The following is a 72,089-nucleotide window of genomic DNA, read 5'->3' on the forward strand; positions in this document are numbered from 1 at the left end:
TATTAGATAATACGTTGCAGCTTCACTCAGAGAAACAGACACTTCAGCTTTTATGTCCTCGTTATAACCCTCTGACTATGGATGCATCCACCAAAGTCACTTACATGATATAAATCTACATATTTTAGTTTTTAAGCGGAGCTGCAGAGGCACTGAAAGGAATGCAGTAAAGCGGCAAATCAATGAGAGAGGGGAGAAAAAATGGGGAAGGAGAAAGAGGGAGGAGACATTATGTGTGAGACTAGCAGTAGTACTTTGTGACATGCATCATCAGTCCTGTCTTCTCTCTATATCTCCCTAATGGGAGCACAGCAGTGTGTGTTTGTGTGCACATGTGTGTGTGTGTGAGAGAGAGAGGGAGGGAGCAATGAGTCTCCCTGTCAGAGAGACTTGTAGAGTGTGTGTGTGTGTCTGTGTGTGTGTGTGTGTGTCTGTGTGTGTGTGTGTGTGTCTGTGTGTGTGTGTGTGTGTGATAGAGATAGGGACTAAATGAGCTCCTGGCGGGACTGACCCTCCTCACTTCTCACCGGTCCGTCAGAGAGACTGAGCGCTCCACTGGAGCATGGCCACAGGCACGGTGCTGAATACTGAAAATACACACACACACACACACACAGATGAACGCACTCAGGAGAAAGGCGGCTGCACAAGCCCTCCATATTCTAACATGCACACACAAAAATGGCACCAAAACAGAGGTAAACGCCATCTTAGAAATTAAACAGAAAAAGTGCATTTATGTTCACATGACGTCATGGCGCAGACAGAAAATCTGACAAAATGCACATGTTTGTTTATGTCTAAAGCAAATACCGTGAGAGCCAAGCGTAGCATGTTCCAAATGTGCAGCGCCGAGTTCACCAGCAGTCGTAATTATGATTCATGCTATACATGTATGAGAACGTTTCCTAAAGTGTGGGAAAGTGAAGCAACATTACATATTGTACGTGTGTGTGTGTGTTGTTGCATATGCAAGTTTGGGGCTAAGCATAATTACTCTTGGTGACATACCTCACATGACTAATGAGCAGGATTTGGGCGCATGGCGTCTAGCTCATTTGTCACAGAATGGTAGGTAAAGCTTCAGCGCTTCGTGCTAAACGTTCATACAGTGCTACTGCCTGATTAATCTCATGTGTTTGACTTCCAGTGCACAGAAGTCGGTGAAACGATGTCAGTTAGCGGAGATCCGTCACATGACATGTCCTGATGTCATAGTCGTGTCCTTTTGTCTTTGTTGTGGATTAACTCTCCTGTGTGTTCTGAGCTCAGAGCAAAGACGAGTATCTCCATCTCACCGAGGGAATCCTGAGTCAACATGCTCACGCCTCACAACCACCTGCAGAGTATGACACACCCACTCTGGTTACCAAGGAGAACCAAGCTGAGAACCAACTTCAGTTCAGTTTCCAAACTGGTTTAGTTCTACCTAGAACCATCTGTGAAAAGCTCTACCCAGAACCCCCTATGAGAAGTTTACAGAGAAGACTTCTATGAAGTAATGCTACCATGAACCCACTCAGGAGGTTCTACTAAGAATCCTTTTATATTGCAAAGCTTCTATCTAGAACCCACCCAGGGAGTTCTACCAAGAACCCTTGAACTGAGATTTTGTCCAGATCCCCAACCAGGTGGGGTCATCGAGAACCAAGCAGTCCTACAGAGAACGCTTTTATAATGCAGGGGTTTTATCTAGAACCAACCCACAGGGTTCTACTGAGAACCTTTTCATATAATGTCATTATATTAATAACTCATGATGAACCCCTGATAATTCCTTCTTTGTATGAAAATGGTTCTTAATGGAACCCTTAGTCTTACAAAAAAAAAACCCTTTCTTCAAAAAAGCATTCTTCAGCATGAAATGGTTCTGGGTAGAACCTCAGCTCTTCAGGAAGAACCCTTTTAGGACACTTATTTCTAAGAGTGTAGGCAGGTAAATCATTGTGGGATCATTGTAGGCATGTATGAAAACAACATATTTATACAACACTGTATATAATACTGTTCATCACTCACTGCATAAAGACTAACAGTAATTTAAGGTTAGACTTGACACAGTATTTAACAGTAAACACACATGCAGTGTTGCTCTGACAAAGGACACACCATGACATGACATATAGGCCACTGAACACATTACTGTAGTCAATACAGTTTAATAACCCATTACTGATAGGACGCTGATGTTTATAGCTCGGCATTGAGGTGATTTACAAGAAATAATGGCAAGCTCACACCCCATAAAAGCAAATCGACACTAGGATTTTTTTATTCATTAACTTTTAAGACTCAAAGTAACGACTACACCTGCATTTAACAGCTAAATATAAACCTTCAGGGATAAAGACGTATTTAAAACATTGCTGGTAGTTGCGATAATGTCAATGTGTTATTTAAAGTGTGCACTGCCTGATCAGCGGTTATTGTGTTTTCAATGCAACCCTTACTTTATATTATTTGACATTTGCCGTTACAGCAATAACTTTGCAACATAAACAGGCTTAAAAATGTTCATGCATTTGAAAAGATCTGACAATGCTGGTTGATGCTGAACTTTAGAGAGTTAAATTTAGTTGATTTAAAATTGTTCTTAGTCATAAGCCATAAATAAACTATTACCTGAAATTCTACAGAAGCTGTTTATATTAAGCTCAAATGACAAAGATCATGGCAGGAAGTTTAATTTCTACAGTCCATATCCAGGTACTATATTAAGTAGATTTAGGATATGGAGTGACACTGTAAATGACCGTCCACACCAAGGAACTATTACTATAAAAATATACTTTTTTACTACATTTGTTCTATCGCAACTGGATTGATGAGTTCACTACTATAAAGCTGTGGTCCAGAGTCCACCATCCACTGGGGTTAGAACGATTTTAGAAATATACTTTTTATAGTTATAGTGATAGTTATAGTCTTTTGTGTGACTGGCCCTTAATTCTCTGGACAATGATTTAAAATATTGTGGAGCTGCAGCAATTAGTCAATTAGTCAATTTAACAATTAAATTAATCGCCAACTATGTTGATATTTAGTTCATTGATTATCTGATTTCAAAGGAAATTAATACAGGTGATTTTTGACCCATGTTGTGCATTAGAAGGGGTTTGATAGATTGTGCGTCAAAAAACTACTGCTATTGTGAGTTAGAGTTGATTTGTGCAGAGAAAAATATGGAATAGAAAGTGAAAGAATGTGTATAAGTGGTTTGTGTTACAGAACATTACAGAAGGTTTTTGTAAAATTAGTTTTAGAAAGTACATATTGTAATGAGTGAAAATAAGTAAATGAAAAAAATAATAATTATTATTATTGGCTTATAAACTTCACAGATGAGAAATCGGACTGTTGTGCCCACATCTTACAGAGACTTGCTCCTCCATAATATCTGGATCAAGCTCTTTACATTCAACATGACACACATTCAAGAAATGAACTGCAAAATTATTTCCTGGGTGTAAAATATATAGAAAGGATTGAGAAAACTCACAAAGTCAAGGCAACCATTTTCAATATGAAAACTCACTTATATTTTTTTATTTTATATATTTTTATCCTAGTCTTATTTTGAATATTGCTAAATGTGTAGCAAGGAAAGGCTTTCATTTCATTGTGTAACCCTGTGTTGTATAATTATTAACGCTGAAAATCCAATACCATTCATTCAAATGATTATTGAAAGATCCTTTAATCTTCTGTCACATTATGCATTATTTATATTTCTTTACAAAAAGATACATGATTTTAAAAGCAGTTCAACCAAAAAAAAGGTAAAATAATTCAGAATATATCACACAGTATCCCGTAACTGAATCAAAATGACTGAATAAAACCAATCCGTTAAATGCTTACATACCATACAAACTATTGCAATAATAGCACTAATCATCATACTATTGTGAAAAATAGCTCGCATCTCATCTTGCCGAACATGCATAATAGGCTGTGCTGCCAGATCCTTTGCATTGTGCTGATGTCAGAGCTCTTGTAGTTGGTAATGGCGACCTTTTAGATAACAGGTGTCATGTAAGAAGGTCTTTTAGGTCAGGCTGTCTATTGTTACACATGTGAGTGACTCACTCTGTGGGGGAGGAGGGGGCTGGATGCACCAAGAGCAGATAAAAGCCACTGGGTGAGGGTATGGCTGCACACTTATCATAATGGGTTCTTGGATATGTTGTCTATTTACTCGAGGTCGGGAGGTCATGGGAGAAAAGACGGGAGAAAAAGGCAGAAACTGAAACCACGTTTCGAGAATCATGTCAGCCACAGACCATGGTCAGGGACAGATACAAGACTTGTTTTTAAAAGAGACTCAGAGGAGGAAAAACATTTCAGGAATGAAAGACATCACAAGGCCTCTTGTGTGTTTGGTTCTGGCCTTTGAGCACCGCACTAATTCAGGGACTGCACACATTCTTAAGAGTAAATTTTAAGCGCTGTTAAGCACTTTCAAGGTACCTGAACAAAAAATGACGGACACTCACAGCCTTTATAATCACATCTAAACTCTTACTATGCTGTGAAAAATTCCCTTATAATCACAGCAATAAATATATATTGTCACATTGCTTATTTTACCAAATGGTCATATTCATTTTGTTTGTATGTTTTGATGATGATCACTGAATGGTTGCTAATTTCCAGATCAAGGGATCAACAAAAGCTATGAATGACAAATATGATTCATTGTTTATTATTTTATAACTTACTTGAAAAGATTTTTGGTTTACATGAGTGATTGATGTAGAAGACATTATATTGCAAATCAATCATTTTTCAAATTCAAGCTTATTCTGTTAAAACATACTGGCATTTTCTAAACTTTAAAGACATTATATGAACCCTGTAATATAAAAGAGTCATATCCAAAACAATGCATTAACCTTTTGATTCACAACAGGGGTCAAAAGCGGCCCTACAGAGGCCACGGCAAAGACAAACCATGCTCGTTTCTTTTGACCAATATGTGCAAACAAAATCTACTTTTATTCATGAAGTGAAAAAGCAAATTAAAAATAAAAATTTGTACTAATCAAAAGTAAGACCTTTAATCTTTTTTGAATATTTAATAATGAAGAGGTGATTTGTGACCCACGTTGTGCATTAGAAGGGGTTTGACAGATTGTGCGCCAAAAAACTACTGCTATTGTGAGTTAGGGTTGATTTGTGCAGAGAAAAATATGGAATAGAAAGTGATGAAGTGAAAACATTCTTCAAACAAAGAAGAAGAAAGCAAATGGACTAAATAGTCCCTGACATTGCACCCCCTTGCTAACAAAGAATCTCTCAAACAGTGGAAGCATTTGGACTGAAACAGTTAATGGAAGGTCAGTCGTTGCACCTTGCAGTGCAGGTGCACAAAGATTTAAGCAGAGGGATAAAGAAGCTTTCTTCGGAGACACATCACAACAATACATCTTACCAGAAGGAAAATGATCAAGGTGTTCCTTCTGAGGAACACACAGGCTCACCTCCATTCAGTCATCATTCATCTCTGCAATTTCCATTCAAATGAAAAAAAAGAGGATCATATTTGTCATGCTAATCCTATGGATGTCTGTCTCCGTGCCGCATGTACGTATGTGCGACAGGTACAATGTGTGGTTCTGTATTCTGCACACATGTTCAATCAGGACAAGGGCTTTGTGGATTCTAATCTCACACTTTGTGATCTGCAGATATCCGGGAGGAGAGGTTTGTGCACTGGAATGTGAGGCAAGTGTTTGTCTCGATGTGACAAGAGGTTCAGCGGGAGATTTACATTTTTCTATTAGTGGAGACAACAGTGGGACGTGACTCTGTGGAATATGATTAACAGGGCTTGGTCTCGGCTGTAGTTTGGAAGACTTGTGTAAAAAGAGTCTCATTTGCTTTGCTGAATGTAGATGTGTTTTCAACAGAATGTTTTGCAAGAGGTCAGAGACTTTTTCAAGGAGCAGGAATCAAAGCTATAAAAAAAAAAGGAAGAAACTAACATTTCAGTGGAAATGCCACTATAATAATGTGGACAGTTTCAGGATGTTTCCATGCAAAAAATAAAAGAAAAGGAAATTTAATGTTGAGATACAAAACAATGCAAATTTCAAAAATGGCCTGAAACTTGAGCTATTTGGTGCTTTGCTTCATTTCTCCTGAGGAGGCAGCTCAAGGTCAATGTGTCACCAAAAGTGTGTAAAAAAGCTAAAAGACTGCAGATACAAAAACTAAACACGGGACTTCTGTGTGTTTTACAGCCATTACGACACAGTCAATTGACTGTATGTATACATTCTTCATCCCCCTCTTGTCCTCGTGCATCATGTGTAGAGACATCGTCAGAACACGTCCTGATCTTATTAATCCATATCCACGTCCAGGTTGATCTCTGTGGTCAGGTTGAGGTAGAAGAAGGCATAGATACAGACGACAAAGAAGAGGATCGCTGCGACGACCAGGAACGCATCCTGAGAAGAAATAGGAAAAGATTTTAAGAAAAAAAGTTTTAAGATACTGTTAATCGTTAATTGCAAGATGTAGTTATCATCACACTATTGTGTCATATTGTCAGTAGGTTTAGAGTATTGATATGAGTGTACAGATTATTATAATATTTGTATACATGTTGGAGGGCTACACAATTAATTGCAATATTATCAAAATCACAATATGACCAAGTGCAATATCCAAATCGTAGACCCTAAACCAAAATGTAATTTTTTGAACAAGGAAAAATGTGAGACAACAGCATCATAATGAAGTACTGTAGAGCTGCAGAGATAAAAATCGTGTTCTTCAGATGGGAAAAAAAACATGTTTGTTTGGTTCAGACCCCAAATATCACACTAACACAGTTTCTTTTTTTTTTTAAGATTATTTTTTGGGCTTTTTGCCTTTATTAACAAAGGACAGCTGAAGATATGACAGGAAAGGGGGAGAGAAAGAGGAGACGACACACAGCAAATGTGCCACAGGCAGGAATTGAACCAGCAGAGGACTGATCAACACATGGTGTTCACACCCTACCAACTGAGATATAGGGGAACCACACACTGACACACTGTCAATGGTTTGGTTTTTTTTTCGTAAAAATGAAAATTGTAATGCAAAAACGATCATTCCCACTAACTGTATTGCATATTTCTCATTTTCAATCAAAATAATCATAAACCATATAGTTCCCAACATACAGTATAAGTACATTACAGTATGTGTGCCAATGTATGTAGACTATATGCATGTATGTATTCATGCATATGATACATGTGTCATTATGCTCTCGTTTGTGTGTGTGCGTGCATGACCAACAGATCTGGAGTTCTGTTTGTAGCTAATGTTACACACTACTGGACTAATTTTTTTTGGGTGCACGATCATGACTGTATGCTGAAGGACTTTGAATAAACCTGTTTTCGTGGCTCCATGTCAACAAAAGCTGTGACCAGAGGCATTATGTGTTTGGACTCAAGAATGAAGTGACATAGATTTTGGCAGTCAAAAGTCAAAGGTCAAGGTCATCATGACGTCATGTTCGCCCTGTTCCTGTGAACGTGATACCTAAATAAAGCCTTCAAATTCGGTACAACCTTCCACTTGTACTCAGAGATGAACTCATTAGATTTTGATGGTCAAAGGTCAAAGTCACTGTGACCTCAAAAACTATATTATTGGTCATAAGGCGAGAATTCAAACTAATCATGATAAAAATCCACATAAATATCTCATAGGATATGAGTAGTACTTACATGAACTACTTACATGTAACTATTTACATATAATTACATGACAAAAGAAATGAAATTGTATCTGTTAAAGTTGCTGAGAAAAAAATATGTAGTTAAATTACAGTCACTAATCAAAATGTTGGTAATAACAAAGAGCTTACTTTCAAATATTTTCAGGTTGCCCAGCAGAGCTCTTCATGTTAATTATGTGTCAAATTTTAATGATTATTCTATGCTTAAATGTTTTAAGGTGGACTCTTGGAAGATTAGCCAGTGAGTTAAAAGAGATCCAAATTAATCAAATCAATAAATCAAGATACTGTGTTCTACTATTTATATATCTGTCTGATCCCTTGTCTGTCTTTACACACAGCACCAGCTCTACTTTGTTTGAATGTTTTTGCATGATTCTGTAATTATTGTGTTTATTTATCAGTGTGATTATGTCTATATTTGCCAAGTCCCTATTGTCTTTCTTTTCATCTAAATTCGTTGCATTCCTAATAGACTTCTTACCAGCCTGACTTTGTTGTGTAAGAATATATTGTTTATTAGCTTGTTTTGAAAAGTAAAAAATAAATATTAAATATTTAAAACTGTATGTGTTTTTAAAGACAAATGTAATTATAGGACTGTCAATCATCACACTTTCATGTCAACCACTGAAATCTGTTTTTATCCAAAAGTGTAAACTGTTCAAATAAAATTCAGCCTGATCCACAGCACTGCAGGTGAACAGAGGAACACTGCATTAACTATTCTCTTTCTTTTGACACGGCATGTCCTTTGGAGGACATGTTTTTCTTTTTTCCTCTCTTTTTTTTTCATTACAGCTGTTTACAGCACAGGGCGGCACGGTGGTGCAGTGGTTAGCACTGCTGCCTCACAGCAAGAAGGTCCTGAGTTCAAATCCCCCAGCTGGCTGGGGCAGGGCCTTTCTGTGCAGAGTTTACATGTTCTCTTCGTGTCTGCATGGGTTCTCTCCAGCTTCCTCCCACAGTCCAAAGACAGGTTAATTGGTAACTCTAAAATGCCCGCAGGTATGAGCATGAGTGGTTGTCTGTCTCTATGTGTCAGCCCTGTGATGAACTGGCGAGTTGTCCAGGGTATACCTTGCCTCTTGCCCAATGTCAGCTGGGATAGACTCCCGCCCCCCGCGACCCTTTGAGAATAAGCAGTTACAGAAAATAGATGGATGTTTACGACATGCAGGAAACAGATTTGACTTATTTTTTCTGTTTCAGTGGTTAGATGACTGTTAACTTCCAAATACTGACTATTTTGTAACTTGTGATTCTTGAACTGCTGCCATGAGGCCTAAATCAAACCTAATACATATTATTGGGCTGTCATTTGGCAGTTTGTAAATTTTAAGTTAAAATAAGCAAATGTGCATGACACTGACAGCCATATTTGTTTTACTTTATAAGGTTAACAAGCTGTTTTCTGTCCGCACAACAAACACAGACTGGTGTTATTAAAGTAAAATCCACACTGAGGTAGTGCTGCAATGATTAGTTGATTAATCACTTAGCTTTTCAAAAGAAAAACAAAATTTCCCTATTCTGATAATCGATGAATCATCTCAGTCATTTTTCAAGCAAAGGTGTCGAACATTTCCTTTGTCATTTATGAATTTTTGGGTTTTAGACTGTTGGTGGGACAAAATTTGAATGCATCACTTTCGGACGAGTATTCATGTGATTGTGTGATGAGCACTACCTACTAAAATATTCAACAATTAATTATCAAAATAATGATTAGATTCATTGATAATGAAAATAGTCATATCATTTGTTGGGTTTCAGGTTCTCTTTCGATGCAAAGAAATTAATTAAAACATACAGTGGAGTAAAAGAAAAGAAAAGATCCTGTCAAAATGTAGAGTATCACATTTCACAACCCAACCACTGAGTGACCACAGTAGTATAATCTATTATGTCTGCAATCAGTCTCCATAGTTCTCCTGACATTTCTACTGAGAAGTTAAACTTTCTTCAACAAAATGGCCTATTTTTTTTCAGATTTTCTATTGGTTAATTGTCAAACAAATTGAGGCTTTCCAGAGGAGTGGCATTCAACTTGAAAATGGGAATTTGGAGCGCTCGTTCATTATGTGGTGCTCACTCGATTACAATCTTCATCAGCTGGAGTTTCATTAGGGCCACTCAGAGTATTGAACAATGCCAGTTATTCTTTATCAAGAGAACTCATTAGCAGCAAACTTTCTAATCAACACTGGAGAGCTTGGAGAGCTTTAAAAGAGAGCTGAGTACAGTCTGATTGTGGGGTTATTCAAAAAGAAATATTTGATTTGAACATGAAAAATTAGTTTTTACATCCAAACTGGGCCACAACAACAAAGGTGACATGACAAGTGAATTCAAACGACTGTAGATGACTGTGATCCAACACAAACTTAATCTTAACATGTGGCTCCAATTATTAGATAGATATAATCTTATTCTTCCATTTGTGCATTCTTTAAAGAGGTAGTTCTGATTATATGAAATGGGGTTATATAAGGTACTTAACCATAGTCAGTGTATTACCTTTAGTAGATGTCAGTTGGCACAAACCCAGTTTGGAGAAGCAAAAGGTGAACTAGTGTAAGAAGCAAAGCAGTGTACTGCTGTGGACAAGGTCAGCAGTAAAACATATTTAAGACACCAAAAAAAGAAAACCATCAGTTTACATGCACTCTATATTTAGAATATTTTCAAGACTTTACTTTGCCGTCAAACATTATTTTCCAAAGGGAAACCACAATTATATGAGCCAAATATTGCTCTCTGCAAACCAACCGAACTCTACTGGTGAAATACAGTTATTGGTCTACCGCTGCCTTGTTCAGTTAGTTTGTTTGTATTATTGTGTGACTTAAAAAGGACAGCTCAGCTTCACTGAAGTCATACAATAACACAAACTAACAGATCAAGGCAGCAGTAGACCAGTAGCTCACATGTTATACGAAGTAAAATGACTGATTTTAGCAGAGGAGTCATGGTTGAGCAAGAGAGAGTGATATTTGCCATTTCCTGTCAAAAACGCTGTCTGATGGCAAGGTAAACTGGGGAAAATATTCTAAATATAGTGTACACATAAACTGATATTGATTATTTTTGATGAGGTTAAAATATGCTTTATTGTTGACCCTGTCCACAGCAGTACATTGCTTAGCTTCCATGCTAGTACTTCTTTCTGCTTCTCCAAACTGGGAGAATCTAATGTAACTAATACACCATCGAGAAGTAGCTCTAATTATCCATTTCATATACCCTGAGAATAAAAAACATAAAATTATACGTCAGTAATGTCCCATAAGGCCATGAGTGAAAAGTTGAGGGGATACAAGGTTACAGTGAAAGAAAATCAGAGACAAGAAAGCAACAAACAAGACAAGACTGCACAAAAAGAACCATGACAGAAGCAAACAAAAAAAATATGAATGACAATTTTGAGAAAACATCAGTTCAGTAATTTCCATATGTAGCAAGCACACACAAAGATGACTGCAAATTCAACCCACCGGCCAAACTGCAGAGAGGAAAAAGACAGAAATGAAAACAAGAGTGAGAACGAGAGAGAAAACAAGTGAGAGATAAGGCTCGGCACAAACGAGGGGTGGTGGGGGGCTAATAATAATTCCTCTCTGACGAAGGGGGGGGGGGTGGTGGTGGTGGAGGAGGAGTAGGAGTAGGGGGGGAAGGGACAATTAAAAGGCGTCACAGCATCCACAGCTATCTGTGTACACGTTGTAGTGCCTAGTCATCAGCGGCATTGGTCTTCATTAGCCTCAGCCCACATTTATCTACATCCCGGCAGCCTCCAAACAGCTTTAAGTCCTTGCTTAATTGGAAAACTTTTAAATTTCATGCACTTTAGTTTCATATATTAACCGCCAGGCTCCCACCGCTTGATTTACTTTTCTATTTTGCCGAGGCCTCTGAGAAAAGAGAACTGTTATCAAATCACGGAGGCTTGATTGTTTTCTGCTTTTTTCCTGTGTTCTCTCGCTGCTTTGAAAAACATGACAGAGAGGAGCGTTTGTAATTCTGCCGACAATATCGCAAAGAAATATTTGTGCTTCTTCTGACGCAGGTAAGCATTTCGTTGAATTGAAACAAAAGCACCCACGAAATTGCAATCCGGAGTTGTTTCTTCTTCTTTTCTTTGCTTCAGGTTTCAGAGAGAAAGAGAACAGCTGGTTACAGTGACTTGTCTATGAAAACAAGCTGGAGGGGTTTTGGTGAAAACACTTGAGTTGTACGAAGCACCTGCACTTGATTGAGATCATTGTTTTCGAGGAGAGTGTTGCCCACTGCGTTGACTCTTGCCTTGTCTAACAAACACATTTATGTGCGCCCACTCACACACACACACACGCTCAGACGCAAAACACACACAGCCTGTCTGCCCACATTCTGATGGAGACCTCTGGATGGGGCCCAAGCACATCATCATCTTCATCATGTGGCTCTCTCAGCACCGGCGGCAGCTGCGGCGCACTCGGCATGCTGGGAGCTGGGTCCCTGTCACCCTGGCGACAAGCCACCGCTCAGCAGACATCCCCTCATCTGGTCCTTTTATTCTCCTCCTGGGTTTGTTTGTGTGCGTATACGTGTGTGTGTGTGTGTGTGTGTGTGTGTGTGTGTGTGTGTGCCTACGTGCTACGCAAGAGAGATGTGGTGTGTTTGTGGCTGTATGTGGGTGGCAGACAGACACCAGCTACAAACAACTGTTGGTGCATCTGGGCTGCGGTTGGTAAGCAGGTCTCATCTGTGCGATGAATAAACCAGTCATTAGGTTATATTTTATGACTGGTTAAACAGAAGTTGCTGATGATTTTTTGTTATTTAGTGGGTGGCTTTAAAAGGTCACCATGCACCCTGATAACATAAAACTTTCTTGTCCTAGAATCAGCAAATACAATATATATCTTGCACATCCATCCACACACATCCATTTAATATCCTTACGGGGCTGCAAGTAATTATTTTCTAAATCAATTCATTATCAAATTCTTCTGATAAATTTGTTATGTCTATGTCAGAAAAATAACAACCTCAACTCAAGATTAGACTCTGAGGACTGGGTGCTGGATCCTTACCAGTTAATAAGTTTTTAAACTAGAAATACTGCCTTGTGAAGATCTTAAAGGAGTTTAATAAAAGGTACTAAGTGTATTAAGTGTATTTTTGGCAAAATTATAATAATTATAACGACATGTATGACTGCAGTGAATAATTTCCAGTGAGAAACATGCTGTCTTCACTAAGAGACAATTTTTAATAAGGACTGACAGAGAGCTGTCAGAGTAAAATGTCATCACATCATCATTTTATCCTATTAGGTATTTGTGAGAAATCCACTCAAATGTAGCATATGACCTCTTGAGTTATGGACAAAAATGTTTTGGTCACAGTGACCTTTGACCTTAAAATTCTAATCAGTTCATCCCTGAATCCAACTGGATGTTTGTACTAAATTTGAAGAAATTTCATCCAGGTGTTCCTGAGACATAACATTCACGAGAATGGAGCCTGAACATGAAGTAACAGTGATGTTGACCTTCAACTAGGCCTGGATATTGTTTAAAAAAATGACATCATCATGTTATAAAGCTCACTATAAATTTAATAGAATAAAAATCCATGAACCTACAAATTCCCATGTGATATCTATCAATTCTACTGACCAACCAGAAAGTGTGATGAGCCTCATCAACATAATAGCAAGCACAGATAACAAACATCTAAAAGTCTGGTTCAATGAGAGAATGAGGCAGATGCTGCAGTTTGGGTTTCAGCATTTTCATTCAAAAAGTATTAGCAATGACTCTGAATGGAACTCAATAATTGCTGTGCCTGTTCCTCAGAAACACTCTTTCAAGACAAAATTAGCAGCTGCGTGACTCAAGTTACGTTTGCATGAACATACATGTTTTGTTATCACAGACAGCAGCAAGGAAATTAAGCCTAAATCTATAAACTAAATCTATAAGTCCATGCAACAAAGAAAACATTCACACAACATACATTCACAAATGACAGCTGGAAGATACCCAGAGTCATTATCTGTAGCCTCCATCCTCTGCCAATTCCATAAGCAATTTTTTCCCAACTTTCCAGGCTCAGCGGCTAAATAAGACTGAGGGAAAACAGTGCAGAACTGAACAGAAGGCTAGTGTGCCAATTAGACGAGGCAGCAGGCTTATTTCCTGTGCTGCAAGCTCGTGTGCTGGAGATGCTTCGAAGGCGCCTTGTCTTCTTCTTCTTCTTCTTCTTCTTCTTCTTCTTCTTCTTCTTCTCTGGGCAAACTGAGCAGAGACTGCAGCCGACTTCCTGCCAGTCTCTTCATCTCTGCCGTCTTGACCCTGTGCCATCCAGAGTTTGAAGCAGCTGGACAGGAAATCTGTCCACAGATGCATTCAGGCAGCAACAAGCTACTTCTGTAAACACACCGTGAGTCAAAGCCTGTGTAAGAGCACACACGGATACAACAAGTGGCTGGTTTCCGCCACCTTTGAGGTCGACGCTTTGTGCAGCCCGACAAATGATCACTTTTGTGGGAACAGAAGTTCTCCCTCTCTCACTGTCTCTCTCCGAGTCTCTCCATCCTTTCCTCTGCCAACTTACCCAGACTGCCCTGCTACGAGGACAGCCCCGAGACAGCCTGCCCTGGCAGCTGCCAGATTCTCTGTGCCCGCATGTCTGCTGGCCCTTCTGAGATGCCAGCTGCATCTGAGACCAGCAGCCCAACCAGGGACATGCTGAAAGAGGGAGAAGAGAAGAGAAGAGAAGAGAAGAGAAGAGAAGAGAAGAGAAGAGAAGAGAAGAGAAGAGAAGCTCACACTGCAACAAAAACTGTAGCCAAATCATTGCTGTCAACTAAAGGTTCAAAGACAGATAGGAGGGCTTTTTACTGTCATCACAGAGCTGTGTAAAAATCACAACTTTATATACCGCTAAAACGACTTGATGGGAAAGCAAGCGTGACCAAATATCCATTACATTTGGGCTGAATTTCAATCGAACTCCGGGGCCAAAGGGTCTAAGTCAGTTTAATATGTTCGTCCCAGAGGTATTTTTAATCCGACCTCTGAAAATTCCCCTCGTCTTGGGCGTGAAAAACCTGAATTATTCATAAGCAATATCAATATTTCAAGATATGGACTAATCTAATTGGATTAAAGACGTGCTTAATGAGGCCTTGCGTGTCTAAGAGATGCATATTTTAAAACCTGACCATTTCACCCAGTGTTTAATCCTTACTATGATTTGTTCATCTCTGTGTACTACGTGCCAACTGAAGCTTAATGAGGAAGTGAAGCCTTTTGGCTTTTGATGTACTCTAAACACAACCAATTTTCAACGCCACAAAGGAAAAACAAACATGCAAAAATAAAAGAGAAAACATTGAACATTTTGTTACAACCGATTTACATTTTTAACAGCCATAAAAATCCGATGATCTGATTTCATCTGATCGTGTTTGTGATTTCAAAGAGGGTTTATAAACATTCACATGCTATTTTACTGGCGAGGGCTTACTCTATATGGAGAAAGCTTGAAATGGTAAAATTGTTTATTGGTAAGCCAGCCGATTGAGGAAAAGCATAAACAGTGGTGCCACGTTTGCCAGAGTGATAAACGTGGAGTCATTCATCTTTGCCTGCACAGCAGCTCCTAATCGCTCCAGTGTGACAAAACAACGGAGAGAGACGCTCTTTTCTATCCCTGCAGCACCCTCACCTCCCTTTACTTTTACATTACCCACACTCCCACACAGAAATAAAGGTTCCAAACGCTTCTTCCTGAAGGACTGAGGTTCTACCCAGAACCATTTACTTCTAAGGAACCCTTTTTTGAAGGAAGGATTAAGACTAAGGGTTCCATTAATAACCACTTTCATCCAAGAACCCCTTTTAGAGGAAATAGTTCTTCACTGAAATCCTTTGAATTACCTTACGGATTTGTCAAGAGTTTTTTGTACAAGGTTCTCAGTAGAACCCTGTGAGTGGGTTCTAGACAAAACCTTGGAATACTAAAAAAAATTGTAGAAAGCCCCTCAGTGTTGTTCTAAATAACAACCTTGGAATATGAAAAGATTCTCTGTGGAACCCCCTTGGTAGGTTGTCAATAAAACACATGGATTATAAGGAGGTTCTCTGTAGTTCTCATTAAGTGTATTCTAGGTAAAATACTTGGAATATAAAAAGGTTCTTGGCAGAATCCTTGTGTTCTAGATAAAACCCATGAAATATAGAAAGATTCTTGGTAGACCTCCCTAGGTTGGATGTTGATAAAAACCAATGAAATATAAAAGGTCTCTTTGTAGAACCCCCTCGGTGGGTTCCATTACATGATAGGATGGTTCTCTGTAGAACCTCACATAAGGAGTTCTGGGTGATACCTTTCGCATATTATTCTAGGTATAACCCCTTTATGTTGGGTTCTAAGTAAAGCCAAGTGGAACCTTTAGGTCTAATGGGAAACAAAAAGAGTTGTTCTCCTATGAGGACAAGCTGAAGAACCTTTTATGGTTCTAGTTAGCATCTTTATTTCTAAGAGTGTAACTTGAACTTATCACTTTCTTACTTTCTTTTTCTTCTCTGCTTGTTATATGTCCCACATCTCCCTTGGTGTCTCTCCTTGTCCCTCCATTGCTGTTTTACCAGTAAAAGAATAAGAAAACCATTGAATCTCAATCCTTCCAGGAATTCATTATGTGTTCACAAGACACAATTGAGTATTGTAAATTTTATTCAACAGAGGACTCTCCCATCCCTTGCTTTTCCCAACGATAGTTTTCAACACTTGTACGGATCTTCAAAGGACAGGCAGGGGGCCACATCACATCATCTCAGGTAGACAGATATCTTTACATTCCCACAAGACCCACATTAAGTTGTGAGAGAGCTAAGAGCTTGAGATATGAAAAGTGATCTAGTGAGACATGCTCTCGAATAGACAGGCAGGCAGACAGACAAATGGAAAGAAGCTGGTCGGCAGACAGACAGACGAGCAGAATCACAGATGGTCCAAGACAGACAGGCGAGCGGAAATACTGGAAGACACGTAGATACAGAAGAGACAGTCTCACCCTGAATCCAGAGGTATTCTTCTTTGCTTCAGCTTTCAGCCGAGTAGCCTTTAAGACTGACTTTGTCTTTTTGTAGTCCTGCTTACCTGAAAGACAGAAAATAAGTAGAAAACAGGAATCAAATGGATGAAAAAATGTAATTTTGACTAACAAGTTTCATTCATTCACTGTATTCCAAATTGTGTATTATTTCTTTTTGGAATGCAGCATCAATAAGCTGTCACCTGTCTGTGTTCTCTCAGCAGCTCAGACAAGTGATGTAACTTCCACTGTGCAGAGGACTGAAGGTCAGAATGGACAGAAAGGCATGCTGGCTTGAAAATTGCAACATGATGCAGTAGTAGATCCTGGTATTTTCTGGCATACTGCATTTGACACGTATAACTACTTATTAGAACATCCTAAATCAGGGGTCAGCAACCTGAGAATCTGGAGCCACACATGGCTCTTTTGCCCCCTGGACAAACAATACAAATATCTGTTTTTATGTAACTTTACATGAACAACTGACAGGACAAAATGTTCAAAAGTTGGGGCTCACTTTACTAAATTTAATGAAAATGCAGCTAAATGCAATAACTCAGTAAACAATTTAATTTATCCCAACAAAATAATAATAATAATAAAATAGTTGAATCTTCTCTTATGTTTTTATGTCTTTATTCTGAGCACCAAATTATGGTGAGTAGTATCAATAAGAATACTGGAATTGGTATTGATATGCAGTATCAGTATCAGTATCATTAGAGTCCTTATAATACCCCTCTGAGGTTCCAAAATCCAACTACAAAAGCAGTCTCACATTAACTCAAAATAACCTACTAAATAACAAGCAGAATACTATTATTAATGGGACTACTGACTTCTACTGTAAAATGTAATGTCACATTGTTAACAAAATAAGGCAAGTGAGAAAAAAAAGTCACAGCTAAATTAAATTTACCCAGACATCGTGATCTGCACATGCACCCAAAACACAAAGAATCTTTTCTTGCCTGAGCTGCACACAGTTCACCTGCGCTTGTCTGCCTTCCCATGGGCTCAACTCTCAGGGGTGAGTCTTGTGGGCAAACCGGCCACCTGGCAGAGCATGTGTGTTTATGTGAGTGTGTGCGAGTGTGCTTCACATGAGGCAGAGCCGGCTGTCTTGGTCTAATTAGAAACAACACACTGCAGGAAAAGGAACTTTGCTAACAATGGGGTGGAAAGGCAACAGCTTGCTGAACAGTGTGTGTGTGTGTTCTAGGACTTCTATCTTTGTGGGAACCAATTTATACACTTGGACTGTGGACCTAATAGCGAGCCCTTAAAGATATTATTTTAGAAATTTCAACATGAAGTTCAGATGGTTAACATTTAATTTATTGGCTGGGGAATAAATGTGTGGTCCTCATAAAGAGAGCGGAACAATAGAGGAATATGTGTGTGCGTGTGTGTGTGTGTGTGTGCGCGCGCGTGTGAGACAGAGACCTTGGGTCAGCCTCAAGGTTTTCTCAGTTGGTTTCGTGATGTGTGAAGGCCGCTTGGAGTTTTTACTCCCAGCCAATTAAGCCTAATTTACACTGAAAGAAGGAACAAGAGGAGGAAGGCGAGGACATCCATCCAGAAAGGGAGAGAAAAAAGAAAGAGTGGTCTGGAGGTGTGTGAATGTTGTGATTCCTAAAACAAGACAGATGTCAATGCAAAGGTGTATCATGTTCTTAGACAGTGGACTTAGAGGACAAAGCCAGTGTGACATCACCCATTGGTTTGTGGTCTACCATTTTGAAGCAGTGAGTTTGGTATTACAGAGGTTGACGTCTTGGTTTTTTGCAACTAGAACATGCAGAGTACCAACGAGAGTGTGGAGGTAGTGCGACTTGAGCAGTGCTTGACTTCGACTCGTCCATTCAGCTGGTTGCAATCTTTCTCGCATTACAACAGTACGTTGAAATATGTTTCTAAAACATTTTAAACAAGAAATAGGCTTCACTGTTCAGACCCAGAAGCTCCGTCCACTTATTCTACTGTCCATCGTTGTGAATCCTAACACAAACAGGCAGATCTGCATACCACTAAGTATCATCTCTCATGAGGAGCAGAGGTCCTCCTCTTCTAGAAGCAACCTTGGATGAAGGAGGAGATGATCATTAGCATGATTTTCTGTTCTTCATCCCATTCCCCTTCCTCTACTTCTTTTTCCAAGATCTTGCACTCTTTCTCCATCCCTCCTGGTCCTGGACTCCTCCTCCACCTCACTCTGACTCAGTGGAGGGCTAATAGGAATGGGGAGCGTGTTGCCAGTAGCAGACAGTGAGCTAGTGGGAATTCATTAGGAGGGCCACTGGATGTCTCCTCCACTTGTCAGAAAGTGGAGAGGGGGATATTTGATTGGAGGGCACCTCCGGTTGCTCACCATTCACAGAAAATTGTGCAGGGACTTTCAGCCCGCAAATGGCTGGCTGTGATCATGTAAAACTACAGGAAGCTACATCACATGCTACAAATCCCATATCACAGTGTGAAATGTGTAAAAATGTACAGAGAAATATTTATATGGTAATTATCTTATCTTGCAAGAAGCAGCAGGGATGACTGGCTAACTACTGTAGCTGGCAAGGTAACCACTAACATGCTAGCCAGAAAGAAACATGCTAGTTAGTCATATTAGCTTTCAAGGCTTCTTCTGTTTTCTCTGTACTGGTCTGTTCACTCCCATTTTGTTCTCAGGGTTGTACACAAGACTGAGAAATCTTGCACAGGAAAAAAGAAGAGCAGCAAGTAGAAAATTATTCAGTAAAACACTACATGCAGTAGATGTTACTTTTTGTACCCAGATTTAGGAGAAAAAAAGTACTATTTGTATGGTTTTGCTTGTAGCCAGTCACCACAAGAATCAATGCAATGTGTCCACTACTGCAGCAGCTGCAACCCATTCAGTCTGCGGTGCAGGGAAGTTGAGCACAATGTATTAAATGGAGTTGGGGGTTCAAGTTTAGTTGGCACAAATTTGCAAACTGAACCAAAGTTGAACTGAAAAAAATGCCCTGTGAACAAATCCACTAGTCCAAAAAATTCCATTGAAATCAATTGATTGATGCCTATCTGACTGGGCCTTTATACTTTTAAATATGCATAGTATATACCTTCACTTGATATGTACTATAACATTTTCTCATATCCTGGATATATGAAATGACATTCTATAGTAATGATAATTGATTGAATGTGCAAACTAGGTTACTCTGGGGAAAAATGTAAAAATCCTGTTTTGCAATCCCGTTAAGAGGAAAAAAGTTTAACACCTTAAAGCTTAATATTTAAAATTGAAGCCCACAAGTGAACAAGCTGTACTTTCTGTTTTGATACTAGTTTGCTTTGTCTGGTTATCTGTGTCCTCAAGACAGCTTTTCTGCAGCAAAGTGCCCAAGGATACTCAAAGACAGAACAATATCAGAACTTAAGCAAGCTGGGGTTTAAATTTCAAAAGGAAGATTTTTTTTTTTACAGCATCTACAAAACTCTCCCGCAAACTGCTTCCAAAACATGCACCTGTGTTGTTTGTTTTTTTTCTAATTCATGGTGCTAAACCTGTTCCAAGTCCACATGGAGAAATTACATTTTTATGCAAAAATTCATCACAACCCAATAAACCCATAACCATCTGGTTAGAATCAATACTTAATTGGAGCAAAATCAGAATAATTACACCATGTAGGAGTCTGAATAGTTGATATTAAGGAGAAATGCCAGGGAATTACATCAGGCTATGTAAGGTATTGTAATGTTGTTGTATTACAGTGTTGTACTTCTTAAAGCCTCCTGTGGTTTGTTTGTGTGGTTATGGAGCGTGCACATGCACACACACAGCCACACACACAATCAGATGATATTGCATTGGGCTTATGGGCACTCCTATTTGTCATTGCAGTTCCCTGTGCTGCACCAGCACTGTAGATGCTTTCTGTCACCAATTATCTACCTGCGCTGGGCTACACGCCGTCGCTCCCATCCCTCCCCACTTCTGCCTGCCACACTGAAAAGGCATCACTGTCCTCCTGTACAGCAACGACAATGGCGTTTCTCAGAGGAACATTAGCCCTCGTAAGGGGGGCCTAGAGTGCCTGCTGAGAGGTTTCCCTGAATGTGCCTTTCATTGAAGTCATCACCGATTTCATGTCAAGAGGACAAGAGAAACGTGAGAGTGCCCCCCACCCCCACCTCCCACCACCACACCACTTACTGTACTGTACATTCCCTTAGATGTGTGTTTCATGGGTTTTCCTTGCTCCTTTGTTGCTGCATTTACCTGTAAATGGTGTCTGATTAAGACTAGGGAGAAATTAGTTTTTATCTTGAGCTATTGTTCTGTTTAGCATAACGAGGCAGGTAGGGGGTATTAGCTAAAATTAGCCACATGTGATTGAGCACTCAAGGGGAGGAGGTATGTGATTTGTGTGTCACACAAATTGGCCATTAAAGTGAAGCTAGAAAAGAGGTAGTCATCTAAGAGTATTGCTGTTTGTCTGAATGAAGAAAGATCTGTAGTGAAAAAAAAGAAGACAAAAAAACTTGTTTATTCCTGTGTTGTATAAACTCACTATTTCTGTGTCATCTTTACCAAAATATGGATGGATGGTATAAACAGTACAGGGAGCATGAATTTTGACCAGTAAAGCCTTCACTTTTTTCTTGCGAGGCAGCTGGATTCGCGAGATCATGTGAGATTCCATCCATTTTTGTCCGCACTAAAAGTGATGCCAATCAGCATCCTGGGAGGGACTACTTGCAGCTACAGGTGTGGTTCTAGTTGTGACGACAGTAAGAAGTGTCCATGGAAGCGGCTAATCTCGAACAAACAATGGTGGCTCCTGAACAGGTTAGTGCAGATGCTGCAATAGCGTCAGGTATATCAGAACCAGAGAGTAGTTTTTAACTGAAAGATGAGCAAAGAACGGCACTGAAGGCTTTTCTCAATGGAAAAAATGTTTTTGCTCTTCTCCCAACTGGCTTCGGCAAGACTTTGATCTGATTGGTTGAAGTTAGCCTGTGTTAGATGTGATAGACAGATGGTTCATCCAATCACAATCAAGTGTTCTTTTGAAAGTGCCTGCCCTTTTCTAAACAGTTTCTAAGGATGACTTCCCAGATGGTTCTGTGTAACAAACCATCTGGCGTGTAAAGTTACCCTCACTTCACTTGACAAAGAAAAGGCTGTCCTTGTCATCATCAGCTTGCACCAGCTAATCACCAGGAAAATGAAAACCTTTGCTGCTTTGTTCTTAAACTAAGAACTGCACAGTCAAGCTAGCATGTGCTGTGCTTGTGGAAAACATAATGGCAGTGGATGAAGCTACGTACAGACCACATTAAAACTTTTCTTTCTTCGTTGAATTAGTTGTCTCCATTGCAATCTCTCTGTTGCCTTTGCTCGGTGTTAAATGTGTATGGAGGAGCTGCAATAATAAATTACACCAAAATGTTAAAAGCACCAATAATGTTGGAGCTTTGCCAGACTTTTAAGTGGTAAGCTAAACTAAACTAAATAGTTAGACTACCAACAGACAGTTTTGGCTTTTAGCTTGTAGCAATTTACTACAGTGCATACATTGAGGAAGAGGAGGAGGAGGAGGAGGAGTTGGTAAAAAGACTGGTGCACTGGACATGCTTCAAGTTTAAAAAGTGAGCAGAAACAATAATCTGTGAATCATATCTGACAACAGTGGATAAAGGGGGTGGCAATACTTGATACACTTGGGAAAAAGTTTTGCATTTTTTCCCCTTAATTCCAGTTTTGCCTATTTAATGTTACCTCTACAATGTATGTGAAATATGTCTTAGAAGTACAGTTAAAACTGCAGTAGGTAGAAAGCCTAAAACAGTTTGAGATTGTTGAGTCTCATGTTGAGTTCATCATGAGCGAGCACGGACTGACAGACATCAACTGTGTAATAAAACAGACATCTGACAGTACAAAGACAGAGGAAAGAAACTACATTTCAAAACAAAAATATCCAGTGTGAAGCTACAGAAGTAGTGAGAGCTGAACATAAAGAGACTTTTAAAAACGTCTCTGCTCTCCTGGACACACACGAGTTCAGTATCACAACACTTGCTTGTTCAGGGGGAGACAAGGAGGCTCGTCACGGTTTGGCCACAGTGTGAGATCTCTCCAATATAATGGGACTATAAATGGCACTGAAGCTTAAAAGTATAATTCATATTACTTAGACGAAGTTGTAAATAGATAAAACACAGTCCAGGACAAGTGCTTCGTGCAGAAGAGACAGATGACAGAGTTAAGAGTATCACTGTTACAGATCAGCTAGTTTCACTGTTAACTACTGACTTTTGCCTGAATGCTTTAGTAGTTTGTTTCAGTGAGAGTGGAACAGATGTTGGAAATAGGAAGATAACATTTAGTTGCCCTTATGAATTACTTATTGTTGTTGTACCCATCTGATTCGTCTTTGGAAAACTGTCTTACATAATAAATCATAAATATTCATTCAAATTCTTGATTCTTGAAAGAAATCTGCATTTACAATTTGAGACTGCATGATTGTTCAAAAATAAAATGGCAACACTTTACAAAATAGTATACAAAAGGAAGTAAAGTAAAGGGAATGACCTGATAATTAAGAAATTGCTAATGATTTGTTCCTGAATAACTCTGATTTAAAGATAATGATGAGTTACAACAGTCTGTTCTCTTGTATTTACTTGAGCCAGACAGACAGACTGGGCAGTCGATCTTACCATGTAATGACGGATCATGGCCTTAGCAATCTATATCGGTATCAGCATCACTATATGTGCTGATATTATTTTTTTTTTTTTAGATTGTTTTTGTTTGTGTGTGTTGTAGGAAGCGTTTTATGCATATTTGATCTGTTTTTCTTAATTCTAGTAATATATACATATGACATTTTTAGTTATTTATACTTATTTGTGATTATTAAAATAAAGTTAATTGTTAAACTGCCTCCTTTACATTTCTTTGTCAAAAGTTACACATTTGAGAGATGCAATATTACCCAATAAATCAATATCAACATTGCTTTACTCTTTATGCAGTTTTCTGCATCAGCCCCAAAAATCCAGTATCCATGAGGCCCTAAGTATTTCATCAAGCCAACTTAGTCAACTTATCCACTTTCCAACCAACTCATTTCAAATGTTGGCTCCGCACAGATAACTCATCTACAACTGTTTTTTGTGACATTTTGCCCATTGATTAACTTTTTAAAAATGTATCCAGGTTCATTAAGTCACAGCTGAGGTTCAGTACCACCTTTGTTTCACTCTGAGGCAGGAAAAAAACCTGCATTAATGGTTATACTGTACAAAGATACGAGTATCCCTTTACGCAGTGTTAATATTCTGATGGGTTCGACAGGCAGGAAACTATCCTGACAGTGTCACGGTACAACTGTCACTTGTCTCACGCCAAGTCATGTGAACAATGCTTCTATTTGTGGCTAAAAAGTAACCTCATGATACTAACTTTATAAAGTTGTACCTAATTTAAATTTCAGTCATGCATCATGTAGTAAAAGGCTGCTGCTTCATCATTTAAAACTGAAAATATCTGTTGCTTTTACCAGAAAGTGCAGAGCTGACCCACCAGAACTGCATTTCTAAAACACCCACTATGGCATTAACTGTTCCCAAAGTGGCAGCCTTCTTGTTTACCTCTCTTGATGCTTTCATATCTCAATTAATTGTGCATATCCAAAATCAGACACTGCAAAACGTTGCTGCATTACCAACCCAGTATACCACATAGTACAAAAACACTTATAGCTGTGTTGGTCTAACGTGTCAACATCAAATTTCATCCTGAGGAGAAGTCTAGTATGTGCATGTATGTTTGTGACCGTGGGGAGTCACCATCCTGCGTACGCACCACATGCAGAGGGATGGGATGATTTGGACAGACAGACAGACCACTGTCCAGTACTCTCTGAGAGCCTTGGGACAATTCAGGCAACACGCCGACAGCGTGTCTGACAGTTTCTCATACTTTGCTTTGCTTGTGTGTCTATGTGGCAATGGCGGCCAAATAGTCAGTGACCACATGGTGCGGATCGCTGGCATCTGCCAGGATGCACGGTAGTGGAACTGGAGGGCTGATGCCAGACACATGAGAGACATTCAAGCCTTGTCATTTGCATCATGTGAGGCGAGAAGAAGTGAGGCAACATTTTGCAATTCATACGAGATTTACAGTAAAAGCATTTAAAACAACTAAGTGGAGATTATTTTTAATTCAACCCTGATTACAAAACATGGATGCTGTGTAAAGTGTAAAAAAAAACAGAATGCAATGATTTGCAAATACTTTTTGACATATAGTCAATCAAATACAGTACAAAGACAAGATATTTGATGTTCAAACTGACAGGCTTTGTTGCTTTTTGTAAATATAAACTAATTCTGAATTTGATACCTATAACATGTTCAAAAATAGTTGGCACAGGAGCAACAAAAGACTGGGAAAGTTGCAGAATTCTCAAAAAAAAAACCTGTTTGGGACATTTGACAGTTAAACAGATTGATTGGCAACAGGTGACAGTATCATGATCGGGCATCCTCGACAAGCTCAGTCGTTCACAAGCAAGGACAGGATGAGCTTCACCACTTTGTGAAAAACTGCATGGGGGCAAGTAGCCCAACAGTTTACGAGCAACGTTTCTCAACACACAGCTGCAAGGAATTTAGGGATCTCACCCTCTACAATCCATAATATCATTAAAAGATTCAGAAAATCTAAAGAAATCTTTGCATGTGAGGGGCAGTTCCAACAACCATCATTGGTAACTGCCACATCTGTGAAGACACCATTAACGCTGAAAGGTACATACAGTTATGCAGCAACATATGCTGCCATCCAGGCAAAGTCTTTTTTGGAGACGTCCCTTCTTATTTGCGCAAGACAATGCCAAGACACATTCTGCACATTACAATAGTGTGGCTTCATAATAAAAGAGTTTGGGTACTAGATTTGCCTGCCTGCAGTCCAGACCTGTCTCCTATTGAAAATATGCATATTTTGAAGCACAAAATACAACAACAGAGACCCTGGACTGTTGAGCAATTGAAGCTGTATATCAGGCAAGAATAAGAAATAATTTCCCTTTTAAAATTAGTGTCCCCAGTTCCCAAACACTTACTGATTGTTGTTAAAAGAAAAGGTGATGTAACACAGTGGTAAACATGCTCCTGTCCCAACTTATTTTGAACATGGTGCAGGCAACATTAAATTCAGAAGGAGTGTGTATTTACAAAAAAATAAAATAAAGTTTATCAGTTGGAACATGAACTCTCTTGTGTATTCAATTGAATATAGGTAGAAAAGGATTTGCAAATTATTGCATTGTGTTTTTATTTACCTTTTACTCAGCATCCCATCTGTTTGGGAATAGGGTTTGTATAAAGAGAAAAACAACCTTGACAATGTAACCTATCCAAAGGTGTGAGTAAAATATTTCACATACATATCAGTTACTCACATTTAATTGTAAGACAAACAACGTCATACATTTGATCTTCTTTACAATTTGAAGTGAGGCCTTCTAAACCTAATAATTTTCAATTTTTCATTCTGCATTTGGAATCTTGTCTGTCTTTATCCAAGTAGACAATTGCAGATGTAATCTTTGCTTACTTTAACAGAGTGACCACTTGCACATCCGTGTAAGAACTGAAGCGTTACCTCTCCTGAGGGCAGCTTGGCATAGTCGATTATAACAGGCTTAATAATGGCATTTAAAACGAGAGTGTCAACAGTGGCCCCTTGATGGCCATCTGACATGACAAAAGCACTCCAGCAGAGATGATGGTACAGCTCAACAACCAGCCCGGACTACTGCTGATGTTCCCTGAATAAGCCACCCTATTACGATTTCAAATTACCATGTGTGGCCCATTCCAGCTCTCAAAAGACCCAGCCCCATGCTATCTTTGAAGATTTCATTTTCTTCTCCAACGTCTTTTCCCCCCTTTCTCTGTTTTCCACCTTTTCTGTTAAACAGTGGTTTACTGAAATTGCCTGATGGTCATTCTTTTCAAAAAGGAGGAAAAACGGTAGAAATTGAGGGGTTGGAAAGAGGCAGAGAGAAGACCAAAGTGTCCCTGACACCTGTGTTACATATTTTTGAATTGATGAGATGTGCTGAGAGAGAAAACACTAAATGGGAAAGGAAAAAACAAGATTTTCTGCACCCCTGGTAGGGGATGTGACAGTGGGTGATGAGCTTGTTATGTTATGTCTGTCTCTCATTTGTTGAACCCTCCAGGTTTTACACAATAGCAGATGGTTAAAGGATACCTGTGGGCTAAATAATGCTATTCTTGTGTCCCACTATGAAAATATATACAGCCGTCATGCTGCTTTATGACACCTTATAGCAATATAGAGTAAACAAGACAGAGAAATTTCTCTACAGGTAATCACGTACCTGAGAAACACAACATCGCTTTTGCTGGCAGAATGACGATGCCTTTTTGTATTTTAGACAATTAACATCTCATGAGTCCTGTTAACACAGAAGCAACGCCAGGATATATAAAACGTGGAATAATCAGAGGATGTGAATCACCAGGGGCCAACAAACGATCCTCCACTGGGAGGAAGGAGTTACCAGAACAATGCCATAGTTGACACAGTCTCATCAGGGGATTTGGATTAGTACAGAACATTTTAAGTGATAAATTAAAGATAACAAGAAAGTAACACTTTCTCATTAAGACCAGAGGGATTTAATGTATTGAAGACAGGAAAATCCATCTCCATCTCCAACCTATATAAATATATACTGTATATATACTTAGTAAAAGACTAGCTGCTATGGCGGACTTTACTTCTTGCCATCTAATGGAATGAAAGTGTTCAATAATATATGTTCTGTCATGCATATTTGTGAACGACATGAAATGACATAGCGTGACTACAAGTCACAGGACTAAATGAAGCCATGTATAACTGACAATTTTGCAAGCAGCACAAGAACAGTACAGAAAGAAGTCAGTCGGGCCTTTAAGACTGGTATATTTTTTTCTTACCACTTCACTAGTCAAGTAAACAACTTCAAGGATAACACATCTAAGGTAGCTGTAGGGTGTCAGAATCCTCCTGATTAATGTTCACTTTAGATGCCTGATCAAAGAAATCAGCAGTATCTTTAAAGTAAGATGGCAAATTGGATAAGCTAGGCTGAAAGATATGATTCAGAGCCGTGCTCAGCCAGTCATTGTTGCAGTGTCTCTTGGGTCAGGATTTAAGTGGACAAGTTAAATATCAGGTGCATATGGGTTCTCACCATATATGTTCGACCTGCTCTTCTTGTGCTGTATTTGGGTGAATAACTGTCTTCTGTGACTTAAAAACCTGTGAGTGGTCTAATGCTGCATTTCCAGAGCAGGACTAAGAACCTTTGGAAGAACTGTGGTGCAGGAACCAGGGTCTAAATTAAGTGCAGGGTACACTGTATTATCCACCAAAAGTATTTGCATAATTTTATTTTAGACATAATTTTTAAAAAATTGCAGCTGCAAACTAGTTTGTTTCCACTTTGCTAATACTGCTGCTACAGCGGTGGCTCAATGACCACATTTGCAAAGCAGTAAGTCTCAATCAACAGCAGCATGACATAAATCCCCTCCATGTCTGTCAGCTGATTTATATGGTGCCTTCACTGCTGTACAATCGCATGCAAAACTGACAAAAAGCAGCCATCGCTTTTTCTTGTTTCTTTAGACCGTGGTGAAAACACAGACAACAACAGGCTGCAGGAACTATTAGTGCCTTGAAAAGTAGTTTCTGGGTCTAAACATGAACATGAAACATGAAATATGAATTGTAAATGTGACTCGTCTGCAAACAAACATGCTTGTTGTTAACTTTAGTCCTGTGTCTGACTGTGTCGCTGAATGAATCTCTTTTGACAAATGGAACAAATTGTTTTTGTTCCCCTGATGTGAAAAATCAGGTGGTCCAAGCCAAAATATAAATTGTAAGAGGACCACTATTGACTTCACATAGCCAGCGGTCTCCAGACACCGTGGATATAACTGGTAATACAAGGTGCCCTGCTAGTCTTACCACTTTTATCTTCTGGATCGTGTCACTCTCTTCAGCTAATCCCCAATAGACGTGACTATTGCCATCTCCATGAAGGAACCTGTTCTCTCTTTCGTCTCAGCTATTTCAGCCCATCTTGTATTGGTTCCTAATAAGTATACACTTAGATAAAGACCAGTACCAGGTCTTGAGTAAGAGCCTCACTCCATTTTGTGCAAAAACTCTTCTTGGATCCAAAAGTGGCCAAATTTTTTATCTAATAAGACTACTCAGGCATATTTCATGTGCTCAATATGCGACTCCTGGGATTTAAAGTAAAAACTTTAAGCCTATAAGGAGAACAGAGCTTCCCTTTGTGCTTGTGTCAGTCAGAGCTGCTCACAATTATCCAGCTATGCCAGTGGCGACCTTTTGGTTTTGCTTCACAAGAGGAAAACAAAAACAAAAAGACATGATATGAGCTGTGATCTTCAAGGAACCACAGCTGGCATGCTACAGGGGACCAAACTTTTGATTGATACCGACCATATTGCCTTAGTTAGGCCTTTGTGATGTAAGGGGAAAGATGGAGAAACAAAATACCGCAGGATTACTGGTACTAAATTCTGACAAAACAGCTTCTGACATGATATCAAAGGGGCAGGTTTTTTTAAGTGAGGAATTCACTGTCCGTCAGTAATGTGACCTTAGATGCTGCTTCTCTGAGTGTAATTACTTCCATAGCTCGTACAGGCCTACTGGTTCTAATCCAGTGAGTCTGGTTAAAGTTTCTTTTCAATCCAGTGCAAATTGGAAAAGTTTCCAGGACTGTGCAAAGAGATTATGCTAATTTTTCATAGCCAACGTTGATGAAAGTTTTCAAAAGAGTTTGGCTGTTAGACAGTTTGGGATATATGTGAAACTACCAGAGACTTGCACACTGCAACAGCGTCATGTGTGATTTATTGAGTGTGACATTAGTTGGTATCTATGTAAGAATACAGAGTTGATTGCTGTGTTGTGGTAAAGTTTCCCACATCAAACAGTGAGTTATGATTTCTGGTGAAATGCAGTTGCACAACGAGCCAAAAACCAATCTCACATGTCAGATAGCATCATGAAGTAATATACAGAGCTTATTGTTTTAATTGTCTGTTAATATATTGATTATGTTTTTTGATTAAACTATCAATCATTTAGAACACAAAATGCTTTATTCATGGAAAAAGCCCAGAGGTCCCAGAGAATTCGTTTCATGTCATGAAACTAGAATTACTGTCTTGACTCATCTAATCTATGTGGTGAAGACTTTGAAGGAAATTAATAAAAATTTATTAAGTGTAGTTTTTGAATAATCTTGTGAGAAACATGTTGTCCGACAATTTTTACACAGGAGTTTGGAGGACTGATAGACAGCTGAACATTATGATGACAGGTGTTCCTGAGATTTCACGTTCACGAGAATAGGATGGACATGAGGTCACGGTGACCTGACCATTATAATCTAATCAGTTCATCCTCAAGTCCAAGTGGACATTTGTGCCAAATTTGAAGACATTACATCAAGGCGTTCTTGAGATATTGTGTTAACAAGGATGGGACGGATGGACAGACAAACAGACATACGGACAGACGACCAAAAACTTCCAGCTATGACTGTCACCAGTTCAGAAACGTAACAAAGACAAACCAAATATACCAAATATTGTTATTTGATTCTTACTTAACTGACTAATTTACTGTTGATCAACAAACTAATTAACCAGCACCTGGAGGAATAAGACTCACCAATCTGTTTTCGATACTGATCAACTGGTAATCCGGCGGCATTGGCATCCTTCTTCCCCATCCTTCTTCCTCAGCCTGAGGAGAAATGTGAAGAAAAACAACCTCCTGAGTGAGAGAGAATTTCACAGCTGGGTCTCAGTGTTACACCTGATCATTTAGTTTAATCAAACACTGATATAGCGCCATTCTTGTTACTGTAGCCTGAGATAGCGTGTGAAATCTACAGGAAGGATTCAAGTTAATACACAATCATATATAGAGAAGAGTAGTCAGTGTTGATCAGGCAGATGGTTTATCTTTCACATACATCTGCTAGACATAATTTAATTAATTCTCACCACCTTCCATGTGCGTTACGTTCACAGTACGTGCACTTCCTATCCATCTCATTTAGTCTAACACCATTTCCTTTCACACCATGAGCTCGCTTTGATTACCCTGACAGCTCGCAGAGAAGACATAAAGAGAAAGAGCTAGAAATAATACACATAGTGTCTTCGGCTCAACATTTAATAATGAATGCGTAAATGTGCTTGTGTAACAGAATTAGGGCTGTCACGTTATCAGATACAGATCAGTACATGACAGGGTTGTGCATCAAAAACTGATTCCAAATAATAACAAAGTCCAAAATTCTGATTCTAAAGGACTCATTAAGAAATTTTAATAATGATTCTGTGTAAAGATTCCAACACAATTTAGCTCACGCTTGTTTCATGTCTTCCCATCTTCTAATTGCCTTTGTCTTATGAAACCGTGAGTCTTTGATTGTTCTCACTTAACCTACTCAGCTAAGTTGCTTGAGTAGTAGGTGAATAGCATAAATTGTGTGAGTCTTATAATAATCATCACAAATTAGCAAATACTATGCTACCAAATGCTTTACAAGGAGAGGACACTGAATCGTTAAAGCCAAAATAAACCCTAAAATATCCAAGAAACCAGAAAAGAGACCGCTGTCGTTATGATTATTTAGTTAACGTTCGCTTAGCTCACTGTTTTTCCACTGGTAACATTTATCTGCGGTAATTATTGCTGTGAAAAATGCAAAGGAAACTCAAAGAATCAAAACTGTTAAGAACTGAAATTATTGAGCAGAGTATTAGTATTATTAATATCAATAACGAAACTAAACCCAACTACACTATTATAGTGGCCAAAAGAATTGACGATAACAATACATATCAAAAAAATTATAACAATGCTATCACTTTAATTTTGTTTATTGTGCATTTCATCACTTATTTTTGGCAAATCAATTTACCAAGTGTAGAGAAGTGAAGAGAGTCTGTAACCACAATAGTATAAAAGTATACAGAAATTACACTTAATCAAAAGTGATGAGGGGTGTGTGGAGGGAGACACTTGGAGGAGGGAGACAAATTGAGGAAGGAAATAATTTAAGAGAATACAGTTGGGCGTGGCGATATGACCATAAAATAATATCATAACAGTTTTTTGATATTATTGGTTTAGAACTCACAATAGCCGCTTAGCTCTCCTCACACAAATTAGTTTTTTGTATTTCCCCTTTTTGCTGTTACAGTTTACTTAGATTTCTTACATATTACCGTGGTTTGTTGTGCATCTGATCTTTTGTAGCCAAACAACTTCCACACTCCTGAAGTGGCTCCCTTTTTAAACAAACACCAGTAACAATGTTACCGTGGCTTTCAGTGACCCTTATTGCTGCTGTGTGTAACGGTATTAAGTCAGAATACTGTTATATATTTTTTATGTCATATTGTGATAAATACCACATTTTTATTTTAAAAAATATATATAAAAATATTATAGTGGACATTACAATATGGCATACAGTATGTTTAAAGGGCACTGAGTTATCATCATATGTGATAACAGTATTTCAATTTTATAATTTCACCATTATCATCAATACTGGTATATCACCACATCCCTGAACAGAATTAATGCCAGTATGTATATATGTACAGCATGTGCAGATACCTGTATAATACTTTTCTTTACAAAGTGCTAAAACTCAGAGTGTGTGTTTGTTGCATCCATCCAGCGTACTTGTTTCTCAGTGAGCACTCTGCTCTACATTCCAGACAGGCTTCCTCACAAACACACCGCATCAATCAATATTGTAGCCTTTTGTTTAAAATAGTGGAAAAAGCAAGTATGAGTCGAGGGGCAGGACTGTGCTTGATACTGAAGAGCCTAACCTGTTCTCTGCCTGAACGATTTGAAAGATATGCATGATGTGCTTTGACAAATAATACTTTATATCAATCAGGTCCTGATAGTCTGTGATAATTACATTTTTTATTACACAATTATCATTTTTATGCATGTTTAAGTGTGACAAGGGGAGAAATGTGCAAGCAGGTGTGCATAAGGGAGAACAGAGAGGCGAATACGAATGGAAAAAAGTATCTATGTGCATCCTAGAAGAACAGGAGTGGTGAAGAGTCTAGAGGTGCAGCCAGGGAATTGAGGAAAGAGACTGAATTAGCATGTTCAAGAAGCGTGGCTGGCTGCTTGTGCTGACTGATACCTTCTCATGGGAGACTGCTGCCTTCAGAGACCTGAGTTTTACCTTATACTAAAAACACTGTTTTCAGCTACATTTCAAACACTGTTAGTGCCAGCAGAGAAGGAGGATGTATGCACAGCTATTGTTCTCCAGCGGTTGGAAACCAGAGTCAGCAAATTAAAGGAAGTGAGAGCAGGACAAAAGGAAGAGAGGAAATTGTCCAAATGTAATGTTTATAGTTGGACACAGTAGGCTCTCAGATTTGCAGGTTATGGTGTACTGTGCAGCATCATCACAATATTATATCTAAACTGCCAAAAGCAACACACTTCAAGCCTCTGTCATCACCTGGAATTTATACAGATGTGTTACAGTATATTTTGCATCTGCAACTGTGGGTATAAAAACATAACAAGGCAGTGTGCTGACTATTAGATAAATATGGAGCACTGCTGGTGCTAATAAAATAATACTTACCTCTAAAGTGCATTTTTGCACTTTATATGCATAGATGACTTTACATTCTTGTTATTAATAGTGTTTCTCACTTTACTGGAGACCTAAACTGCACCTAGCAAGTAAAGTTTCCATGATGGTCTGTGGTGATAGCTAGTCCCTATAATTATAAGGTCATCTCTTGTAATAAAAAACTGCCTTACCCTTGAACAAAGTGCATTATTTATTTATTTTTTTTATTTAATTTCCTCCCCGTTGAGTAAAAGTGACAAGTTGATGTTGTATTTGTTTTGCACAGGATTACACGGTTAACTTTCAGTCTATGAAACACTGTAAGAATCCAAAACACCCACTGCATTGAAAGAAGACAGCACTGAAAGAACAGAATTAATTATTCAGGATACAGTTTCCTTACAGCTTGAATCCAGAGGCCATGCCAACAAAACAAGAGCATGACCATGGAATAATACTGACTAAAAATGCACCCTGTAGCACGTTTGTTAGGTACACTTACCTTTATGTAATTCAGTCTGACATAAAAGTCATAATGCAATGCTATAATTTTCTGTTTTGTCGAAACTATTTTAGGAAGGTGCCAATTCAGCTTCACTACTTAACACTTCTTTGTATTATACCTCTAACCTATTTCTAAAACAATTTCAACAAAAACCCATCTTAACTTTTATCAAAATAGGATTTATTTTAGGTCAGCTGTATTAGCTTGCATTAATTTTAGCTAGATGAACCAAATAAAATTAGAAGTGGGCAGAGGTGGCATGTAACTAAGTACAGTTACTCTGTTCTGTACAATTGTTCTGTTCTGTACTTAAATACAAATTTGAGATTAACTTCACACTTCAAAACATTGGGTTAAAATTTACTTACTGGGGTCAATACAGCACTCATGCAATATTGTATTAATTTTAGCCAGTACCAACGGGTAGAAACTCACCCACCACCAGAGAGGTTATTTTGGTCCACTAACCCAACCATAATATATAAACAGCACCAACACTGGGTCCAGTTAACCCAGTAATGCTATATAGATCCAACACTGAGTAAATGTTTAACCCCTGTGTTTTTGGTATATTGAGTCATTTCTTTTCATGCCACTGTGGACTTTTTCTGAGGGCAATATTGTACTTTTTCCAGTACTTTTATTTGACAGCTTTAATCTCTAGTTTCTTTACAAATTACACACATATGAAGAGTTTATAAAATATGCTGTGTCATAAATGACACTATCCAACACCTCATAGAGTGCAGCTTAAATGATTAGTCGACTGACCAAAAATTAATTTCTTATGCAAACTTCTGGACTATTGTTTAAACAAAACAGAACTGTGAAGGTGTCACACTGGGCTCTGTGTAACTGTGAGACCATTTGTCACTATTTTCAGAATTTTACAAACCAAACATTCAAAAAAAAAAAAAATCAGCAAATGAGTCCATAACGTAATAATAATTAGTCGCAGTCCTGTGCAAGATAATTACAGCTGGGCTCCACCTAGTTTCACATTTAGTATTAATACTTTTACTTGTTAGGGTCTGAATACTTCCTCTAACACTGAGTGCAGGAGCATGCAACTTATATGATCTATATAGCCTGGTGTTTTGGGGTGGTATACTCTCTGAAATTTAGCAGCATAGCTGTTTGTCAGCATTGTTGAATCTGACCTACATGTACACATTCTACTGTTAAAAAACTATATGTATGAATATGCACTGTTTTTCTCTCTGCAGTCCCGAACATAATTAAGAAAGTCTTTATACTTGCAGGATTCATATTTAATTTGCAGAACTCCTGTATTAGCTTGTGAGCAAAGAATGTGCCACTTGTATCATGCAGTGGATATAAACATACCAGTGGAGATGTAATTTACAGCAGACAGCCCTCATTCATTGCATTGACGAAGATACTCACTGTTCTTGTTTATGGAGAGAATAAGTCGCTCAGCAGAGCTGTTTCTGCATTACGTAACCTCCGGCTGCTGTATGTGGACACGAGGACGACAAGAATTGACAGTTTTATTGTACTTTGATCCAAATTTCTCCAGAATGCCAACACACCACTTCTCCAATTCCCAGTTCCTGGTTTACACGTCAACACTGATGACAGACAGCGTTATCCTCCAATCAGACCCGGGTATCGAATCGCGTTGACCAATAGGACGAGGATGGGGCGGGACGTTCAGACAAAAACACTGGAGGAGCACATGACGAGATGATAGTCGGCACACTGCCACTAATTTAACACAAAACAAAACAGTCAAACAAGCAAGACTTTATTATTATTATTATTATTATTATTATTATTATTATTATTATTATTATTATTATTATTATCATTCTAGGTGAACTATGTTGATATAAGGTAAACACAATTAAAATAGACGCATAAATAATGCGTTAGTTAAAAACCACTGAGAAAATTGAAAAACAAAAATTATTTGATTCAAATTTTTAAAATAATAAATACAAATAATACAAATAATAAGATATGAGAATTAAAACATTTTCAAGGAAAAAATAAAATTAAAACAAAATAATAATCAATACCATCGGCTGACCAATAAAAATATGCAATCATCTGAGTTATACTAATTCATTTTAAAATTGATTTATTATAGAAAAAATAGAGATTTAGTTGTCATATGCACACTGTGAAGAAATATTCAAAAATCCTAATTTTGTAATAATACCATAGTTTATCGTGAAAATGGTAATTATTTCATCCCTAATGTAGTCTGTACCATATTTGCCTCAGAGATGTAGTCGAGTAGAAGTGAAAAGTTGGATGAAAGGGAAATACCAAGTAAAGTACAAATACCCCACATTTGTACTTAGGAACAGAAGCCAATGCATATAAAACTATGATTTCTGTTTAGGTGAAGCTCCAAACAGTCAGATCAGTGGTGGAAAAATAAGCCTACATATTCATGTTACAATATTACAATGTTATACAAGGTCATACATAACGTTCAGTCACATCTTAAAATTATTCACATGTTGTGGAGGAGAGGTCAGGTCCAATATAATTCAGATAGGACTGCCATAAAACCTGTGGCTTTACCTCACTGATGATGTAAGTCATTGGTTGTCAACCTGGGGTCCAGGCCCACCTTAGGGGTGGCGCCAGAAATCGCAGGGGGTCCTCAAGATTTTGTGTGTTCTGAGGTCCACAAAATCAGATTTGCACATGTTGACTGATGTAACTGATCTGATTTTTTAAATAAAGTTCTGTGAGCTCAGTGATGATGTCACAGTTCAGATCATGTGACTTACCATATTTGGTTTGCTGGATTCCTATTGGCTGGCTACAAGCTTCTCCTGTGATGTCATGATGATGTCACTGGTCCAGAAGTTTATAAATAGAGGCTGAGAAGATGATATGGACTGAGCTAGTTCTCCAACAGACATGACTGATGTCAATGACCAGATGATGATGACATCAGTCATGTCTGTTGGAGAAGATGATATGGACGGAGGAGGAGAGGTCAGGTCCAATATAACTCAGATAGGACTGCCATAAAACCTGTGGCTTTACATCACTGATGATGTAAGTCATTGGTTGTCAACCTGGGGTCCAGGCCCACCTTAGGGTGGCGCCAGAAATCACAGGGGGTCCTCAAGATTTTGTGTGTTCTGAGGTCCACAAAATCAGATTTGCATATGTAGACTGATCTGATTTTTTTTCTAAAGTTCTGTGACATCATCGATGATGTCACAGCTGGATTCCTATTGGCTGGCTATAAGCTTCTCCTGTGATGTCATGATGATGTCACTGGTCCAGAAGTTTATAAATAGAGGCTGAGAAGATGATTTGGACTGAGCTAGTTCTCCAACAGACATGACTGATGTCATCGTCTGCGCCCTCCAATAACAGGGCTTTTTTCTTTTCTTCTTTTTTTTCGCACAGTCTTAGATTTAAACGCCTAAAGTTTACATTTTTAACAGTCTTAAATACGTAGGGAATTTAGATACAAGCAGTGGTGGACAAAGTACTCAACCCCAGTACTTGAGTCAAAGCATAGATACTCTTTGTCAAATATTACTCAACTACAAGTGAAAGTTGCTCAGTCAAAATTTGACTTGAGTTAAAGTACTAGAGTACTTGGTTTTAAAAATACTTAAGTATTCAAAAGTACATGTTTTTAAAAATACTTAAGTATTCAAAAGCCTGCTTGTAGAACCACTCTGCTGCACAAAGCCTCAGAAAAATGTACTTAAGTACAGTAGTCAAGTAAATGTACTTTGTTACTGTCCAACACTGGTTATATTATAATTCACTGTACAATTCTGAAGTGCTTTTCCATTTCTGCTTCTTTGTATTTCAACATCAAGTAGTGAAATGTTCACTGCACTACATTTATCTGACTGCTAAAGCCTACTAGTTACTTTGCAGACAAATATTTCACATAGAAAACATAGTAGAATTGCTACTTTTACTTGTATGAATGATTTGAAAACTTCTTCCAAAATTTCAAAAGATCATCACAAAAACCTTCTGCACACCTGAATGTTACATGCAAGGATCCCTGCACCCTTCTATCCCCCTAAAATTGAAACATGTTATTATTTCCAGTGACAAAGACATATGTTCTATTAATTAAAAAGTCATATTAATTTGACATGTTGGCCTTAAGTCATTCTTGCCTTGTCAGATTACAACAAATGGCACAGTTATCCTCATTGAAAACAGTAGCATAATGGTGCGACAATTAAAGGAAGCAACAGCCGACCTCATCAAAGACGAGGCAATCTCACTCTGCGATGTTCATTCCTCTTTCATCAGTCTTTTTTACATTTTTTCTTTGTTTACTGTGTAGAATTTTATTTCCCCCCTAATTGCATCCAGCCTCATTGCTGCCTGGGGCATTGTGCAGATTACGGGTAGACTTGCCACCGCTTGTAACTTATTGAAGTTTAAAATGATTTTCTGCTCTCCCATGGGCACGCCATTTGCATGCAGCACAGCAGTAACTAATAGATGTAATCTGCTTATAATGTGCCGGCATTATGCTTTACTTTATATGAAGCTTCCATTGATAGTGAGCACTTTAACACAACCCCACGATGGAAGAACAAGTATTGAATGGCATATGTCAATGAGGATATTTTTAACAACGGAAATATTGCCCAAGAAAAAGGAAATTGTGTTGCATATGCATGCACAAGGCTTTTATGAGTGTGACTCTGCAACTACATGAAAGTAGAGTACTTAAACTTTTCCATTCTATAATGTCATACTATATAAATGTATGTGCAAATATAATAGCTACTTCGGCAGTTAAGATAGAACTGTTAACAAATGGCCTGAATGTGAAAAAGTTATCTTAATATGGCCATCAAAAGCAGCATGAGTGTGGTTAATGCAGAGCTCAAATGTTCTCTTGTTATACTAAATGTGTGTGATTAATTTCTCCCGTTGAGTGAAACAAACCAACGTGCTGTGCCTGTCACAGTGATAGATATGGAAAGCATTAGCATCAACTGCTAGTGCGAATGAAAACGAGGCAGGATGGATTTGCCTGATGAACAGTTGCAGTGTATGGACTGTGCACGTCACTGTAATGTATAGATAACACTCTGGAGGAGATGAGAGCATCTCCCTCAGGGCCTGTTAGTTTGGAGTGAAAAATTTCACCGTTGATTGAGTACCCCTTGTTAAATTAAACAGAATTTCAGCCATACAAATGGCCACTGTTTAAAGTGACCACGCCACGGAGACAGCGTGATATAGAGTTAAGCCTTGGCAGTTGTCCTAATACCATCATCTAGTTTTTGAGATCTATTCATGTGTGTGCTCCTCTTTATTTCTTCTCTGTCTCTCCCTCCACGTCTTTCTCATTCTGAGTCTCACTCTTTCACCCTCCCTCTATTTCATCTCTCCTTCTCTCAGGCAGTTAGACGGCCTTTAATTGCCAGACATTAAAAAGAATGCTAGAGAAGAAGAATCCCCCGGGGCCATTGGCAGGGTAAATGGCAGCTCTGCTGCCATCGCCTCCTCCTACATGCAGCAATGAAGACGTGTCAACATAATCTTGGGCAATTTGCAGTCATCATCAGGGGGACTGATTAATTTTCAGACTGTCAGTTGTAAACAGCAAGATTGTCTTTCTACATTTTCATGTCTTATTTTATATGTTTCAAAGCAAGGCAGTCATCAACAATCAACAAAATGCATTCACATGGATATGGACCTTAATCTACCTGTTTAAGATGTTGTTAAATGTAGATAATAGATGCTTTTAAAGTTACAGTTTGGAATATTTTAAATGTGGTTATATGAGGTACTAATGCATACTTAGTGTATTATACACAGTAGATGGTGGTCAACATGGCCCCAGTTTGTCAAAGCAGCATGAGAATCAGTGTAGGAAGTCAAACACTGTACTGCTGTGGACAAGGTCAGCGGCAAAAGGTATTTCAGCAACCTAAAAAAAAAAAATCTGTCTAAAAAAAAAGCAGTTTAAGTGAACCCTATATTTACCATACCATGTTGTCAGATGTTTTCTGACAGGAAACCGCTGTTATACAGTATAATCCATATATTGCTTTCTCCAAAGCAACCAGACTCACTTTGCATTGCAGAACATGGGAGTTGCTAGTATACCACTGCCTTGATCTGTTAGATTTTTGTATTATTGTGTGACTTTGGTGCTGTAAAATGTCAGTTTGGATTCACCAAAGTTACACAATAATACAAAAATCTAACAGACAGAGTTCAGGTTAGGCAAGTGTAAATACATTAGATTTAGAAAATATTCTAAATATAGGAATAAATATAGAAAGGAAAACATAATTATAGAAAAAAAATGCTGTGTATATAATATACACTTCAGATAATCTGAACCATCTTTCAAGGTCCTTATAATAAAGATCCTACAGGTTTATTGTGTGTCACACTGTGTGAGACACACAAGGTGAGTCTGTCACAGTGCAATTTAGGACCATAGGTCTGGTTTCATAACAACGTTTCACTACATTTCTCTCATGATTGCCAACTTTCACCTGGGATAGACCAAAGTCAAAATTGCACAGTTTGCACCTTTAGATCGAAAAGGAAACTTCAAGCCTGATGCGATGCCTAAATCCCAGTTTATTCACAGAATAGAGAGACAGTCAAAATAAGTTACATGATCAAAATAAAAATAGCTCTCCATAAAACAATGTTTTACAAATCAGTCCTACAACATGCATGCTTATAGACAGAGATGGACTCTACCCTCTAAAATTTGCCATATGAATTCTTCGAGACTGAAGTTGAGTGTTCCCTTTTCATTTCCAACCTCAGTCATATTATTGGTTTGGAGGGGAAGACACAATTCTTCCTCCTGTTTAATATTCTTATCTCAGTTTTCCCGCTATGCCTGCAGTGTGCGGTGAATTCTCTCCCCTCTCTATCTCCCAGCCCCAGAGTTCCCTCTCATTGACGGGGAAACTGTATCAGCACAGATACAGAGTGAAATGAATTTGGGGTTTATGAAACGCAAGGCCTCATATAAGAAAAAAAAACTCCCACAGACCTAGACAGATAAGTTATCGTACAATGGATTTAGTCCCGTTTCGCTCCAGTCATTATCCTATATCGGAGCATAGTGACTCTGATGGCTGGGAGTTATCCTCCAGTGTGCGGGGAGGGTGTGGATGTGTCAGGACTATCACGGCAGACCGCCCTTTGTCATCTGCAGCAGTTGGCAAAGACTTGAGAAGAGAACTGTATTTAGTTAAGTTCAAGGTAGGAAACAAAGTTGAGTATAAAACAAAAAACAATATAAACAGAAAATGTGTACTTTACCTAACTTCTGCTTGTCCGTTTAGCCAAATGTCTTCATGAAGGATTATAACAAAAAGGATTTTAGGGGAAAATATGCAGGACATGCAGTTTAGCCTCAAACTTTCATGTATTAAGTCATCAAGTAAAAAATCATAAAATGTTAGCTTAATGATAGTGTGACCAGACATCCCTGTTTTCCAGGCACAGACCCCATTTTTGGTGGCTTGCTACCGGTTGAAGCTGTCTGTCAGTCAAATACATGTCATATAATAATACTCATACTAATAAAAATACAGTTGCCCGTTTATTTAATTTAATTATTTGAAACAGTGTTTTTGAGATAAAATACAAAAATGAGAATGGGAATCTGTTAACCAAAGTATTTAATATAATAGTGTACTATCGAATTTTAAAGATTGGGGAGGAAGTTACAGTACAACAGTTTCCATGGTCAAAATGCATGAAACCAAAATGATCTACCTTTTTTATTTTAATACAAAATAACACCGGATTTTTCAATTATATATTGACCACTGAACTGGAAATCTGGTCACCTTACTCGATGACCTTACTAGCTACAGTAAATTATTTGTTGTGTTTAAGACAAACATAGCTAAAGTGGAGCAGGTGATTTATTCGCCATCCTGGGAAAAAACATTTAACTCTTGCTGGCAAGAAATGAGAAACCTGCTTTTATCTATTTGAAATCAAGGACCCATTATTTCACAAATTGCTGAGAATTTCAAAAGGTAAACCTGCCACCATTATTTTTGCTCCCTTCTTTAAAATGAGTCTGTTTAAAACATAAGACAGTCAGCTGGAGAGAACTCACGGAGCAAGCATTCGGTTAATTAACTAGTTGTCGTTCAAGAATTTGACTTGCTTTTGTCTAAACCGGCCTCATGAAAATAAAATCTTGCTCGCTGAAAGGTTAGTGTGACCAACAAATTGTGACACTGAGCGAAACAGTTTCAGTTGACTGAAGAGACACGTTCCAGCACATGTGCAACTGAAACAGCTGGATGTTTTGAAGAAATTGTCTACTTCTGTCTAAGATTTCAAGTGCTACATGTTATTGTTGTAAACTGCATTACATGCCATGTGAGAGCAGAGAGTTTGAAAAGCATCACAGCTGAAGCGAGGGGACAATGAAATTAAGACATGTATTAGAGGAGGGAAAATTAGCTTTTGAGTGCGTGACTGAATGGGTTTTCATACTGACTTATATTTGTTCAGTAATTTTGGAATTCGTGTCTAGTGGCTATAAGAAGAACTACAACTTATGTGACTTTTTCACTGGAATTAATATTCAGCTTTATATGTTTTCAATTCCTTAACTGGGGCCCCATTAGCTTCAGCGAGGTGATTCTCCAGGGCTCCACGTGAGCTGTGAAGGATGCTCACTACACCAGGGATGATGTGCTGCCTTACTTATCCCACCTCCCTCATTCACAGTTGGTTAAATGAAGATGTCTGCCCTTTAGAGTGTGGATGGCGCATCGTCTTTCTACAACAAACTCTCGTCGGAGTGCAGTATCTGCTTTATTCTCCCAAACACAGTGCTTCTATGTCCCCAGCTGTGTGTGGTGGCTGCCCACACTGAGTTTTAGTGTTTATGCAGGTGCTGCAGCTGGATCTCTTATAGGTCCCCCCATGGACACACTGCAGACTGGCTGACTAGGCTCCAGTATTTCTTTTCACTGTTTACTCTGGCAAGTCAAGTCTGGGCCCTGCTGAGAGCTATTCTTGAAGTGCTTAATTTTTGTCACTTTGACTCATGTGGTGATCCACACCAGGACAGACACATAAACACTCACTCTTTCTCTATTTATCCCACACACACGTACACATACACAGAGTGACTCACTCAGTAAAATACCCATAATAATCCGCACAACTCTCACACACACACACACACACACACACACACACACACACACACACACCATCCACATAATCCTGCACTACCCTGCCAACAAAATTTGGTACACCCCACCACTACCTCGCCTAGTTGTCATGAGACAGCTGCAGAGTTCTGACATGTTAATTTCAGCCCTGACTTGACCCCCAGCTAATTATCCTTCAACTCTGTAAACACTAGTAGCACCAGTTAACACCAATTAATGGCCACTAATCATTGCCAGATGCTGCACCTTGAGTAATTTGCCCCACTTCCTACACTTGCACTTAGAATTTCACACAGCCACACGAGTCTGGATTTCTATGGTTTGTTGAACATTGCGCAGACATTTAACCAAGGATGTTGGTGCACCACTGATTTCCTGCACTCATACTGTTTCACAGAGCTTTATAAGCAAACCTATGTGGGTTTTTACAAGTCTAAATTCTTTTTCAATTGACAGTCAATCCTGAAAGTTTTTCTTAGTAGTAACAGAGTCTAAATGTGCCCATATCATAGTCATATTACAGTATTTAGTTAATGGAAGTTTTTATTTTAGGAGGTGTGCATAAGGCTGTAATTACACTGTCATGACACCTGCCATGACCATGAAGGCTTCCTTATGAATATTTATTACTATTGTCATTAAGTGTCACAGGGTCAATTATGTCATTTTTAATGCAAAGTTGACATTGTTTGAGATTTTTGTGTTATGTTATTAATCAAGACAAACATGTATTTGATATTATCACATTATTTTGGACTGGTTATAAGTTTTCACTAGGATTTATTACACTGTCAACTACTAATAACGGGCACATGGAATATAGTACTGAGGTGGTTTTCTTACTGGGTTTGGCTCCTGGCACCCCAGGGGACAGCTCAGCAGCAGCTGTAGCTGTGTAGTTAACTGAACTAACTACTGCAGCTAGCTAATGTGAGTTACAGTTAACAGCAGATAGCAGATAAACTAGGCTAGCTAACCACTATCTGTCCATCAGGTGACTCTTTAAATCTCTTTGGTACTGTATTCTGACGTCAAACTGGCCTTATAACATTTAATGACATCTTGATGACCAGTAAGAGTTATTCATGACACTATTACAAAAGCATTCGACAGTGTAATAACACTTAATGACATGTTTAGGACAAGTCCATAATGTACCACTTTACTTGAGGTCAAGGAAAACATTCATGACACATTTACAATGCAGTCAGGATTAGGGTTCCATATATTAGGGCTCCATATGAGAGCCATAATTCCACCAAAACACTGTACAGTATGGCCACACCTGAAAAAAAACATAAAATGCGGAAGGACTATGTTGAGGGTAACGGTATCATGATGGCCAGTGTCAAAACCAACCACATATGACAGTATAATGTAATGTTAAAACATAAAGATAATGTCAAGTTGTCATAACAAAGACATCTCCAGCAATGTCAACTTTGCATTATGATAAATGACATAACTGACCAAATGACACTTAATGACAAAATCCTAAATCCTAAATATTCATAAAGACTCTGCAGTGTAATAACTCATTCACACCCCTATAGTGCATATGGTATAAGTAAGCTTTGCTACAGAGATAAACAAGAGACTCAGATTTCCTCATACTAAGAATCTATAGATGAGAGACACATCTGACAATAACATGACAAAATCACGTAAGTATAATTTTCTATGCATGCATTGTTTGTATTCCTTTAAACACAGAGAGAGGAAGAATAACACAAAGCATAGTTAAGCATTGTGAAAACACATTTTACTTGATCTCAAAACAAAATTATTTCTGAGCAGCAAATAATCAAAAGCTTTATTCTCTCCGCCGTTTCTGTCTGCTCCAACATTATTCTTGATTTGCTGCTTCATTGTTTGTATTGATTAGTCGAGTGCGTACTGCTTGCTGTCTTGCCTGCCAACTGTACTGTTGCCAAGGGAAAGCGTGAACAAACCTCTGCCAGCACCAGCCTCCGCCGGCAACAGCTGTGCCACATATGCTGCCGATCAATATAAACAAACATGGCCTCCCTGCACCAGGGATAAGGATTGACAGGTATGATTCATCTTCTGTGCCACTGGTGGGAGGTGGAAGTAATAATAAGCAGAGACAGATCTTTTCCCATTGCGGTACCACCACTGGGGTTAGTAGGGGTAGGTCGGAGAGATCATTCGCCCCCCAAGGTAACTGGCAGGGTTCCCCATATAACCCCTCGCAGTTTTGCTGAGGATTAGAGCAGCATGGATCCACCAGGGCTGTAATTTGCGGCGTTCCGTACACAGAGCGAGCAGCGAAGATGAATGGGGAACGGGCATGGATCATTGGTGCTCTGCCAGTCTCACTGAAACCGAGCATATTCAACACAGGCAGCGGGGAAAATCACAGTATCCAAGTGATTCATGACACTCTGCCTCTTAATAAGTACTTTGTAAGCTACGCCATTTCAGCTTATGAACATCTCATCAAGAGAATGGTGTTTGATGCATCTCACTCTGAAAAATAATGATGAAATTTCTATGCAAGCACCATTTAAGGGTTTTGATCACTGCAGTGTGGTCCTTTGTGGCTGCATGACAGGAGTTCAGCAGCTTGTACATCACGTATGCTATTGTCTCAGGGGCACAGCTGAAGACACGGGCCATGGAGGACAATAGCTGCATAGAGTGGGTATGACGTCCCCCTGATGAAGAGTAATGGCTTGAAACAATATTTCCCCAAGGAGTGGAATTGAAATCTGAACACTGTGATATGGTTTCATCGCCATGCAATTTGGAGGTGTCAGATCAGTTTTGCTGGGCCCAGCACTGTATGAAGGAGCGAAGCACAACCACAAGAGGAATGGATAATATACAGATAGCAATGCTGTTTTCATCAGCTGCTCCAGACCTGAGATACCTCATGGTGAAGGGTGAATAAATATCGTTTCTGGGAGTAAACATGAAATAAAGTCACAGGTCGGTGGTTTTCATAGATCTGTTTTTAGTGTAAATAATATAATTAATAACTTTATTCATACCACAGAGTTGATTAAACTTATAGTTAATAGTTATTTTACTGTAAATAAAACATTCAAATAACAATATGTTTGCTTTGTAGACCATTTATTCAGCAATTGTAAAATTTTATGAACATCAGTTGTCTATATTGGTTAGGATTTATATTGGTTTGTTTCTGTTAATCTGCAGTTTCATAATGGCCATCCAAAATAATGCTTCTAGAAGCACTACACAGTATTTATTAACCAATTACAGTATCAGAAATATCAGTTGTAACTTTGTGCTGGCCACCCAAATACTGTTGGTGCACAGGGTTTATTAATTATTTACAGACATCAGTTGCAACTTTGTAATCGTCATAGTAATAGTTGCACTACATAGTATATTTATTCAGTTCAGTTATGACTGTGTACTGGCTATCCAAATACTGTTTAATACTGTTTTGAATGTAGTACAAGTCACTCAAGTCTACACCAGTAGCACTTTAACGTAATGTCAAACCTCATTTTTCTTTTTTTTTAATTATCATTTCATCTTAATTTCCTAAAAGCTAAAACAAAGCATTGCTTAATTTGTTTGTGCAGAACATAGTCTGTATTTGAGTTTAAACAACAATCATAACTAACATGAGTAAATGGTTTTCATCATATGCTCTGTTTTTTCGTGGAGCTGACAAAAATGATTTAAGGTGTGTTTCTCCGTTTCCTTTATTTAACTTCTGACAAAATCTAAATTTTCTAACCTCAAACAGCTACACTGCATCCGATCCTCCCTTTACACACACTAGACCAAATGCTCGCAAATCTCCAACAGTTCTTTCTTTTGATGACCTTTGTCCAAGGTCATGATCTTTTTTTTTGCCAAGTTGTAAGTAACCAAACTTTAATTAAATTCCATGCACCAATTTGCTACTCTTCAAACCAGATATTTTGAAACACAATGTCTCCGCGAGCTACGATTATTGGAATCATTAATAATTAAAAAGTACTGTCTTTAATCAGTGCTACTGATATGGAGCTACTTAATAATCAGGGATGATATTTAGATAAGTGTTGATTGGTGCATTTAAATCAGGCCCATTGTGCGGTGCAGTCATTAACAAGACCACGACTCTGTTGGAGACCTCCATCACGCAGGCTGTCAAAAGTCACTCCTGACAGTTTCCTCTGGCAGCCTCTTTGCTTAAAACACTGACGTCACCACCAGTTACTGCTGCAAGAGATGAAGTCAAAGAGAGGTCGAAGAACAAGATGGTTATATTAGTTAAGTGATGGTTTCAACCACTCGTCTTAAAGGGATAGGTTGGATAATTTGAAGTGCAGTTGTATGAGGCACTTATTGATAGTCAGTCTATTACAGCGATGGCCTTCAGCGTGCCCCTAATTTGAAGAAGAAGAATGCTCAAAAGACCCAATCCTCAAACGGCCCCTCAGATTGATCTGCAGTCCCATAAGAAGGGCCTGCCCTCTAAGTTGAGAAACAGTGAACTAAACTATCTATATGTATAGAAAGTAGTTTAAACTGTCTCCATCTCCAGCAGCAACAGTATAACAGGAGCATGCTGCTTCTAATGATGTTACATATTGCAGTCAAAGGAACCAAACCAGTACTTTTACTTTTTCTTATGTACTTTCACTTAATTAGGCTTTTTCATACAGGATTTTTACTTGTGATGGGAGTATTTTCCATTGTTCAGCTCCTGTGTTGGCACTCCTATCTGCTTCTCCTAACTGTGGACATGCCAGTCCCTCATGCAGCACCACTTCAAAACAGAGAGATAGCAATATTAACGAGAAACGCTCAGAAGAAAAGAAATGCAGGTATACTGCAAAATCTGAAACAAGCATCAAAATCAAACACTAATGCATCTGCAGTCAAGGCCATGACAACTGTTTTTCTTACTTACAGTATTCTTTGACTCGGGCTGCACAGCTGTGGAGATAATTTATTTGTTTACTTTATTTACCAGTCAATTACATTTTAATGTGACTTGCCTAATGTCCGCATTCTGTCTTCAGATGTGGCCCGTGTAATGACTGTGATAGATAAAAGACAGTTTAATTACACAAGACCCTAATTGTGTGCATGCAAAGCCTCCATTACAGCCGCCTCGAATCTATACCATCATCGAGGGGGAATGAGGATAATTTGAAGTCTTCGTCTGATGGCTGATATTATAGCTTCCTTAAAACGTGAGGTAAATGTTGCCTGTGGGGCCACGCCAAAGATCAGGACACGGAAACTCAAAATAGCCACCAAAACTAAAAAAAACTGGGAAGGATGGAGTGGATGTTTTAGCAGCTAAAAAACACAGCATCTCGGATAAAAGATGATGAAAATGTAATGTACGTTTTTATGGCAACAACAGCTGCACTCCTCTCTGTTTCCCAGTGACATACACAGCAACCCACCCACACAGTTATCATTCTGTCTTGCACAGAATCACCAGCGAGAAAGTTGTTAAGAGGAAATAGAATATTCTGGTCATTCCTCGCAGTTGCTGGGTGTATTTTAGTCCCAGTGTGATGCCATTCATTACTGCCCTGTCAGAGCTCTCACGACTCCGGGCTCAACAACTAATTGAGATGACATTTCCAAATACACACACACACACACACACACACACACGCACACACACTACCCACGCTGCTATGAGTTACAAGCGGTTACAGTCACACACACACACACACACACACACAGAGCACTATATACTCAAACAATGACATAAAACCCTTATCACAGGTTATGTCAACAGAGTGAACTCCTGGTGCAGCAGTGCCGGCATAATTTTCCATTATTTTCCTCCTCCTCTTCTCCTTATTTTTTAAATCTTTTGGAATTTCTCCTATTCTTCGATGCCCTGTCAGCCCTCTACTGAGACAAAATCCAAATTTTTTAGACAGCAGGCTATAGGGAATAAAGACTCAAGAGCAAAACACGGACAGAAGATCAATTTATTTTCCCAAAGAATTGCACCGTTAATACAGTTGCCATTGTTTTCTTCGGTTCAGGGCAGTGTTGCATTGAGCTCAGGCTACACCTTCAAAGACTCTCCTGTCACATAATAGCTTTATCAGAAAGTTGATGTACAAAGAAAAATTATGTATCAAAGATCGTAATCATATCCTGTAGATGTACAGTATGGAATAAAGTATTAATTAGCACTGCATCTAAAGTTTTCATTTACTTGATTTTCACTTTGTGATATATTACCTACCTCCTGAAAAGAACGTTAATCAAATTTGTGAATTTATTGCAGATCCATTAATGAGAAGCATCCCAGTGTGAGCTCATTAGTAGAACAGCTAACAGAAAAAGGGCATGTGGATGTTGTGCTTGTAAAATTCTATGGTAACAACTTAGTTTGTATTTTCCCAACATTTTATTTAGGTGTTTCATGTAATTTGGTATTAATGATAGGGAAAACAGAATAAATGTTCGATAATTCTAATGAAGATCTAAAAATAAGTAGATAAATAATAAATTAATGAATGAACATGTGTTTGGGTTCAAATGGAGCAGTTTTTTGTTTTTTTTTTCCAGGAAATGAGGCTGAGGCTGTGACTCAGCTCATCCAAGTTCACCGTAGTTGAACTCGATGTGAGGAAGGGACATAAATTTGTAGACACTCCCCTGCATTCATCCATCACATCCCCAGCTGCAACAGCTTGTCAATCAACTAAACAAAGCAAATGTTGCATCTATACAGTAGAAAGCACCATGTGCATGTCACCATATTAGCTAAAGGTAATACATCAACCTTTGAAATAACGTTGAAACTGTGTCCCCAGTGTAAATGACACCTATGATTAACACCAAATTACACTGTTATTTCGAGAACCACCTGAGAACTAATGTTTGGGAACATTAGGGTTCTGGGGGTAAAGCATTTTGCCTCCTTGCCCTCACACACCCTTTCATAATAAAGTATCCACTGCCTCCCTCCATCCTAATTTGCAGTGAGCACAACTCCTCAGAGGAGTCGTAATGTGTGGGCGCTCAGTGTTCAGAAGGTTGGAACGCCACACACTGAGATCACACTGCAGAGTTTTCAGCTTGTGCTTCCACACAGAGAAAAGAGACAACAGGCAGGATCGGTTTAAGCTCTTTAACTCAAAGACCAAAAAAATAAAAGCATTAAACTGAATGTCATTTTGTTGATTAGAATGTTTTATTTTTGTGAAGTTGACACTGGTATTATTCATATTAGGCTATCTTAGAAATTCTTGTTGCACCTCATTTCAGATTTCACAACCGTGCGTAGTTGCTCATACTATACAGTGGCTGTGGTTTCAGTGTCAGCAGACTGTATGGAGAAAAAGATTACATTAAAAAAATACGCTTCATATGTGTTGTTTTTTCATTTTGGCAGTGGTGGAAAGAGTACTACTACAGAGAGCAATAGTAGAATAACTACTGTTATGTCACTAAAATAATACTCAATTACAACTAAACATACTGGTGTTACTTACTTTTAACCGTTGATATTTGATGCATCAGCTTATGATGGCTAATGTTAGCCAATAGTTCACTGACCTGTTTGTGAGCAAATAGCCTTACAGCCACAAAAATGCAGATAAAAGGTTTGGATAATAATTTACATAACTTTCTCGATTATGATTGTACAGGAACTAAGTAGATTACATAGTGTAATGCATACTTAAGTAAAAGTACAGACTTGAAAATCTACTCAGAAAAGTACCCCAGTAACTTGAGTATTTGTAATTATTTACTTCTATCCCTGCTCTCTGGTGTCCATTTGTTTTCATTTATTTCAACCTGGTGCAAGATTTTAGATTTTCTCCTCAAGTTTCTCATCGCTGTGAAGTTGGTAGCAGCATGAACATATTCTGCTGTTTCCACTGTCATGTGTCAGTCAGCAACCCTCAACCTATGTTTCTATCAATAGAAAACACCCTGTACTGGTTCTTGATTGGTTACAAAGAAAGGCCAGTGAGACATTAAACAAACAGCATCACTGTCAGTTGTGTGACTATTTAAATTACCTCACATTTTACTTCTCAGGGACTTTCTTTATTGCCCAGCATAATGCTCTGTAGCAGGCCCCTCGCAGTGAAACATCATCACAGTGAAACACTGTTTTTCTGTTACCATTCAGTGAACTTCAATCATTGCAGAGCAGCTGAAGGATTCAAAAGTGAAGCTCAGCTTGACTAACAGAGACTGAAATACAGCCAGTGTTGTCAAACACGTGCGGCAAATGATCGCAAACTGCAAAGATCTCGGCTATGTTAGAGACAGGAAGTTAAGGAGCAGAAAATGTCTTGAAAGGAGGACTGCACACACACACCTGCAGACAGTGAATTATAAATATGTATCCACACTAAAATGCGTAATTTGTTCCATTCATCAGTGATGTCGAGGCCTGATGGTCTTCCCATCTGTGCCACAGTCTAATGGCCTTGTCTGTAAAAAGATCCAAACCCCAACGCCTGACTCGAAACATCATCACACACCTCTGGCAGTGTGACCAGAGAGCTAAGAACAGACTGTAACAGTTCACACCTGGAAAAACTGTCCATGGCACAGTTCTGGTGCAGCAAAGCAAGCTGAAGACTGGCCCAAATAAATATTAATAAAGAGTGAACAGAACTCCCCATACACAGCCAGCCAGCAGGGAACATCTTAGGAAAGGATCAAAATAATTTCTAAGTTGCTAAATTATTGTAATTTTTAGAGTTGTCTCTATCTGTAACTGTCAAAAGTCCACACAGATTGTTTGCGTATCTTAATTATACAAAAGGATCAACATTTCAATACACCAACAGTTCTTTTTATTAAAGTATTTAATTTAATCTTTTCTTATTGTAAAACCTATTAAACCATAACCTTCATGTTTCCAGATCATTTAACAGAAACAACCTCGGGTCAAATCTTTTAGTTTGTTGTTAAATTTTTTTAGTCAGCTGAAAGCTGAGAGAAAACATTTTCATTTGTTCTCGACTGAGGGTGCTGAATAATGATTTGATTAAAACACAGACATGTACACACACATTCATGTACACACACACACACACACACACACACACACACACATACACACACACTGTGTCCTCAAAACCTGGGAGACATCGCACATGAAAGGTGCTCGACATCAGAGGGAGTCAAATTGGCCTTGGCTGGGAGGATTGGTCCAATCAACCTCCAACCGTATAATTAGTAATTAGATTGGGATTAGAGTCAACTCTGAGTGGAGGAGCGTGGCCAATTCAAATCAGCATATGAAATGTGATTAAATTAATAAGAGAAAAATTGAAATATTAATGTCCTTTTTTTCCACTGGGTCTCAGTTTGATTTGTTTGAACTTTGGTTAATTATGGACTCATGTAGAGTAAAAGATTGGCGGCTATTTTTAATAGTTTTTATTTTATTGTACATCGCAGAAGACCATATCATCCAAGATAACAGACCTCAAAAATCAAACAAACATTATAGTGGATGAACACATAGTGACAAACCATATTTTAACTAAAAATAAGACAGTTATTGACCATAATAAGGGTCAATGCAACACTGCTCTGCATTATTCCTATATATTTTTTATGAATAATGTCAAGAAAGTAATTTTCATATTGTATGAGGGAATTATTTAGTGGCCTCCATCATCTCATTTTTCTGTTTTTAATTTCGGGAAGAAATACATCTTTGTAAAAGAAGAAAGAATCAATCTACAGCCTGAACTACAAACTACAATAATTCAAATACTTCTACAAAATACAGTACAATTTGATGGAAAAAATCAAGAGGAATTTGGTGGGATCAACTAGTATTTTCTCACTAAATTATCTTAAATATGCAAATTTTATTTATTCAAGGTAATTCAATTAAAATTTCCAGTATCTATCTCAGCACACTAAAGAACTAATAAACTTGAGTTCTCTTAACTTGAAGTCTCTAGACTTGAAATGTTGAGTTGAATGAGTTTAGAGTTGAGTCGAGTCATTATACTAAGTTTCTGAAGAAACATGATCAGCAGACTTACCTGTGATCATTGTTTAAGAGTCAAACTCTCCTGAGACTCAGAAAACACATACATACATATTTAATTCAATGAACATGATTTCTCAATCACAGCTGAATTAGCAGCAGGTTTATTTAACTAGAAAAGTTTTTTTAAAATCATTAAAAAACGACCTCAACTCAAAATTTTAAGGCAGTCCACACACTAACTTTTTAAAAACAAAAAGTTTATATTTACACAGCCAGTGAAGTTGTTTCTAGTTATTTTTTTAGGATATGATGTGTATTAGTGTTGCTTTTTCCCCGTGTTTTTTCTCTCTCCAGTCTTCTCTGTGTCTGCTGGTTTGTGTTGGTTTATGTAACATATTTGTACTGCCAGTTTGGGCAAGATTTTCTCTGAGAAAGAAATTTTGATCTCAAGAGACCATATCTTTTGTAAATACAGGTAAAAAAAAAAAAATAACAATAAATATTTAGTTATATACCGTATACCAAACTCACTTATCTGAAAAGTACACATACTGGTCTGAAATAATCCCTTGCCAGCTGATTATTTGGAGGAGGCAGCAGGGTAACGCTTCTGCCTGCAGCCCCTGAGGGTCTGTCCTTTCCTGAGATTGTCTAAACTTCTCTGACATGTTGCAGGAAACTCCTGTACAACCTTGAATGTTCACACTTCAGTTTCCTGAAGTTTTTTTTTGCAGAGTCGAGTAAGTCAGAGAGTCTTTTTCGGACTAATGGCCATAGAAACAAGAGCCGGCACTCGCTGCACAAATAGACCAATGATTGAGCTTCTTTTTGATTGAAGCCATAGGAGCCGCAGATAATTTACAATCAGCCTCCGTTTCTGTTCTCCACTAACCATTTGTGTCAAAAGTTTCTTAGGTATTAAAAGGATTAATTGTTAACAATATGCCTGTCATTATGATCTGGATTTTTTAAAAAGATTTAATAAGCGTACTGATCAAAGGGGTTCTTATGTGAAGCTGACAACCACTCATTTAGAAAGGGCAGGTATTTCTCCTTACCTATTAAGACCTAATTTACAATTTGTCTAAATTCCATTATTCAAGCTTACAATGTTCAGTTAGTCTTGCAAAGAGAAATGTACAGTGAATGTACATTGGAGACCACTTTGAAACCCTCTGTTGAAAATGCATCTTCATTTTTCTGGTATTAAAAGGTTCAATCATTTATCACGATTCAGAATTCTGCTGCTATAGTTGCATTTAAACCTGCGTTAGACACTGTCAGGCTTTCGAGCACGTATGAAAAATTCAGCTCCTACAAGCCACGTATGAAGGGGAGAAGTTAAATATTGAAGATGTAGATGCATGTTGGGTTGTGTTTCAACAACAGGGAATAGTGCATTTTTACTGGCAGCCAGGTGTGTTTTACAAAAAACAGTAACCATGAGTAATTCCTGTGATGCTTGCATCGGCAAATATAAAGACAAACGGAGAGAGGGATGATGACAGAGAGGGGGACAACTTAAAACAAACGTTGCAAATAAGTATCCACCCTGTTCGAGTCCCCGAGCTGTGCCCCGAGCCAACTGCCCCACCCTCAGGTAACTTCTGGTCCAGCCAACAACTTGGTGTTCCATCTTTTCTGAACCCGTGTAAAGTTCAGGCTGAAAACAAGTTCAGGTGGAAATGCAAGCAATTAGGAAATATTTTCCGAAAACACAGGGCAACCTCTGTAATAGGTTGCATTTTGATGAGAATGTAATCCAGCATTGATTTTAACATCACTAGCGGATCTAAGCTGCTGTCATCAATATTTTATATTAACACTGGTTTAAAGATCTGTTTGTACTGTAAGAAAGATTGCTTATGATGATGAACAGAATATTATTAGTTACAGAGTGTTCCACCCCTTTTTTGCTCTGTTCTCTAATAACAGTTGAGTTAACAACACATGGATCACATGTTAAGTTAGCTAATGTTAACAAAATACTAGTTAACTAGCTACCTAATGTTAGCAAACACAAGCTAACTAAGCTAATGATAGAGGCTTGCTAATTTTGCTAACACTAGCAAACTTAAAATATGTGTATATACACACATTTTAGGTTTGCTAGTGTTAGCAAAATATATAAAGTATATATTTACTCTAGCAATTTCTTTTGACTGTCTACAAAATTTGATTTTCTTTTTGACATAGACAAGCTTAGCACATAGAATTTCTAAGTATCCTACAGGAAACAGGAAACAGAGGCAGGACTCAGGTGGGTTCAATTATGTTTGTTTTCCAGGCAGCAAATGTACTGTTCTGGTTCACTCCACACTATCGCTTTCAGACAAACAATATTATACAGTAATAACCCACTGTATGGTGCCTGCACAGCATCCAGCCAGTCACCAACAGACAAAGTTAAGAGCAGTTAACTGCTTAAGAGCCAGATATTTCCATCAGGAGTTAGTGGAGACCAAAAACAGAGCTAAAAGAAGAGTGATTATCAGACTTACAGTATATAAGTCCGTCAAACACATATCAACCAAATTTTCAGTGTTCTGGATTCAATGTGTAAGTAGGAAGAATTGTTTAAAACTCTTTTCAACAAATTAATATTTTAAGAAAATGTGAGCTTATAAAATATGATTAATCTGCCCAACTTTATTTTAATAGCTCGACCTCAACCAGCCACAGTGGAAAAATGGTACTTTGCACTTTAATGCATCAGTAGTAATAATGTGATGATAATGATAATGATAAATAAAGTTTATTATTTTTATCATAATGCATCATCAGTATAAAAATTATTTTCTGAATATTTCCTCAGCCACTAATTGTGGCATATCATTACTTTTCTTTTTAGACAATCATTTTATTTAAATATAATTCAGTGGGCTCTTTCATTGTCGTTAGACACTGAAGTAAGCAAAAATAAAAGACTGAATCTAGCTGGTACCTACTCTTTTAATAACAAACTGTCAGAATGAAATTTAAATTTCTTGATTGTTTGATCACAGTGCCAGAAGAGGTATGTCATTTTCATTTGAATGGATAAGAGCTTTTATTTCAGCCATATTGTACACTAGTGATTCTTGGCAGAGGCATCCAGCATGTTTTATTAATGAAGATGCTTGTACTACAGAGGGAGGGGTAGAAAAACTCACACACACCGCTTGCGGGACGCGATCACTCAGTGCATTAAAATGTATGATACAAGGGAGTTAGTGAGACGGTTATCTACGTGGAGAAAAAAGATGAATAAATATTGAAACATGCTTATGAAATATTAACACCAACACAAACAATGAAAGTAACTAAGGGATTTAGGAGTGGCCAAAAAGCCCGCAGGGGATAAATTTTCAAAGGCAGCAAAGCTGTATACAGTCTTTTAGACATTTTTCACTGAGGGGGAATAGGAGCAATTTTCTGAAGCATCTCAGATGAACTGCTTCACAGCATGAGAAAATAAATATTTCTTTGAGATCACAGGTTCCCCCTCAGAGAATCCTGTGTTTTTAATGCATCACTAGGAGACAGAGAGGAGGAAAAAAGAGCCGTGTATTAAATATGATGACTCCTGAGATCTTTGATTTATGGTGGGTGTATCTTTTGATGCAATTTTTACCTGAAAGAGAGCTCGTAAGAAGAGAGGACTTTTTTTTCTGATGGACAGGTTTGTCATGCAGTGCTGTTATCAATGTATTCATTGTTGAACTGGTGAGGTTTCCATCTGTTCCTTTGATTTGCTTGTCATACGATCACTCCCTGTTGTAGTGATTATGCAGTGTTTGTCTTAAGAATGTGCATCTCATCCTTAGCTTTTATGTCAATAATCCCTGCAAAATAAATATCAAGGACAATTTTTCGATCACACTTTATTTGACGGGGTGTGCATAAGACTGCCATTACACTGTCATAACCATGTCATGACACCTGCCATTTACACAAATTTAATATTATTAACAACTAAAACAGGCTGCATCCAGAAGATGTTAAACATGTTTTTAAAAAGTCCTAATCAATAACATTCTGAATTAAACATGTTGTCTTTTCCTGGGGCTAAAGCTAAGGGTGTGTTCACACTGCAAGCCTTAGTACTGAGTTCTGATTTATTGCTAAGATCTGATTCTTTTATTTTGCTATTCACACATCCTCTTTTAAAATGTGGCCATTTTCAGATTCCAGTGTGAACTGGTCATGGTCTTGAGCTGACGCACAAAAGAACAAAAAACATGCAGAACGCTGTTGTACATAAGTAAATATGGAGGCCAGTGAGGTCGCAGTTTACAGTTTAATATTTAAGGTGACAAGCAGTGGAAATTAGCTAATTTGTGAGCAGATGATCAACACTCAAAATGTACTGCATGAAAAAAAGTCAAATCTGACTCACATTTGAGCAAAAAAATAAAAAATTAAAAACAGATTTGGGCCACTTTTACGTGCAGTGTGAACATAACCTAAGACTGATACATGTTGTTGTCTCCTTCCTACCTGTTGAAATACGTACATGCGCAGTAGCATTCAGCACTTCCACACAGCCAGGTGGCCAGTTTGACCATAGGAAATAACATACCGAGGTGGTTTTCTTCCTGGGTTTGGCTCCTGAGTTAACTAGCTAACACTAGCTACAGATAACAGCAGACATGGTTAGCCTACTTTAGCGACAGGTAAACTATCTAACTGCTGTCTGTCAATCAGCTAACTGTAACCTAAATCACCTTGGTACCACACTCTGCCATCAGAACTGTCTTATAACATCAATGACATCTTTATGACCAGTCCAAATGGTACCACTTTAGTTTGAAGTCAAGGAAAACATTCATGACACAGCCAGTGTCAAGGTGAAACATCATAATTTTATAATTTTGTCGTTATTGGAGTCCCATGCGGATGTGTTTACACTGTTATGACTTCATAATGTCAAAAATAAAATTATCAAAATAAAAATCTCCTCCTGCTTCTTTTTAACTCGCTAAAGTACAACTACAATGTAAACACAGATTTGTTTCATCTGATTCCAAGGAGAATCCAACATGGTGGCAGACATTAAAAACCACGTTATAGAAATGGATGATCTTCTCACTGTTGGTTTTGTCTGCTTATGTCATATAGATGCATCAGTATTAAACTGAGACCCTTTCATAACCAGGTAAAAACTCTTTATAGTAGCTTTAATGTCAAGTTGTCACAACAAAAAGATCTCAGACAATGTCAGCTTTGCATTAAAGATCACATAATTGAATGGCACTTAATGACAATAATCATAGACATGCATAAAGACTCTTTCATGTTACTGACAGGTATCATGACATGGTTATGACAATGTAATGACAATCTTATGCACACCCCTCACTGTTTTTACATTCAAACCTGCACTGGTTCACATTCTACAGGTTTGCGGCTGATTATGTTTGTGAGACGAGTTTGAGAAGGAACTTTTTTTTTTTAGGGTCATGTTTATCTTGTTTTCTTTGCCAAAATACTTCTGCCTTCTCTCTTGTCTGAAAAAGATTTGTACTGTAGATGTCGACTTGCATACTAGCTGATACTGTTGCATTGATCAAGCTGGCAAAAAACATATGGAATACTGAGATCCTCCTGGGATTGGAAAGGGCAAGACAAGTCTAACCTCCACAGACAGCCTCTCGCTGCAGGAGCAAGACGAGGAGACAACGGCAGAATGCTGATTGATACACTTTTGATCTCTGTACAATGTTCTGGGAGCAGAGCTATCAACTGTGGTAAGATTGTGGAGAGAAACTTTTTTTTTTCTTTTGGGAAAAAGACATTTGAAAGCTACAACAAGCTATCCATTCAAAACCAAATCAATGTGATACACCGCACATGTCTAGAAGTTTTCTGAGGGCGAACTTACAAAGAATTGGAAACAAATTTCGGAGGCAGAGTGATTGCATACTGAATCAATAAAAACAGTGTTCTGTCTGAACTCACATTGATTATATAACTCCTTATTACCTTTGGAATGGATGGCAATCATTTTATACTGTCAGTTCTTTTTGATTGTTTGTTTTTTTCAGTAGTTTGTCAGTCACAGTTAGAATTGTTGTTGTACATCTGCAGCGCCTGATAGTTCTTCACAGTGCCTATTCAAGCCAACCCTGTTACCAGCCTTCACACACATCTCTTACTCATGCACTTACAATACCACATCACTTAAGACATAAATTGGTGGTAGGTGCAATCAGGGTTGGCTACAGAACACAGCACTTTTAAAAGTACAAACTGAATCACTGAGTACAGATTCACGTAAAATCAACTGAGCCAAATGTCAGTACTTAAGAGCACATCTAGGTGAGAGAGTACCTTACTGGCTCCAGGGTTGGCCTTTCTACACAATGCTGAAGTCGAGTCTGTTTCTGACAGATGCTAGTGACAGGAAAGGCATAAATAATCAGGCCAACTTTCAAAATAAAAGACTCCACAACCAAAGACGACCACAAAAATCAAGCAAGCAAGCAAGTCAACAAAATCAGGCCAGCAAAACATTCTTCTGAGATGCTGCTGCTGGCATGAAGACATGTGGAGGACAGATCAAAACCACGTCTCACAGATACGACGTGCCTCATATTATATAACGACATTATTCCACATCATGCTGTTGGGATGTGGAGGCGGACCAGCTCAGCAGGAGAATGTAAAGTCGAAAAGTAAGCTTAAATGTAACATGACCTCACTCCAAAGATAATGCAAAATCAGTCGGTGCAGGCAGAGAGGGTCATGCACTAATGAGAATATCATCAGTTTTTATTCCTGGCTCCTCTTCTCTGCATGTTGAAATACGTCAAAGTATCCTTGGGAAAGAGACTGAACTGTCCAGTGGCTGTTCCATGTTTAAGTGCATTTTTGTCCCATTATTCCTAAATTCAAACTGCTCTTTTTTTTCTGAGCCTTCTCTGTTCTTTGTATCTTTATTCTCACTTTTCAATCCACACCGTTTCCCTTGTTTTTGCTGCAGGTTAAGGCCTTTTACTAACTGTCTGCTGGCTACCCACTAACGCCTTCATTCCCGATCTAACCATGCAAACACAATAAAGACAGTGACAGGATTCCTGCTGTGTGGCAGAGCAGCTAGAGCACAAGGTGTGTGCATGTGATCTATCCAGTGCTGGAGCATGCTGGAAGTGAAGGATCCAGGAGAAGATCAAAGCAATATTCAAGGAAAGAGAGTTGAACACAGAGCACTTTGTCACTGTGGTAAACAATTAAAACAAATTGTCGCGCACGCGTGATGTGATGACAAATGACAGCGATGTAAAGTAACTTTCCTCCACTCAGTGCAGGTCCTCTTGGCTCTGAATTTAATTGAAGTTCTGACAGCATCCATCATTTTAATTGGATCAAGTCTAAGGTAAATACGACCACACTGTCTTATTAAGGAACAGAACGCTGGTTTGGTGGCAGGGTTTCTACTTTCCTCGCGCTCCTGTACACAAACATGCACATACATTAAAAATAATCATGCATTACGGACACACTGCAGACAGAACATGGAACGTACTTTGTTTTATTATTCAATCAGAAAGACAAAGGAACACAAGACAACAACACATTATCTCCCTCGCCCAGGTCACACCTCCTCCTCCTCTCCTCTTCCTTCCTGCCACCACCGTAGGATATCAGAGTCTCCACCAATCCATCCTGCCCACCTCCACCCCTCTGCCATTTAAGTACCAGGCCCTCAGGTGGGAGCCTGAGGAGATGGGAAGAAACGTGTGTCTGTGTGTGTGTCTCATGCGTAGGAGTCCACAGCTGCATGGCGCGTCTGCTTCCCCTGCCTGTAGACATGCTGCCATTCACCGCCTCATTACCATGGAGGAGAGGAGCATTGGATGGGTGAAGGTAGGCTGCACACACTGCAATCAGCTCCCTGTTGCTGTTTTTTTACGCACTGCATATCACATTTCAGTTTCTGCATGCTCCATAGCCTCCAGTACCACAAGTTACCACAAGCTGACAAGTAAAACAAAAAAAACTGTTTTATGATGGTGGTGTGAGACATGAACTTGAATCGGCGGGTCAGTGACTTACTATTGATTTTCAAACCTGAAGTGCTGCTGTAATACCATCTGTACAGCACTGTGTCATTTTATGCACACATGCCCATCATCATTTGCCATCATATGTCATTTATTGTGACTTATTATAGTCCTTTCTCTAATAACATGGATTTAAAACTTCATTCTCTAAGTCTGCAGCCGGCCTTATGATTATGATTATTGATTTTATGATGTCACCCCTACAATCTTTAACAGCCTGTTTCACTCAAATTCAATTTGAATTCTTTTTCATCAGTTGCTTTGCCAATTATTATTAATTATTGTTAAAAGAAAATGTGGGGCGGGGGGCGTGAACTTTCTTTGGCTTCAGAAAACGTTTGGGAACCATTGGCCTAAAGTTTGATTGTCATTGCAGCACACAGACTTGCAAGACAATGGGCCTCATGCAAGAAGCGATATACAAACAAATTTTCTCTATTTTTTTCGTATCTATTGATTTCCGGGATTCACCAATGTTTCCTTATTTTTGCTCTTCTCTTAGGTAAGATTGTACGAGCGGTTGAGGGCACTTTTATCAGGATAAGAACAAAACAGCATCTCATTTATACAGTCCACAAATTGGTTGTCTAACACAACAAAACATAAGTTTAAAAAATATTTATTAATAATATAATTATTAGTTGTATTATTTATTATCATTTATATATAAATATCCATTGTACACTGTATTAAAAAAGTTGAGAAAACTCTTAATTTCAAGATTTTTGAGTTTTGAGCCCAACTCAGTCTGAAAAGGTTTTACTTGTTGAGTAAACTCATTGAAGTGAATGTGAATAATAGTTAATAATTTAATATTTTCAATTGCATCATGTAATTTTCAAGTACCCAAACAATGACAAGTTCAAGTTCATAGTTCACTGTGAACTACTTTTGAAATACTGATTTTGGGGGGTTCAAAACCTCAAAGATTCAAGTTTATCTAAACAAGAAAAATAAAGAGAGAGAATTTTAAAATAATGTTGCTGCACGAGGCCCACTACTGACTGCAAAGTAATTCCTCTGCAAGCTGTATTGGATGTTGTGGTATTTAACTCGGCAGGTCATTTGGGATGGTGTGTGTGCACGCGTTGGTGAACAGGAAATGGTGTATATACGAACAAAATGAAATGCAAGAATAAAAAAAAAAAAAAGCAAACATATCTCAATTACGAGTTGTCAAAACAAGGCACACACAAGATGTGATATTTTTCTGTTTATCACTGTCAGGATATTGTTTAATTACACTGCCTTAGATTGCGGATTTCAAAGCGTACCCGCTAAGCAAATAATGTAACAAGATGGATTTTCATATAGCGGCGTCTCCTGTGTTTCAGCGCTATTTAAAGTTTGGCCATAAATTAAGAGGTGATGCATTATTCATGAAGCCACTTCTACTCTCTCCCGGGGGGTTTATGCAAAGTGGGGATCTCTCTCTCTTTCTCTATCTATCTATCTCTCTCTTTCCCTCCGTGGCAACTGTCTACATTATCTCGCTAATGGTCTGAGTCAATGAGTCACTCTTACACATGTCAAAGCCACAGGATCGTACAGGTTGTTGAGACAAAGTTAGCAGCAAATTAATTGTCCTCAGAATACAGTTGCACTGAAATTCAAACAAGCTGAATATTATTGTGATCAAAACACAGGTTTGATTTGATTTGTTTTGCATATAATTATCAATTTCATACTTATTCCACACATAGTTCTTGTCTTTTCATTCCTGTACTTGACAGTCTCAGTTTAGTATATTGTACACTGTAAAAATGAAAAAGTTAAGAAAATGCTAAATTTCAAGGCAACTTACTTAAGCAGATTTTTTTTGTTTTGTTTTTTAGCCCAACTTAAACTCTTTGATTAAGAGTTTGATTCAGAAGTCAAAAATCTAGTGAAAGCAGCTGAATTGAAATTGCCTTGAAGTTTTCTCACTTTTTTTAACAGTGTACTGTTTGTTTTTCTGAATCTGTCTCCACAGCAGTTTAAAAGAGCCTGGAATCACTTGTTCTAACCGACCAATATTTTTCATACGCGCTGCTTTCATAGGCTGATTCCAACCAATACTAGTCAATAGTCATACAAGCCTAAATATCTATTACGATTATCGTTTCTTTTTTTCATCAGCTCTTGTATCACTACATCATATCATGAGGCTCAGTGTACAGAATAAGTGTTCCTGATATGTGAGTTTGTGTGTCCAATGACTGTAAGTGAAACACACTATTTTCGTGTAAAAGTTTATGGAATGCATGTTGTCTGTGCTAAACTATGTTTCAGTTTTTACTGTTTAATTTTATTTAATTTTATATATATTGTTGTGTCTTAAATTATTATGTGTAATATGCTGTCTGTATGCCACTTTGTAGGCCCCTGGAGGGTTTTTAAGCAATTCTCCTTCACATCCTCTTGTAATTACTTTATACTGTGTCTTTTTACATTTTTGTGTAAACAAACAAACAATTGAAATGCTAGACATCTTTCAATATTTGTTTTCCTTTCTTATATTAATGTTGGTTACAGCTGCCTGCAGTAAAGTAGCACTTTTCATTCTGCAGCAGTAACAAAGAAATCATATTTCATATTCACAAGACACTTCTGTCTAATTCACCTGCAAACTAAAGCAAGCTGCAAAAACCAATTTGCTTCTGGACTCCTGGTTTTGTTCAGCCAACCAGTCCAACCAAGCGCGAGCGATAAACACAGAAATGAAAGACAGCGAGGTATAGAAAGAAACGCACAATATACAGAAAACAACAACCATTTTCTCCGTGTGCGTCGCGGAGTCGAAGGTAGTAAATGTGGAGTTGTGAATGTGGCGTGGTGTTCCTCTCAGTGGGGGAGGGGTTTGTAGTGGACAGAGCAAGGCTGCTTACCAGAGTCGACCGACGCTGAAAGGAGGGGCAAAGTGTTGACAGCAATTTCACCGCAGGGTAGGAGCGCACACAGAGCACCCCAGGTGCCCCGGCCTATACACAGTGTCTGATTGCAGAAAATTGTGGTGCTGTTTTTAGTACACAAACAAACCTTACTGTGTGTCTGGCTGCTCTGTTCACTGAGCGGGTTTGTTGAGGACAGAGAGGCAGGAGAGTCTCTTGGTGAATATTAGAGTTTAATGTAACGTTGCATATTCTGAACCAGAGGCTCTCAGTTTTTTCTCAGCCAAGGATTCAAGATATCAGATAGAAAATATACTGAGGACAGCCTCATGTATGTCCCTTGGAATAATTTTTATGCCTTTAATTGACAAGAAAGCCGGAGATATGACAGAAAATGGGGAAAGAATGGGAATGACATGCAGCAAAGGGCCGCAGACAGGAGTCAAACCCACAGCCACTGCAGAGGACTCATTGAATCCATACATGTGGGGCAACTGAGCTGCCCAGGCACCCCATACTGCTTCTACTTATACAACCAAGAAAATACTCACATAAAATCAAGATACTGCTTCACTCTTCATGCATACATCTAATAACTTCTTATTAGAAAAAAATAGTTGAGAGAAATCATAATTACAATACAACTGCCTGCAGTTTTGAATCAAATTCAGACTTTTGAAAATAAACTAAACAAACTTTTGCCAACTTATAATCTTTGGTTGAGAGTTTTCTTCCTTAGAGTGTTATATTTTAAAACTCGTTCACAGTAATCTGTGAACCTGATTTGTTGATTTGTGTGCTTAAAACGGCTGCAGCTGAAAATATTAAATTATTAACCACTACTGACTTTTTCTTCAATGAATTTACGCAACAAACTCAAAGATTCAAGTTTATTCTAAAGACAAAAAGTGAGTTACTTTAACTGAACAATATTTGTTGGTAAACTTGTTTCAAAACTTAAGAGGTTTGAGTTAACTGTACAATTTATTAAAGTAGGTTGCCTTGAAATTTTGAGTTTTCTACTTTATTTTTTACATTTTTAGAATGTAGCCTGGGACTTGAATATGAAGGAAATGTAAATGATTTATATGTATGATTTATATATTTATTAAGAGTTATTGATTGTTAGATTAGAACATAATCTATGAACTATTTTAGACATTAAACCTAAAATCATTGAATTCTTGAATTGTAAAGCCTTTTGTTAACAAATTTAGGTATTTTTTACATCATGATAATTTAAATGCATGAATCTGCAAATTTTTCAAAGACCCCCGGCAGAGAGGCGCCCTGAGGGTCCCTGAACCTTTACTCCAGAACCACAGGTCTAAACAGCATCAGTATAGTGTGATATTGTGTGTTATGTGGCATTGTGGGTACACTGGAACTCCATTTGTGAATCTAAATTAAGGTAAGAGAAAAATTTGCAAAATGCATTATTCATACATATGTAATTACTCAAATATTCAAATACATCAGAAACGTAATTTTGCAGTCAGAGCGAAAGTGCTGCACACAGCTCGGGTTTGTTCCCGAACAATCCATTATGAAACAAAATGCACTCTCCCTCTAACTTGCATTTTACAATCATACTCTCTGCCTTTTTATCAGTCGAAGCTTTTTATCATAACCGCCGAACACTTAAAAGTTATTACAGCAATACGTTGTATGAAAAAATGATGAAGCATGGCCGTTCTAATAGGCTGTGACATCTCATCTGAGATTCCCACTCCGTCTAACAGTGCACTTATTTTCCAGAGAGCAAAGTATTTTCCTCCTATCTCATCCATCTCGCTTATGCAAATGAGTGTCTTAATTTGGTTAGGGGCAGAGTCATGTGGGAGATAGGAGAAAGTACAATCTTGTTTACCTTAATGGGGAATGTTTTCAGCCCAGTTAACCAATACGGAGGCTCGTTTAGTCATGCTAGAGGCAGGAATGAGGAGACTAACAGAACATGAATTTGACCACAATGTGAGAAAACGTCTTATGTTTAAAAATGAAACCACTCAAGAACTGGCTCTATACTAAAATAATTTAATCTTTATTATCTTTATTTATTTATACAAGAATTAACAGTATCCATTAATGCAAGAACAATATGTTAATTAACGCAGCGACATAATAATTTCTGACTTATTAATTATGTTCATGTCTTCCTCATGTAAGTCTGCAGAAAAAAGGTACAGTGACCACGGTGCGGTTCACATGTATTCTTCTGAATTGTGTTTTAAACATGATTTACTTTTTCATGACTTCATCATGTTTGTGTCCCTTCAAACAAAGTCTGTCTTTAACACTGATGAATAACACATCCTTAATGGTGGAATGATTGTGAAATCACATGTATTAAAGGAGAAAAGTGATATATTTACTGTACTAACCCATGAAATGACCATGATATGTCATCCGAGATTAAGGAAACATGCTAAGTTGAAATACTGACTTCTCCATCAACAACTGGAGATTCTGGAGAATAACCCATTTCACATTTATCAGACATTAAAATTAATGCCAAATATTCACAGAATTATTTAGTGGCTGTTTATGAGTCATAATAAATCATTAATAATCTTTTAGAAGGAGTGGATGTTTATAACAGTCAAGATGAGCAATATGTTAATGGAGTCTGACAGTCACTGAACTCCAGCTCAGATCACTGTGCTTGACAGGCAGTTTACAGTGTTGTAAACAATCTGATCAACTGGTCAAAATATGATGTTATGCTTGTCTCGCGCTCGTGTAGCTTTAGTGTCACCCTGAGCAGCCTGAGCTTCGAGTCTAGAGAGTTTATTAAAAACGTTTTCAATCTATTTAATAAACTGTATGTGACTCCAACTCACTCTTTGGACTGCAGTAGTCATTTTTTTAACACTAGGACTCACATACTGTATTGCTCCAAATTCCAAAATTGTGATCTAACTTGCATTTGTATTTTTTTCCAAATACGTAATGTCTAAATATGCTGACTTTAAGGGCCACAAACGATAATGACTGGCTAATCATGGTTACAACTCTTGGAATTCCAACACATGAGCACTACCATGTCTGGTCTTTCTTTTTTTGTCCTGTCTCTGTCTCTGTCTCTTTTTGCCCCACAGAGTCAACACGATAGTTGAAATGCCTTAACATGTCTTTCTTGCATGAGATACTGTTAATTCTTGTATATTCCTGAAGTCATGCATGAATTTATGATTGATTCATGTACCCTCACGAGAAGTGTGAAGAGACGTCATTATCTGCATTTGTATCTGTTCAACAAGCAAAATTATCTGTCTGTATCTGTATTCAGATAGAAGACCAGAAGAGGGTGAGATTCATGCCGACAGTCACATTAAAATGTTGTATTTTCTAACCAAACACTCACTGGTAATGCAATCCTTTAAAGCAACAAGTTGATTTAATATTGCCGTTCAATTTCTTATGAAATATAGTTCCATATCCTCTTGCTATACTGTTTGTCTTTCTCTTTTATCTTTATTGTTAGCTCAACTAAGTTTTTATGAACTGTCTGAACAGGGAACATTGAAAGAAGAAAACTAAAAAAAAGTTTTATAAATGAAAAGATTTTGCTTTGCATTGGAAATAGAAACTAGTTACAGTAAAGACATGTAGAAAAATATCCTTAAATGAATGAATGTAGATAACATTACTGCAGTTTGCATTCTTATATTTTTTTCAGATCAGATAGTTAGAACTAGTATAATAAAGCTTTTTATATCAAAACAGTGAAACCAAAGTCCTGTGCTGCAAACAGAACGGGTGTTTATGTCTTGTGGCCATCCACATCCGCAGATATACTGTATGTACAGTATATAAAGTAATAAATTAAACAATCAACAAAAACATAGTTGCAATAACACAATGCATAACATAAAGTCAGTGTTATGGCAGCTCAATAAATCTTTGTTTTTTATGTGTCACTACTCACATGCAACATGATATGTATTGTAATGTGACCCCACTGTGCAGATAACCATGGAGATGGGAACAATTCCTCCACAGAAAGTAACAATAATGATCTAAAATGGTCCTGAGAACAAAGGGCTGAGGTATAATAATTACAGCTGCCACTGACCCTTCTGTGATAGCCGTGCACAGCGAGAGGGCACAGGAGAATAATTATAGTCAGCTGAATCCAAAGCATTTCACTGTGAATGTCCACTCGCTGTGTGGTACCCTGTGCATTTCTCTTTCTTTCTTTCTTTCCACTGTGCGACCGTTTGAAGTCAGAAGGGGTGTGAAAATCCACGCACACAACACGTCTGTGAATATAGACCTGCATACACACATTTATGTTTGCTGGTCCTTTGTGGTGCAGCGGTCAAATGCATATAAATGCACTGTTCTGATATGTGAGAATCAGAATCAGAAACACTTTATTGATCCCCCAGGGAAAATTGGTTGCATTACAGGTGCTCCCATTCAAGAATAGAGGTGATAAGCATAATACAAATAATAAGAAATTAGAAATAGAAAAGGTAGGTATGTAAAAATAAATAAATAAAAATATGTGCAAGATACTACTATAAATAACAATATATTGGAAAATAGTAGAAAATTAGAAATCTGTCTAAAATAATGGTACACATAAACATGGTAAACAAACAATCATGCTGGTGATGGGGGAAAAATGAGTGTGTTAGGATGCAAGATGTTATCAATAAGAGTATAGGTTCACTGACATGCAGATTATAAAAAGTGTTTGGTTATCCCTGCATCTGCTTATTAAAATTAATTCTGTAAATGATAAAAATAATTATCAATCTGGTGTGAATGAAGAATAAATTAATGTCATATTCATTTTTTGCATAGAAATGGCCAGAGTGGGTATGGATGAAGAGGATTTCCTCATCATCATCCCCGAAATATCCCAACATAACTAGCTTGTTACCTTGATATTACATTATCTTTAGTTTATGATCGTGTGGAATTATTAGTCTGGATATTTTAAGCTGTCAAAACTTGCGATTGTAGGATAATTTATCTACTTATCGTAATGTCTAAATCTTTTCTTACAATCTGAGGAATATAGAGTTTGTTATGTTGAGCCATGAACCTGTTATGTCATGATCACAAGAAAAAACTGAGAAATAATTACATCTTCTTCCTCTTCTTTCTAGTCCTGTGTAATTGAGCATGTTGCATCACTTCAGACTGTATTGTATCTTAAAATTTAAGTCTGCATAAAGGAAATTAAAACATACCTATTAGAAAGTAATTACTGAAAATGTGAAAAGACTGAGAACAATGGTGTACTGAACTGTGGCATTACACCCTTAAACTGCTGTGTTTTTGAAATCATGGCTCGATGATGCAGTGGAGCCGCACATCTCCTGTCGCTAGAGAAACTAAAGTGCCTTAGCATTTAGCATTTAGCATTAGCAGTGATGAGAAGAGCAATTCGTTTAAGTAACTTGGGTCATTTCGTTCACCGGCCACAAGCGAACCCCCACCCCCACGGGCAGTCATGAACATCAGTCGCAAATGTACCTTAGCAGCTCCTTAGATCAAAATCAGCCCGGCAGTTCCTGCTCACTTCAGTTCCAACCACCATGTACTGAAGGAAAAAAGTGACCCTTCTGTTGCTGATTGAAACAAACAAGTTGATTCTCAGGTAGGTCCTTGTCCTCTGGCTCTGGTTTGGATTCTGGCTCTGGTGGCTCAAACAAACCTAATAAAGCTGACAGACGGAGCATCCATTTTTCTTGTTCTAGTGATATGTTACACTTCACCAAACTGCTCATTTTTTAAATAATTTTAAAATCTAATTTTATATACTTGGTAATTTATTTAAGCATTCAAATTTGGTTGGGTGGTTAATGCCACATTTTTCTGTGGTGTGATAAACTCAGAACATGCATTTATCATTGTTGCAAAAAGACTTTGAGGGCATTAAAACTCAGTAAAAGGTGAATAACAAAACTTTATATTTGTCAATACAAAAAATAAGCAGGCTGGAATCTAACTGCTAAATAAAAGTATGTCTAACTAAACACAAATGCCATTGGGCAATTATTATCCTGCCAGTGCTTATGCATGTACAACCCCTAACCTTTAACACCACCACCCACCACCTCTCTGTCTCTCCTCTCTATCTCTCTGTCAGTAGAGCCTGAGAGTAGAGTCACACCAGCACGCTCCACTGGGCCCTGTGAAAGGATGCCAGGTTAGTGTGAAAGGCAGCCCGAGGGACTCTGTGTGTGTGTGTGTGTGTGTGTGTGTGTGTGTGTGCGTGTGTGTGTGTGTGTGTGTGTGTGTGTGTGTGTGTGTGTGTGTGTGTGCATGTGTGTGTGTGTGTGAGCGAGAGAGAGAGAGGGGGTGAATGACCACAGTGGAGTGTGAGGTGAATGTCACACCCATCAAAGTGCACAGGTAATGATGCACTGTAGCTGGCATTGCTACAAGGCGATAACCTGGATGTCCACTTACCTGGTGACACACAGGCGCGCACACACACACACACACACACACACACACACACACACACACACACACCCATGTTGGCTAAGGTCACTTTTAGGGACATTACAAAGACTTGCACTCATTTCCTGGAGACTTACAACCACAATTTACATAACTGTAAATCTTATCCTATCATTACCCTTAACCTCAACCTAACCCGCCTTAATCACTGCAACCCTGTCTCCAAGAAATTACAAGTATATTACTAAATTGTAATCATAATCGTGTTATGGTGACAACATAATTCCTGCCTGAATTACGTTTACAGATGTTTCTTTGAAACAATATATTTACATGACATGCTGGATTCGCAAGAAGGTGGTTGTAGTGGATGGCAGGCTCACACAGTGCAAGATTTTCACACCAGAGTCCAGGATTTACATCTAGACTCCTGCAATAAAAGCACTTTGGTTGAAGTTAGGGAAGGATCATTTCAATTAATTATTAATAAAAAAAAAAAATCTCATGTCAAGTCACTGCTGACTTTTAAATGATGCTGTTGTCAAGACTTTTAGTGTATCGAAAGATTGCCAATTTTGGTGGAAAACAAAACAACACAAAAACAAATGAAATACGTTGTCAGTGAACATTTTACTGATACATTCATTCATTTTTACAACATTTCCTCATTATGTTAATAGAAAACATATTATTGTTGCACCTTAGTTGCATTTAAATATAATTTCTAGGAGACAGCGGCTGACCACTGAACCAAAAATCAAACTTTATCAAATTGGGGACACTGCTTTTGTCCTCAGTTGCAACAGACGTCCCTAATTTACTCGTCTTTTGTGTGAAATGTGTCCCTGAAAGTAGGCTAAGTCCAAAAACACAAACTCACATACACATGGCCGGATTTTTTTTCACTCATACTTGATTTTGTGAATTTTAGGACTGAATTGAGCAGACCTGAAAGAGCAAGGAAGTTTTTTTTAATGACTGTGCTCCAACATGATGAGCAGTTGGCCTTTTTGAGTATTCTGGATGCAGTGTGATTATTGGGTCTGACACACACACACACACACACACACACACACACACACACACACACACACACACACACACACACACACACACCATTCCATCCCACTGAACTACTCAGTAAGTCATATTCTGACATCGTGCTGTGTGTCATTTCAGAGGCCTGAAGGCAAAGCTGAACTCTTCTTCTTTGATATGCAAAGAAAACACTTTAGGCATCACTTGACAGAATGAGCTTCAGTTTGGGACCAAGGTGTTGTCGAGTCATATTCCCTACATGCACACACTCTTCTTTTACCTTGTGATCTATACTACAGACATTTTACCTGGGAACCATTTCTCTTTTTTTGCTGTTCTGTGTCTGATAACTTTTAAGTAGCTGCATTTTGCTGAATTAAATATAATAAAATACATTTATAGAGGAATTAAACAGAATACATAATAAACTAGAGATGTGTATCCAGTTTTTTTAATGTGATTTCATTTAAAAG

The 72,089-nt window shown here is 38.2% G+C and overlaps 1 protein-coding gene across 2 annotated transcripts; it reads right to left on the bottom strand.

Annotated features, from left to right (window-relative positions):
- Positions 1–6,207: 6,207 nt before the first annotated feature.
- triqk (triple QxxK/R motif containing) lies at positions 6,208–35,705 on the bottom strand. 2 transcript variants are annotated; one of them, XM_084739860.1, is made up of 4 exons: positions 35,529–35,705; positions 30,649–30,723; positions 16,818–16,903; positions 6,208–6,455 (listed from the first exon to the last, which is right to left on the bottom strand). In XM_084739860.1, exons 2-4 carry the CDS (start codon positions 30,707–30,709, stop codon positions 6,348–6,350), a joined length of 255 nt encoding a protein of 84 aa, XP_084595986.1. In that variant the 5' UTR covers positions 30,710–30,723; positions 35,529–35,705; the 3' UTR covers positions 6,208–6,347. The 2 variants fall into 2 exon arrangements, with proteins under 2 accessions (XP_084595986.1, XP_084595987.1); XM_084739861.1 differs by having other exon boundaries at positions 35,469–35,705.
- Between the last annotated feature and the right edge of the window lie 36,384 nt (positions 35,706–72,089).

The sequence above is a fragment of the Lutjanus erythropterus genome, chromosome 16, assembly GCF_056507025.1.
Source record: "Lutjanus erythropterus isolate fLutEry1 chromosome 16, fLutEry1.hap2, whole genome shotgun sequence".
In the NCBI taxonomy this organism is placed as follows: domain Eukaryota; kingdom Metazoa; phylum Chordata; class Actinopteri; order Lutjaniformes; family Lutjanidae; genus Lutjanus; species Lutjanus erythropterus.

Coding starts and splice junctions, on each gene's coding strand:
- triqk (XM_084739860.1), bottom strand. CDS start 30,709: ATGGGGAAGAAGGATGCCAATGCCGCCGGATTACCAGTTGATCAGTAT. Junction 16,904..30,648: donor TCAGTATCGAAAACAGATTG/GTGAGTCTTATT, acceptor TCTGTCTTTCAG/GTAAGCAGGACTACAAAAAG. Junction 6,456..16,817: donor AGAATACCTCTGGATTCAGG/GTGAGACTGTCT, acceptor ATTTCTTCTCAG/GATGCGTTCCTGGTCGTCGC.